Source organism: Diadema antillarum, unplaced genomic scaffold (genome assembly GCF_040938485.1).
Source record: "Diadema antillarum isolate AM-2024a unplaced genomic scaffold, OU_Dant_1.0 scf00000099, whole genome shotgun sequence".
Classification (NCBI taxonomy): domain Eukaryota; kingdom Metazoa; phylum Echinodermata; class Echinoidea; order Diadematoida; family Diadematidae; genus Diadema; species Diadema antillarum.
In genome coordinates this window covers 4,883,106-4,944,053 of record NW_027270988.1, presented here as the reverse complement: position 1 = coordinate 4,944,053, position 60,948 = coordinate 4,883,106, and the positions used below count along the sequence as shown (strand labels likewise).

At 39.0% G+C, this 60,948-nt stretch overlaps 3 protein-coding genes across 3 annotated transcripts in view; 1 reads left to right on the top strand and 2 right to left on the bottom strand.

The window, feature by feature from the left end:
* The first annotated feature begins 6,686 nt into the window (after window positions 1-6,686).
* On the top strand, window positions 6,687-9,724 carry LOC139718811 (uncharacterized). Its single transcript, XM_071630276.1, has 2 exons — window positions 6,687-6,776; window positions 8,122-9,724. The coding sequence occupies exon 2, from the start codon at window positions 8,137-8,139 to the stop codon at window positions 9,460-9,462; it is 1,326 nt and encodes a 441-aa protein (XP_071486377.1). The 5' UTR covers window positions 6,687-6,776; window positions 8,122-8,136; the 3' UTR covers window positions 9,463-9,724.
* A 4,685-nt stretch (window positions 9,725-14,409) lies between these two features.
* Window positions 14,410-36,699, bottom strand: LOC139718810 (tyrosine-protein kinase BAZ1B-like). The gene is made up of 10 exons (XM_071630275.1): window positions 36,537-36,699; window positions 29,889-30,061; window positions 26,433-26,538; window positions 25,067-25,112; window positions 24,323-24,376; window positions 23,738-23,833; window positions 23,012-23,091; window positions 21,239-21,404; window positions 15,069-16,136; window positions 14,410-14,415 (listed from the first exon to the last, which is right to left on the bottom strand). Exons 1-10 carry the CDS (start codon window positions 36,647-36,649, stop codon window positions 14,410-14,412), a joined length of 1,908 nt encoding a protein of 635 aa, XP_071486376.1. The 5' UTR covers window positions 36,650-36,699.
* Window positions 36,700-52,178: 15,479 nt separating this feature from the next.
* LOC139718715 (autophagy-related protein 101-like) overlaps window positions 52,179-60,948 on the bottom strand; it is a 9,956-nt gene continuing 1,186 nt past the window's right edge. The window contains exons 3-7 of the mRNA XM_071630177.1: window positions 60,390-60,473; window positions 59,731-59,829; window positions 56,636-56,750; window positions 55,903-56,069; window positions 52,179-53,892 (exon numbers count right to left, since the gene is read on the bottom strand). Coding sequence (XP_071486278.1) covers window positions 53,809-53,892; window positions 55,903-56,069; window positions 56,636-56,750; window positions 59,731-59,829; window positions 60,390-60,473 — 549 coding nt within the window. The 3' untranslated portion in view covers window positions 52,179-53,808. The remainder of the gene's footprint in view (window positions 53,893-55,902; window positions 56,070-56,635; window positions 56,751-59,730; window positions 59,830-60,389; window positions 60,474-60,948) is intronic.

The following is a 60,948-nucleotide window of genomic DNA, read 5'->3' as shown; positions in this document are numbered from 1 at the left end:
CTTTTTGACGCCCAGTTTAATGGAACCAGCACACGATTCTGTATTTCACACCTGCCTTTGTAATGTTGGCATTGTATGATATCAGTTACTGTCCCAGCAAGTTGTCATGTCTTTAACCTTAAAGAGATTGTTATCCTCCATAGAGAACTTTTGTACATAATACGAGTGCTAGAGTATTTAGTTAAAGCAATCTATGTGAAGCGACCAAAGCTGAATAAAATTTCATGTGGAATATCTTAACATCCTTTCCACTGCAGATTAAAAATACACTGTATTCTTTTACTAACATCTTGAAAAGTGTATGGCTCCTAGGTAACAAGCAGTATACAGTGACATGCTAATGCATGTCAGACTAAAAACATGCACATTTAGTAGCAATTCTTCTGGCTGCAGCAAATGCATGTTTAATAAATTATGTCATAAAGACCAAGGGCAGCAAAAAGCAAAGGCTTGTTTCATATAAAATACCTTGTTTTTAGTCCAAAATCTTTATATGTATCTTGAAGCAATGGATCATGATATATATAATGCTTTTCACGTTGTACTCCTCTGTGTATTTTGTTTTTTATGCACAAGAGGGTAAAGTGAAAATGTTTAAATTCTGCAACCAAATGATTTACCTACTATACTGTATGATGCACCAATCATGCAGGCTTTATTCAAGCTATCTACAATGAAGATATTTTGTCATACATATACGTGTACCTACTTTTCATGGTGTCTGATGATACAGTATTTGTGTCAACTTGACCTGTCCATTTTACATGCATTTTAGCCAATATTTCCAGCTGATATCAAATGTTTAGCTTGCATTAATATCTTATGTTATCAATAACCTCAGCATATACGTTTTTCAAACTGCTGAATTGTTAATATTTGTGAATGTTAAATTGACTGTACAATCTCTATGGTGCAGAAAATGTTTATTGTGATTATTTCATTGCGGGCAGAATAAATTCTATTACACTTGAATGCGTCTTTTTTTCACTTAGTGCTTCTGTTTGTTGTTTTGTGCTGTATGTGTAAAATATACTTTCCCAAAATCATTGAGTGAGATTAGAGATGTAATGAGTCATTACACACAATCTTTTCTGCTAGGTATATGCCTGTATATGCATGTATACAGACAGACCTATCCCCAACAGCTCAGTTGAGAACTGAGACACTTTTAGTGTGCTTGTAGGCGGGAGGTCATTGTAAGCATGTTTGATGTGGTAGCCATTGTAGATACATTAATTGTCCCATATGATTATGTATGCACCAGCAGAATGATATACATGTAGTACCCTATAGGTATAAAGCCAAAGTCTGTGAATCAGTGTGGCTAAAACAAGTGATCCAAGTAGTAGGTCAGCCGACAGTATACCAAAGCACAAGGCAGTAATCATTAGCTCCTGGTGAAATGCAAAGTTCCCATGGTGTCAATCAAATGTTGACTTTTGCTGATGTGACCAGGTCAGCCTCGTCCATGTGCAGAACTCTTTTTTTCCTAGGATTAGCATCGTGAATAGATAGCTTGCTCTCTCTCTCTCTCAACTTCATGTCATTTGGAGGATTAGCTTTCAATTAGCTAGCTGCAAAGTTCACCAGTTATTGTTAGATGCGTATCAGGGGTGGATCCAGAGGGGGGCGCACCTGGCATGCGTCCCCTCTTTATTTGTTGTTAAAACAAAAGAAATTTTAAAAAAATAATGAGATGAAACCCGGAAGTAGAATCAAAAATATTGTTTCCCCCTCCCCCCTTTACGGAATTCCTGGATCCGCCCCTGCATATTGACCATTAGGTGTTGTTACCTGAAGTGGGTATCTCACTATAGTTGCCGACCTGAGACATCCCGAGTCTCCCTTGTCATGAAGACGTCATGGAGATGCCTCCTGAAATCTGGCCAAGTCTCAAGAGGTTCGCAGGAGAATTGAATGTAATCATTTTTACAGAGACGTTTTTTTCATTGTCTAGCATGTTCTTGGACACGTCTCCGCAACCTGGCGTAGACCCATTGGCAATACCTCGTCGACTTTGCGGTAGAATATAAGGTATCCCCTTGTTTGGAGACATTGCGGAAGTTGCCCTGAAGTCACCTTCTTAGTGAGAGCACTAGTCATTTCTTCTTTTCTGTGGAGTTGTACGAGTGGCAACAAAGTCTTCTCCAGTGAGATAGGCCCTTTAGATGACTCTGCTGTTATATGGTATGACAAAAGGCAAGGAATTTTTTTGAGGGATGGAGCTAGTGGATGCAGAAATAATATAAAAACTATAACAAATGTTATTTATTCCACCAAACAATTCGTGAATTTTTTGATGTTTTAAACTTTTTTACATTAGCAGAAGTCAACATGGACACAGAACCAGAATTGTATGTAGTATATGTTAGAGGCCTTTAATCAGAGTTCAACGACATGTCTACGAAGGAGGTTCAAGAGATGGAGTTCCAACTAGCTATAATTATGCAAACAGTTGCCGGTTTTCTAGGGATGCCCAAAAAGAATTCTACAGGTGCATTTTAGCCTTTGATGACCGAGGTTTGATGCCGCGGTGGATAAGACTCCTGACTCTCAATCGGAGGACCCGAGTCCGATTTCCGCCCAGTGATTACGTCCTTGGACAAGATGTTTTTAGCCACCAGATCCCCCCTCAACCCAGGTGTATAAATGGGTACCTGGCAACGTCAGGGTAGTAATAATGTCAGGGCCCTCTGGTAGAGAAGTGGCAACACTGAAGTGGCTACTTTGGATGAATAAGACATTATCGTTGTTGTTGTTGTTATCATCATCATCATCATTGTTGTTATTATTAATTTTATTATTATTATTGTTATTACTATTATCATTGTTATTATTAATTTTATTACTATTATTATTGTTATTACTATTATTATCATTATTGTTATTATTATTATTATTATTATTATTATTATTATTATTATCTCTTTCTTATCCTGGAACCTTAGACTTCCAGTACTTTCTCAGGATTCGTGCCGTCCCCAGCAATGCTGCTTTTTGGAGCGTTTGCACTCGATCGGGCACACCAAGGTCGTCCAAGTGCCGTCGCAGCTGCTTTGGCGTTGTTCCGAGTGCTCCAACGACAATAGGGATCACCTTCGTTCTCATATTCCACAGGCGGCGAAGCTCTCTGGCAAGGTCTTGGTACTTCTATATCTTTTCCTTCTCCTTCTCAGCTACTCTGCTGTCTCCCGGTACCGCGACATCGACGATTGTGCACATCTGTCGAGCCCTTTCTACGACGATGATATCCTGTGCTGGATGACATTGTCAGTTTGAACATCGAAATCCCATAGGACTTTAACTTGATCATTTTCAGAAACTTTCTGTGGTTCGTGCATATACCATTTGCTCTCACATGGTATTTCATGTTTTCTGCAAAGCTACCAGTGAACGACTTGTGCCAGTTTGTCATGTCGTCTTTTGTACTCTTTTTGCGCCAGTTTACTACAGCCACATACGATATGTTGCACTGTCTCGTCTCTTTCTCGGCATATCCTGCATGCGGCATCCACATCTCTCTTCTGTATCTTGGCTTTCAGAGCATTTGTTGACAGTGCTTGCTCTTGGGCAGCGACGATCAGTCCTTTTGTCTCCTTCTTCAGTTCTCCTTTCTTCAGCCATAACCATGTGTCATTACTGCTGATGTTCTCCGTCTCTCTGCAAAACTGCCCGTGCAGCTGCTTTTCTCTCCACTTTGCGGATCTTTCTGTTCGTTTCTGGCTTTTGAAAGTAAGTGGATCAATGACGTTTACATTATTTCCACTTTCAACCAGAACGGCTTGAAGGAGTTTTTCCTCACTGCTGTTTATGTAATTGTTGAGGCTGATTTGCTCCATTTCGATGCAATCTGATGCACTCACGAGCCCTCGGCCTCCTTCTTTAGCAGTTCGCAGTAACTTTCAATATTTTCGGAAGCACATGTACAACTGTATTTAGTATGTAGAGAACAGGCCGTGCGAACAAAAATGCTTATTTTCTATGCGATATTGATATTATTTCTTCAGTCCCGGAGTATTGATAAGAAGGAGATATGATGAAGAATTGGTTCCATAACGTATATTTATCAAAAAGTTCCACACAGGATTTCAACATTTCCTCTGAAAGCAGGGATGTGTTACATAGATGGGGTTGCAACTCGTATAACTTCATGCAAACACATGTTTGTGTTCAAAGCGTGACAATGGATGCCTAATATTAGTACACTACGCCTAATTAAGTCATGCTCGATGCCGCTCTAGTTATGTAACGTTTACACCATGTCCCCGACGGCCACGACAGCCCCGTTTGCCCGAAACTTAATGCGCCTGGGGTTCATGGGATATTCTCCTGTTTTTTCCCTCCGTATTTTCGTCTTGTTTGTTATAGTCCTCACTCCGGTGAACATGTAGCTATCAGAGACCGTTCTCAGGTCGTCTGGTCAGGCTAGACTACATAATATTTTCTGTCGCATCCCACCTCTACGAACTGCCTCCACGTTTTGTCACGGTGTATTCTGTCACGCTTTGTTGCGTTTACCCCGTTTTATTATACGGCAAATAAGCTTTCTCATTAGCACCGGGACTGCCGTAGCAAATTTTTGACAGTTTCAAAATCTGACATGACATCCACGGCAATCTCGGCCTGTCACGTTTGCCCATCCCGTCTCACCCCGTTGTCTCACGTCCATCCCGTTTTGTCTACGGTGATAGCCTGAAATGAGACTGCCGTGGCCGCCGCGAACATGGTGGAAACGCAGCATTACAAGACGAAGTTTGGAGAACGCATTTCACTTTTCATTGAATTACAAGCTTTATTTCACCGTATGAATACTCGAATTGATTTAGAATAGTTTAGGATTAATTCAATATCTACTGCAACACGACGCAGTGAGAGGGGAGAAATGTCAACGGAAGCGTCTTCTTAACATCCTCGTCGCAAATCTAAAGCTCCTTTACCAAGCAAAGCCCAACGTTGTCATGAATCCTCTGGGCAATTCGCAGCGGGCACATCAGAAAAGTGACGATCGAATGCCAGACCTTTCAACCATTGTTGGATAAACTCCTCTTCGACTTTGATTCCCTGGTGATGCTCCGCACTCCTGACAACATATTTCACTGAGAAATTACTCTGGGACAATTATATCCCTTCATGACGTCATGTTCTTCATTTGATATCTGATAATTATAATCTTCATCGGGATATTACAAGTCCCGACACATGGGAAGGACTATATTGCGTGGTTTCAGTAATATTTTGATCCCGTGAGCATATTCTGTCCATATAGTTTGTTACTCTTATGGAGTGGGAAAGACTATGTAAAGGGGAAAATGATGAGGGGAAATGGACAGTTCCTTAGGTTAGCGCAGAACACTCGTACACATGCATGCACTTTAGCCTGTTATGTACTTCTTGTTCAAGCCGTAGTGGTAGTGGAATACACCATGCAACTACTTCTATCATTGAGTGTGCAATTGTTTTAATGTATGTATGATTTTTAAATTACTGAATGAAAAATGAATACTGAAAAGTAGTTGTGTTGGCGTGTGTTTGTTGTTGTCTGTGTACAAACGAAAGCCAGAAGGGCCAAGAAGAGAGGAAGTCTTGAGAGAAATATCACACATTTGAGGGCAGCAGACTGACCTGAGAGAAATATCACACACTTGAGGGCAACAGACTGACCTTTGTACTAGTGTCCCTGTATTGAGATCCCAGGGCACACTACTTTGTACCGCAGTATTCCCTGAGTACTCTCACATCGTTTTACCATCATTACTCGTCACTGTGGAAAGTACATGTATCTTGTCAACACTATGCACTACAATCGATGTAGAATAAAAGAAGTAGAAAAAGGTATTTGTGTGTGTGTGTGTGTGTGTGTATGTGTGTGTATGTGTGTGTGTGTATGTGTGTGTATGTGTGTGTGTGTGTGTGTGTGTGTGTGTGTGTGTGTGTGTGTGTGTGTGTGATAGAGTTAACTGCAGCACAGCCGCTATCCGATGCACTTACACTGTTCGGGATGTGATACAACCGTATAGGATTTCTACTGCACTTTTAATTTGACCAGCTTTAGATAACAACTAACTAGATTCAATGAGATATGGGCAATAACATCGATAGAACTAACGTCTGTTTTAACTTGCCTCATTTTTGTTACTAATACCCAGTGATCAGCCACAAGCAGATCGGGTTGCAGATATCTGAAGGCATTAAAACATTACTGAGTAGTTCCTTTGAATATTGCATCTATGATGATTGTAATACAGCATAAAAAAATGGGGTAAGGGGTAATCAGAGTGGAACGATGAATGTACGCATACACGTAACATGTGAAACAGTTTCAGCAACCGTTAATAGTCTTTACGTGTTGCAACCTGTAATCAAGCACCTTTTCTCTGAAGGCAGAGGGCAACTGTGTATAATTATCAGTATACTGAGTAGCGTGTTTATGGTCGCTTGTGTATGTACATTAAATCATAACAATGTTCGCAATTGAGCCAACGCTTCCTTTCAGCTCTAGAAAATGAGTATGATAGCTTTCCGAAAGGAACATACCCGTATCCGTATTAGGACAAGCAGGAAATACGTTTTCTATCACGGAAAGTGGGAAGTGGGTGAGCGACCTTTCGTCAGTGAAACTAACTCTACTCGCAATGCGCTGTGCAGAAAATATAATCGATATTGTGTACATTGCACACTGTAGCTATGTGCTAAAGTATCTATCCCGTTGAAAGAGATGGACTTTCTTGTGAACGTGTGGTGACTAATTTTCAAACCAGATTTTCCCGAGTTTTCAGGTAAGTTTTCTGTTAGCACGATACGCTTAGTTTATCATGTTTTCAAACATAATCCACGCTTTTTGGCTCAGCATAATTCGTCGACTCTGATGTAAAGAGGATAATAATTTCGCTTTTTAATTCTGTACGATGCAAGTACGTGTAGTATGGATGGCGTGTGGGTACCGGAGAGAAATCAAAATCATTGGAATTGTTTTCTCTTCTGTATAGGCCTATATTTTGTGTGTGTACACGTAACGTCTGTTTGGCTAGGACTATAGATAATTTTGTAAAGCAAGGGAAAGGAGAAAATACGCCTAGTATCTGTTGTATGGAAAAGGTGCAATCAAACATAAGTCAGACATTAGCCAATTGAGTTTCAGAGATTTATTTTTGATTTCTGACTTATGTTTGATCTAAACTTATATGCAACATGGCCCACGTCATAAACCTTGCCCTCAGCTCATCATATTAAAACTGCAATACACACAATGTTCTAAGTTGCGCGTATCAAAAAAAGATCCAAACGAGTAGAAGCAGACGGGGATCGAAATGGGATCACACGAACACTGTGTCACATATAGCATGTGGTGATGATCTATACATAATTCTTCCCTAATATAGCCTTGTAACCAGTAACGACTTCTGCCAGTCTGCGGAAAGGGTGTAGTATACGTGCTATATTATTGACCACACAAAGATTTTAGGATTAAACTACACGCATATTGGGGGTGAGTCCTGAGGGATTGACACCACCTTATCTCATTAGGGCATGTGGGTAGGACATTCGGTCAAGTATGTGGAAATTTAATATTCCATGACTTCCTTGATTTACCCAGTGATTTTAATGAAACTTCTAACAATCTGTTCAACAACTTTACTCTATTTATGAAAAAAAAAATAAATCTATTGAAATCAACTTGAACATGATGTACATGGGATTGTTTTTTCAAACTAATTAAACACTGTATGCTATGTATTATACAAAGCAAATATAATAGGGCCTGCATGTATCAAAATTTGGCAAACATGGAAGTTGTGGATTACTTACCATATGACGTTTCAAAACGAAACGTTAAAAAAATACTATTTTGAACGACAAGGTCGTGCTCAAGAAAAACTTTACGATACGGGAAGACACATGGTTGGACGATATGAGTTTTGGATAACCATCGATAGAGATGATGTCAACCCCTTTTGTTACAAGAGTAATTTCAGTGTTGTTATTCATCAGTGTTTGTGAAAGGTGGCGAAATGTCCTCTTTTTCATTCTAACGAGTTTCCAAGCTACACAAGACCTTGTAGACTTAGAACACCCAAGATAGAAGGAGAGTTCATACAGATTGGTTTTGATTTCTGTCTGCAGAGAAGACTGGTTGCAATGGCCGAAAGACCAACTCCAACTCATCAAAAGCTCATATGCCCTCTCTGTCTGGAGCTTTTTGAAAAAGCGACTGTCTTGAACTGCGAACATACTTTTTGCAAAAAGTGTCTGAAGGAATATGACAGAACTCACTCGGGATGGGATAATATGGTCTGTCCACTGTGCAGACATCCTACACAGTTCGACAAGCGCAGAGTTGATGGACTTGTTGCAGACACCACGATGGACAGGATTATCGAAACCGCCAAAGCTGTGTGCGCTTCGAATGACGCGAAGTCAACGTGCACGGCTTGTGCAGGGGATATGCCTGCTGTTGCCTTCTGTGGAAATTGTGATGCTCTTTTATGCCAAGCTTGTCTGGTGGGACATGAGCAAATGAAGGCGCTGTTCAAGAATCATCATGTCGTCTCAATGTGGGATATGCGAGAAATTCTGAGTCCTGGTCGCGCAAGAAGTGGAACTTTGTCAACCCTCAGAGACGCCAAGTTTCACCAAAGTGTTGGGGAGAGCCTGTCGTCATCGTTACAAACTCTCAGGCTCAGAGTTATCAAAGAAATAAACTTACAAGAAGATATGGAAAGCATGGTAGCAATGTCACCTGATAAACTCGTCGTTGGTTATGCTCACAAGCCCATGGCTGATGTGTATTCTACGTCGGGCATCCGATCTGGCAACTTAAGGTTAGGCATTGATAAAACTCAGTGTATCGCCTTTCTTCAAGACGGCCGGCCGGTGGGTTCGCATGGAAAGAATATGAACATAATACGAATTTTCAACATTGATGGCACTCCGACATGCAGCCAGTTCAGATGTCCGAAAGGAGAGTCTTTGTGTCAAGTTGCTGCTGGTCAAAACGATGTCATCTACGTAGTAAATGGAAACAATAAAGTTTATTTATTCCACGAAGGCTCCGACGCACCTCAAACAGTACTCACAACAGGCGACATCGAGCCACGGCAAATTTGTGCAGACTTCCAGGGCACAATGGTGGTCAGCTCGTGCTTCCTATCTCCAAGCAAAATGACAGTGTTTGGGATAGACGGACAGGTTATCGGAACTATTACGGCTTCTCAGGAGGACGAATTTCTGTATCCTGCCGTCTGCAGTGGCAGTAAGCTACTTGTAGCTCGCGTAAAATTCTTTTCAGAAACAGTGGAACTTGCACTTTACGGTGTAGAGGGCGCTAATCTCGTTGAAACAGGTCGCTGCACTCCACTGAAGCTGACTGAGATACGATCACCATGGTGTCGACTCGTTAGCCTTTCAAACAACACACTAGCTTTCGGGAGTCATAGGAAAATCTATTTTCTTAAGATAGAATAACCTTATACTAGAACCAAGGAAACGAAATTAACTATATTCTGCAGGACTTGATTTTCTGGTAATAACTTTTTTCTATTTTGAATGCTTGATATTGATAGTGTCATATCTGAGCTATCGATTGCTCTCGAACAAACCAGAGAGAGAAGAGGTTATGTGCCGATTGTTGTGAGTGTACGTGTGTTTCGAAAGTTATAGATACATTTATAAAGGCAATTTATACCTAAAGTGTATGAAAGTAGACAAGACTATGGAATGATATAATTTCTGGAGGAATTCGTCATCAAAAATGTGATTAAACACAAATGTCATTCAACGTATTTAATTCAAGAGTAATCTGTACGAAGAGTGTGAATGTGGAAGAAAAACAAAAAGGAAATATCTAAATCAAAAATATAATTAAGTGTGATATAAAGATGAAAAAGTTATGGGATTTTATGAAGAAGACGATACATAAGTTTACACTAAATATTCTTTTTTTAAATAGTTTAAGAGAATGCAATGGGTACGAAAAGAATAAGAATCATAAACCACGCCGGATAATTTGCTTATACCAACTGCTTTTTTTCATTAAAACAGAATTCTGAAAATTTCAGAGCTGTTTTGTTATAATCTCGAAATTTTCATGTATAAGATAACAACTAATGAACTACTATCTGTTTTTATCCACATGTTCAAAAGAAATCGCTCTATTCACTGTTATCCCACTCGCCAGAGTGACGCCTATCACCTTCCCCGTACTCTCACTATTTTTGTTAAGAAAACAGTTATATTTACTGGACCCAGATATTGGAATGACCTCCCTCAAGATATTATTTCTTCCTTATCCCTATTTACCTTCAAACGCAAATTAAAACAGCCATTACTTGGATACACTCTAACAGGCTTTTAGCAACTTTTTTTTTGTTGTTGTACTCCCAGTCTTTTGTCTTTGTCCGCAGCACCAAGTTATTTGATGGTACCGATACATTAAACATATATCATTCTTTTTCAAACACAGCGAGATATGTACAGTCTGGTTTGAACGATATTCATGTGGTTCATTAGTTCATTCTTTATATTGATTTTTGTACTGGTATAATTTTAGTTGGTCAAGATAAACGTATCCGTTCTCCGTATAATTCTATGCCTATGAATTCGGGAACCTACAGTTTTACAAGAGCTATAGCTTTCATGTAGGCCTTATCGTATTTCTGATATTTACTTGTGACTTCCTCAGATGATATGACCATATACACTTGTGTTAAGTATGTTTTTGACTTATTCTTCATCTTCTTCTTCAATCATTAGATATCGTTGTATATATTTTGTATTCTTGTTTGACTGTCAATCATTTTGTAATCTCATCATTGAGAAAGTGGAAATATGAAATAAATTTGAACTGAAATAAACTGAACTGAAAAGAGGAAGGAATAGAGATTATGAGAATAAGTCTTGGGATATGAAGGTGGAGAAAAATTTACAATACTTTAATTATTTTAATCAAAATAACAATAATGAAAATATTTCCGAAAAAATAAAAACCGTGGACGATATCTGAAATGTAGTGATGGAAAAAAAATAGCTGGAGGAAATAATGACCTTTTTTATCGTAGATTTTGTCAGCAGAGCAGACATCGAGAATTCAGACCATTGTAATGATAACTCTTTAGCATCCTGTGGAGGACCTACAAACAATGGTAAATGACTTTTGTAGGAATTTGAAGGAGATAAAACCAAAAGGTGACCTTGAAATGATGGGCAGTGATACTTCCACTATCAAGTCTTATGAAACATTTTGGCTGGACATTGGAGAATTGGTAACAAAGGCCTTAAGTAAAGAACATTAATTAGGGGAATTGTCATCTTCACAAAGAAAAAACAATAACCAGTTATTCCGTTGAAAGCGAAAGATTTAAAAAAAAAAGATTATTTCTATTCGTTGGTAAACAAAATTGAATGAAGACCGTTACCTCCTTTATTATGTGGATTAAAACAAGATTCTAACGAAAAATTGTATGGAAAAAGATCGAAGAAGCACTAAATGAAACTATTTTGGGAGATCAAGTATAGGCAGTACGAAGGGGAGAAAAATTAGGGGGATCTTACAAATTGCCAATTACACGATTCTTTACACATTCATCAAAACGTTCAGGGACTTCTGCTTTGCATTTTTTTTTTCGAAAAGCTTTCGAATCTGTTTCGCTTCAATATCCATACAGAGTCTAGCAGTCTTTTTTTTTTCTAATTTGACGCATCTTCCTAAAGAATGGTCAAATTTGTATGAAAAAAAAAATAGTTAAGTTGTGTTTTTGACGGAGAGGATTTCCAGTTATTTCAAAGTGAAGAGGGGTGATCTACTATCTCTATTTATTCTATTTATCTATCAATCTATTCTATATATTTGCTCTATCTATTCTTTTTCGAAAGACTTGTGCTCATAATAAACACTACAAGTTAACGTCGGCCAGTCAGCCAGTCAGCTGAATTGGCATATTTGCACTCCTTATACCTATTTGTCTTATGCATTGAAAATAATGACACACAGACTAAGAACCGGCAATTCTAAGGAAGAAATTAACTTCAGATATAAGGAAATTAAATCAGTTCTCCATGCAGACGATACATAACTACGTGTATATTGTACATAACGTAGATGCAATGAATAAGCCAAACAAATTATTTCAAGACGTTGGAAAAAAAGTGACTTAAGGTAAATAAGAGTAAGATCAATACATTGTGCGCAGGATTATGCCAGAACTTGAAATGAAATTTTCTTGAAGTGAAACATTTGACTTTATGAAGATATTAGGGGTGCTCTTTTCCTTCCGGACCCAATGTAAGAAAAAAAAATGGAATAATCAAATCGTTTTTGGAAGTAAAAAATGTAACTTATATGGAGAAGTTGCAGGTACTCTATGTGTACATTTTTTCCGGAAATCATATATTGAGGGTGACGCACTCCTGTCCCAAGATGTGTTCATGATGAATATCAAATGCGTTGGGCTCTGATTTTATATCGAAAAGGAAGAAGGATAACTTTGACATAAATGCAATGTGCTAGATTATATGCAGGGTGAGTTTCAGATAATAAACTTCCGTACACTAGGGAAATCGCAGGAATTTTCGCAGAGACTCGTAAATTGCAATGAAGATGTGAAAAGGAAGTAATTAGTTAATGTCGCCATATACGAGACGCAGCTGGAGATGATGTATTTTCATGTGATAAGCCTATGTTATGAGTTACAGCGCCAATTTTAAACGGATTTATGTGAGGCTTCTGAGTAGATAAGAGACGATTAAAAAGTGTAGCAATTAAATTGAACACCTGTATAATGTGATAATTTTCTGCAATAAACATATCTTGATTTCAAGAAAATTGTTTATGAGAAGATGCACAAAAAAAAAAGGAGTTAAAGTACAAAAGGAAATCATGGCAAATTAAAGACTGATAGATATTTTGCAGGATTTAGCTTAGGTGACGGACGTATGAACGCAGGATTCTCAGTGGCTCTTACCTCCGCCTAAAAAGGGAGCTAAACATTGAAAATCAACCACAGCATCAACGTTTCAAGATTTGACGCATATGACAAGTAGATGAACAAATTTAATCATTTTACATTCCATGAGTTACTGTGCGCTTTCCTATATTTCCTGAGGAGAATTGGTCAGAATTGAGAAGTGGTCAGCAGACACGGCGGAAAGAAGGAGCAGTATAGTCTGGTCCACCCATGTTATAGAGGAGAAGTTGACCTTGGTGGAAATGCATTTTGAATGTAATCCTTTTGTGCGTAAATGTGGATATTGTCTATACCGTGTGTATCTATGCTCTATAATGTTCAGTGTTAAATAAAGGTACATCAATATACATCTGCAACTAAATGATTGTAATTTGAAACATATAAACCATATATTGTTCCATATGACTATAAACAATGAACATCATGCCAATTTTAACTCGTCTTACTGGTCCTAAACTCGACCGTACTTTCTACACTGAAATTAAATGGCATATGACTTCATTTTCTGCCATTATCCAACTCCCAGAATCATACGGAGAGCACGTTGGAATGACTAGAGCATGAATTTGTCAGCCAATACTCTGTGTACGTAGAGTACTTCAAACCTATGGTCATGCTTTATTCCTTGCTGATATTCTTAACTTTGTGTTTTGTTTAGCATTTCGTTTGTTCGTGTCTTGGTCGGCATTAGGGCGTTGGTCTCCGCACTGTTCTTTGTCTTTTCTGTTTGTCCTTTGGACCTCGAGTTAACATAATGGGGGTTAAAGGAAACCTGATGATTTTTAAACGTTCACATTTAAACAAGCATAAATCAGTAACACTGAGTACAGAGTTTCAGAATTCATAGTGATCATGGTGATTGGGATGAAGAATAAGAATGTTTTCAAAATTTATAACAAATTGCAATGGACAAGGATGATGACATGGCAGGGTCACCATAAGAATGCATGAGTTGGGGCTCAAGGGAGCGGAACAAAACAAGGAAGCATGCGTAAATTTTACACAGGTGAACTTGCAAGCAAGTGTATTGTAATGGAATTACACTGCTACATTGCTGATATACGTGAGGCTCCTTTGTCATCTTGTTCAGAGTAAGTTCTTTAAAGTATTGGTTTCTCTACTCAAGGACCACGATAAATTCCGCAAAGCTATATATGGAGTTGTCGATTTATGTACTATATGATGGAAAATTATGAAAATTGTCTGGAATGCCCCTTTAATGAATGGGCGTGGTCCTGCTCTTTGACGGAGGCCTACACACCCGATGCTCGCTAAGGATTCCCATCATTCAGAGCGCACTTGCTTCTCGCACTTGCTGAATATTGTGTAATACGCTCAGTTAAAAAAAGAAGAAGAAAGTAAACACATTTTCAAGTTTATATTTTTTATACAATATTTGGCTAAAATGTAATGTATTATACACCGTTATGAAAGGTAATTCTATTGGCTATCAACCCTGTAGGTCAGTAAAAAGGGAAACTTTACGCATGAGTGAACACTTTTTTTCTTTTTCAAGGCACAAAAGTTGCACATTTATTTTGTAAGTGCTCTTCCGTGTAGCAATAAAAACAAAAGACAAATTTAGCAAGATAAAAAACATGAATTAAGTTGCCAAAATAACTCTTTGATTTCTATAATATATTTGTAGCCAAAAAGATCAATAAAGGCTAACAAAAATGCAGGAAAATGAAGAATCTTCTGTCAAATCAAAATTCAAATGAAAGAAGAAGCAATACTGACAAATATTGGGAGGAATTTGAATTGATTTCTCAAATTAGAAAAATTGTAAATGATATTTGGTCCGTGAATTGTCTCTTGAATTCCTAAATTACTAAATTAAATAATGAATTAAAATATTCTGTTCATTTAATCGTCTTTGTGCCCTTACTTCCTATGTCATTTGCAGTCTGAATCGACAGAAAATTCTTATTTTTCCCCTTTAGTTTCGCACTTTGATTTTGTTTGAAGTTGTAAAGAGAACGAAAACTTATTTTTTGCTATTTCAGTCATGTTTTTCCTTTTGTTAAACTCGTCTTTTGTTTGAGCATTGCGGGGAGATTTGGTGGGTGTGTCCTTTCTGGGAGTGGCCCTTTTCCTAGGTGTGGCTACTTTCCTTGGGGTGACCGGTTTTCTAGGGCTCTTTGATGGAGATCTTTTTTGTTGTGTTCCCTTCTTTGGGGTATCTTCCTTAGCCAAAACTGCTTCTGACTTTTTAGGAGTGGCCGCTTTGGAAATAGTTGATTTATTGGTAGGGACTTCTGGTTTCTGTGTTCGTTTAGCAGTGGGTTTCTCATTGTCTGCTTTGTTTGCTGTGGGTTGTGCTTTTTTAACAGCAATATTCTTTGTGTTTTCATCCTTCTTGTCGCTCTGTTTACTGCTCTCTTTCTGACTGTCTGACACTGGTTTTGAAGTTTTGGAAGGACTTGCCTGCTTTCTAGGGCTGCCTTCTGCACACTTTTTGGGACTAGCACTAGACTTTCCAGTGTCAGTTTTTTTAAGCAGCTTGAAGTGATCAGTCAACTTTCGCTTTGCGGGAGTCTTTGTCTCAACTTTCTTTGAAGATTTAAAAGGTGCTGATGCCTTAATAGAGCCAGACTCCTTGGCAGGAATCTTTTCTGGTGAGAGTTTGGCACCATCTTTGGACTTGGGTGATGTGCCTACTAATTTACTCAACACAATATTGTCATCACTGTCATCACTATCTTTAGTCCTGTTCTCATTTCGCTTTCTCTTCTTCTCCTTGGGGTCTGACTTGTGCTTTGGGCTGTCTGAATGTTTGGGGCTGTCTGAATGCTTTCGCTTGTGTGATTTTTTCTCACTCTCCTTCTTGTCACGCTTCTTTTCCTTCTTATCTTTCTTCCTCTCTCTCTTCTTCTCGTCTTTATGTTTCTTCTCCTTCTTGTCCCCTGAGCTGGCACTCCTTACAGGTGATTTGGTAGGGGTGCGTTTGGATGATGTATTTTGCTTGTGAGGTGGCGAGCTATAAGAGTGATCGAGGAACACTTTTTCAGGGGATGGTGTGTACTGGAGAGGTGTTAACACCACCTGTGCAACTGGTAAAGAAGAGTGTTCTTGCCCTACACTCCCACTGCTCATTTTCTGCTTCTTTGTTGGTGTGGTGTTCAGTTGATTTGCTGCCTCCCGCTTCACGGCCAGCTTTAAACCTGTAGCTGAAATCTAGACAAAAATGGAACCACACGCAACAGAGTGTCACCATGAGACATTGGAGTGAAGATGAGAACGATGAGACATGCATTCCACACAACTGGAAATATCATCATAATACTGCCATGTTATCAACAACTTTCTGGAGGGTCAACTGTTAAAACAATTATGATAATAAATGGTATTTTATTGAAGTATTCATGTCTCACAGTCATACGACTGAATTGCACATATAATTGCATTGTAAAAGAGACAAGGATTACAAAACAGGTATTCATAAAAAAGAAACAAGTAAAATACTGACATTATACAAGGCAAGTGCCATAATGTGTCTCGCCCACAAACGTACAACACCTTTTTTTTATATTTTGTTCACAAATGGACCTATGGATCAAAAGTTAGGAGTCAAAAATGCACAGTACATTGGGCCCTTAAAGTTCATTGACCCCTGCCTGTGACCTTTGACCTTGTGGTGACCATCAACTCTCCAAAGTACATCTACTATCCAAATTTGGTCACAAATAGACTTACGGATCAAAAGTTATGACCCATAATCAAAACGTGCCCTAAAAACTTAGCATTTGGGCCCTAAAAGTTCATTGACCCCTGTCTGTGACCTTTGACCTTGCGGTGACCATCAACTCCCCAAGGTACATCTACCATCCAAGTTTGGTCACAAATAGACTTACGGATCAAAAGTTATGGTGCATAATCGAAACGCGCCCTAAAAACTTAACATTGGGCCCTAAAAGTTCATTGACCCCTGCCTGTGACCTTTGACCTTGTGGTGACCATCAACTCCCCAAGGTACATCTACCATCCAAGTTTGGTCACAAATACACTAACGGATCAAAAGTTATGGCCCATAATCGAAACGCGCCCTAAAAACTTAACATTGGGCCCTTAAAGTTCATTGACCCCTGCCTGTGACCTTTGACCTTGTGGTGACCATCAACTCCCCAAGGTACATCTACCATCCAAGTTTGGTCACAAATACACTAACGGATCAAAAGTTATGGCCCATAATCGAAACGTGTCCTAAAAACTTAACATTGGGCCCTAAAAGTTCATTGACCCCTGTCTGTGACCTTTAACCTTGAGGTGACCTTCATACTTGATAAAAGGTTAAACTTTGTATGACCACTCTTCCCTCCAAGTTTGATTCAAATTGAAATCCAGAGTACAGAGTTATTCAAGTTTTTATAGCGTTATGGACAGACGATGGAGGACGGACGACGGACGGACGGACGACGGACAGACGGACGGACAGACGCTGCAGGCGATCCCTTAGTCTCCCCTCACCTCCGGTGGGCTCGACAAAAACGAGGTGTTACAACAGGACATGTAGACCTACAAACTGGGCGAGCCGTTAACATGATATCATAACCAGTGTCTCAGAACATTTTTGGCATTCATACATTGTCACAGGTTACTGGGTACTGTAAACGTCAATATTTTCGCGCGATTAATTTTTCGCGCTGAGCGGCTCGAAAACATATTCGCGGGTTCTTAAATTCGCGCTCGGCAGCGGGTTAATACACAGTCGCTGTTTTCACCCAGCGATGCCAGCGTACGATAAGCGACGTAGCGAGCGGCGCGAGTGCGAGTACAAGCGCTCAACTACGTAGTACATGTATTTCACTCGATACATGTTCTGTAGGACTAGTACTGTAGTCGCGGGGATGTAGCACACCAATCGGCCGTGGGCTCGGTGCGTGCGGTGCGTGCGATGATACTGCTATATGCGTAAACATGTCTGTACTGCGTAGCAGTATCATAGACGAAGCACACCAGGCCGTTCAAAATGTGCATAGAAAATTGCGAAGATATATTCGCGCGTTTTTGAATTCGCGCTAGCTGAACGTAGCGCGAAATCCGCGAAAATTAATGTACCGCGAAAATTTCCACGTTTACAGTATACTGCAAGTCTAAAGCTTGCCCATATTAGGTGATCCGAGTATCCTCTCGGATCACCTTCTGTATCTGTACTGATTCTTTGTTCTTTTTTTTATTCTTCTTTATTTCTGGACAAAATTTGTGCAGAGGTTAGCTCAGAAAGTGCATTGCCTTTCAATGTCAAACTTATACCATATATGTATCATGTCCCAAAGACGACAGATCAAGTAAATTCATAGTGATGAGTCGACCGTGACGTCACTATGACGTCATTATATGAAAACACATTTTCATGCATATCTCATTAATAGAATAAAATTCTTCTATGAAATTTACGTCACATATATTTTAAGTCAAGCGGATTGTACTCATATTCTCAAATTTCATATTTATCTTAAAACGCGCGCGTATGCGTGCGTTGAAATATTTGTATGCTCAAATCGAGCTCAAAATTTTTTTGCATACGTTTTAGACCATTTGGAGCATTTTTTGAAAAATTGAAAAAATTGGACGGACGCGTACGCGCGTGCACATATTCGCATACACAGCTCATATGCAATAGAAATTTTCCGTTCTTTCACCCGGATCGGATGTCCAAAATGTCAAGGAATATTTCTACCAAGTTTCAAGTCGATCCGACTCAATATGACGTCATACGGGCCCGTCAAATTCAAAATTCCGCGCGTGCGTCAATGGGGATACACAGTGCAACTATGCCAAAAAACCGCCAATTTTAAATCGGATTTTACTCGTCAGGATGGATGGTGACCCCCCATTTTCTTGACATATTCTGAAAGCTGATGAGTTGTACATGTCATTTCACGGGTTGGCTATGCTGACAAAATGATTAAAAGATATCAAATTTCTTAATAAAGTAAAAAAAGTAAATTTTCAAAATGACGTCATCAAATTTCAAGTTTACTCGAGCGTATCTCACTTATCCTTAGCAGGCCTCGAAATAGGATTTTGGAGGGGCAAGGCCATTTAGAAAAGGGCACTTTTTCCAAGAGGCCAGGGCACTTAAGTCAGTCAGAGGGGCACCAAGGCCACATTGGAAAGGGCATGTTTGGTGTTTATGAAAAAAGAAAGAAGAAAAACAAACCGAGAAAAACAAACAAACACACACACACACACACACACACACACACAAAGTGCAACACACAACAAAAACCTCTTCCCTACAGCTGTAACACATTCCCGATCTCCGCGTTTCTATCAGGTGAAACAACATTTTTTTTAAACAGGAATAAAACAACAGTAGGTATTGATTGAAACTCGACACCCTTTCAGGCCAGCCAGGCTGCCATGAAACTTCAAAGCACATTCCGACAGCTGGCTTGGCAAAACCACAAGGCAAAGGAATTTGCGTGCGCATGTAGATTGCTATGATTAGTCAGTCTGTGACAGACAGTTCATGACCTCCAAGAATGCGCCAGTATGCGCGGTTTCTTCTGTTGATTAGTCTCTCTCTCTCCACCGCCCCTAGTGTGCCTCCCCATTCCCCAGTCTGTCCGGCACACCTTGGCATCGTGGGATTTTTCTTTTTTCTTGGTGAACTTGGAGTTCACTCTTTACTACTCTATCTGAATATGCGCTGCCTAGCTAGTACATACTCGCGGCCGCTGCGCTGCGGAGGCAGTCGGGATGGTAAAAGCCGGTCGGGCGTACATGTACGTACGTACACGTCGTCTCGTATCTCGGAAAGATACTTTGAGTTTGAATCATACATCGGGACGCGAGTGAACTGAAGGTATGATATTTGAGATCAGGAAAGTTGTTCAAGCTTATTTCAGAGACGTTGAGAAAGGGCATATCATACGTCATAAATAATAACTTTCATTCTAAAAGGGCACATTTTTTTTTGGCCGTAACTTTGATCAAAAAACAAAAGGCATTGCGGCCAACAAGAGGGGCACCGACGGCCATGGCCGTCGGTGGCCGTCGGTTAATTCGAGGCCTGCCTTAGCCAATTTTCACCCAAATTTCAATATGTTGTAGCTTATGAAATGTTCTTTCACAAATGTAAAAACATAATTTTGATTGGATGACGGCATCACCTCGTAAAAATGGATTGAAAGTAACCTTGTCAAATTTGACCAGTTTACGTGTAATCTCTATGGGAGTGCAGTTTTTATGGAAATGAAAATTGACATGACTATCTTTATCGAGCACTAGCTCACTTATGCTTCGGTGAATTTCTCCAAGATTTTGATATGTTGTAGCTGACACTTTGGGCTATCGTAATGTGCCCTTCGTTTTTTCATACGATGTCGGGATCACGTCAGAAAACTTTCTTGAAATTAAAGTTTATCTTCGATGTATTGAAATATTTCTTTCTTTTTGCAAACTTATGTGCAATAACTCAAGAAAAACATACCCTATCACCACCATATTTTGCACATGTTTAGTTCATGTCACGAACCTCATTTCATAAAATAACAACTACTTGATCAGATGCCATCTTGGGTATGTAAATTAGGGTCAAAGGTCATAGATGTTTCATCCTGTATCTTGGTGAATACATGTCCTATCTTTCCCATATTTTGCACACGTAAAGACCATGTTACAGGGATCATTTCACAAAATAACCAATTTTTGCTCAGATGCCATCTTGTCTGTGCAAAGTGGGGTCTAAGGTCATATGTACTTCTTTTTCTATCTTCGCTATGACGTGTTATCTCTATGGGAGGGAATTTTTTAGATGTGAAAATTGACATGACTCTCTTTATCGAGCACTATCTTACTTATGCTTCAGTGAATTTCTCTCAGATTTTAATATGTTGTAGCTGAGACTTTGCACTATTAATAATGTGAACTTTTTTTTCATAAGATGCACAAAATCGGATCACCTTAATTTGTCAGTGATGACAAATTACAATCTCTAGTAAATTCTTGTGAATATATCTGTTTGAAAGAGATTGACCTTTGCTGGTTAAGTATGTGGAAATCTATTCGGGGTTAGTGAATACTACTCTCATTGGTAAAAGGAGACAAGGGGCCTATCTTGTCAACCACAATAGAGAGAGGAATCCTCTTTGTTAATGAGAGGTGGAAGGAGTGTAACCTTGTTGATACGATTAGAGAGGGAACCTACCCCTGCAGGTAAAATGACAGATGGGACCTAACTTTGCTGATGAGAGAACAAGAGGAAACCAACCCTTGTGGGCAAGGAGAGAAGGAACCTATGTACCCTTGTGAATGAGAGAATTAGAACCTACCCTAGTGGGTGAGAGGAGAGAGGGGATGAGCCGACTGGGAAGAGTATGTAGTTTGACAAGCTCTTCATGGACCACCCAAGGACTGTTAGCCTTGACTCCAGCCTGAAGAGCACTGCTGCGGATGAACACTTCAAGGTCTTCCCTGGAAGGAAGAGGTGTGGTCCGTCTGCAAGCAAGAAAAACAAGAGACCCGGGGGTCACGCGCTCACCTGAGTATCGCAATATTCACCTTCCATGCATTCTTGCAGACTCTTACCTGAGAACATTGGAAACTTATGGTGGGGGTAGCTTTGAGAATGGGGGCATGGTGTCCATTTACCAGTCAGACTGCAGCACGTATGCTAATGAGCCGATCCGGCAAGATTTATTCAGCACTCTCGTTGACGATCTTTGCGTTCGAAAGGTGTCTCGTCGTGCGAGATTTTGCGACAGTTTGACAGGGCTATGGTTTTCACTGTGTAGCGACTTGTACATACATACATACATACATACATACATACATACGGTAAATTGTTCTGCAGACTCTGATCTTTATTTTGATACTAAATTTGTGTATAGCATCGGATCTTATCATGACGATATAATCAGTTGAATTTGCGTAAATTTTACCTGCTTTTTACAGAAGATTTTGTCGTCTAAAGTTCGTTTTTGGTTCCTGACCGGTTTAAGAAACTGTTGTTTCTGATTTTGGCTTTTTCGCAGAGAGGAAACTTAGATACTCATCATATATTGGAGTCAAGGAGATGCAAGCATGATTTATACTAGTTTTTCTGTTTTGAAATGTCTGTAAAATTCACTCCTAAGCCGGAAGTATGCTCCACACAAAGTGTACAGTGGTGCGAAAGAGCTCTCTCATTGGACAGTGCTTGCATTCAGCACTTGAACTTGGCTTGAACTACACGCGTGCCAAGAAACCGCAAGTGGCATCAAACCGTTATGTAGCAGCGTAATGACGTAATGCAAGCGCTGAATGCAAGCGCTGTCCAATGAGAGAGCTTACTCTTGAGATTGCACGGTTTCAAGCTGATCAGCACTGACATCGATGTATATTTTACTGGTTCCTGACCAGTTTAAGAAACAAATTGTCAAGATGTTTACATGTATAGAAAGATTAAGAGATAGAATACCAAATAATGCATTTTCATTGAGATGCAAAGTGAATTCGGTATTCTTTTGACGTCTTGAACGTGTACTGCACGAATTACTTTTTTCATCACTTTTCAAGCTCAAATTACGCTATGATACTTTTCATTTACAATAATTTGAGTAACATGTGACGATAGTTTACATATTTTCCTTGAATTTGCTACCAAATTTGTGAATATAAGGTGTATTTTTGTTGCCGAAAGCCAAAGGACAAAATCCCCTTCCGCAGCTCATTACGTATGCAAGCCTAGAGCGGGCTTGCATACGAGTTGAATAAATATGAGCGAATTATCGGGTGCTGCGGTCTGACTGTTACATATTCCATCACACTGGTAAAAATACCTGCCAAGTACATTGTACTTTATAGAATGTTGGATTATGCAGCTTGGGAAAAGAGACTTAAAGCCCTATCAATTTTGATGAGAACTAGAGAAAAATATTATTGAATATTCATTAATTTAGGAGGTTTGGACCCCCTGGGGCCTCCAAGGAAAGCATAGTGCCCATTCTAACACTTTGAGATTTTATCCCTACAGAACAGAGTTTATGTAAGATTTGACATTCAAGCATTCTTCAAGGCTTGTTTAAACAATTTCCAGTGTGGTTGCTACTCAAGCCAAAACTCACATGAGATCTGCTCCCGGCACACTGCTGATGATCTTGTCCTCATTCTCGAGCTGAATGCTGTACTTGTACTGACTGGAAGCCTGCAGAATGCAAGGTGTAGACAAGGTTATGAAATTTTATTCAAGCCTGACAACCACACTAACTACCATCAAATCCTATCACAATACACAACCCCCCCCCCCCCCACAAAGTTCTGTTTTAAAATGCAAGAGTCCGATAAAATCTCATACGATAACTGACAATTGTTCTTGACCCTGACAAGATTATGTTTCAATAAAAAGTTTGAAAGGCCTGGGTGGTATTCAATAAACTCCACAGTATGTTAACTCAAAAAGTGCAAACTCTCAGCAATTGTCTATGATAAGAAAATTGCTTCTATTGACCTGGGAACTATCATTCTGAGCAGGAATAAAACGTTTTCCGATGCTACATTAGAATTCTTAATCTAGACTTTATGGAATACAATCCTTTTTTTCTATTACAGTAATTTGTTTTAACAATTGTATGACAAATGACTCAGATTTCTAACAGCATGACATTTAGTTTATTAAATGCAATAAATCACATAGAATACTAAGTTTGCCCCCGATTAGGGAGTTTTGCTTCTAGTTTGCCTACCGGTATTACAGTTTTACATTTATTGAATCAGATATGACATCAAAATTGACAACGTAAACAGCTAAGAAAAAGACTACCCGCAGATCTCGAAGAAGATGATTTCTGTACCTGACTCTTTTTCTTCCCCCTGGAGGAAACACCGTCATCTGAGGAACTCCCATGATTCTCCTTGTCACTAGAGGGTGACCCACTTACTGCTGAACTCTGGAAATTTAAATATCAAATAATCCACGCTAAAAACTTTTGTCTTCTGTACAATCTGCCAACTACAGGTCTCTATAAGATATCATTATAAAACAGTAGCTTGTTTTATTTCTGCGACCAAGGAATAGTAGAATGAAACAAACTGTACCAAAAGTGAGCTTTTCAACAAAATAAAATTATTGTATTGGCGGCATCCTCTATGTGTATTCACTGCTAATTTCTAGCCTTATACGTATTTCCCATAGTTTGCACTGTTGTACCACTCCCTCCTACGCAACTCTTTGTTGACGACATACAACTTATGTAGGGAAGCAAATTAGCCACATACAATGACAATACACTGCCTATGGTATGTTATAACACTAAAAAGACACACTGTGGTCATGGTCATTTGGAATGATACTGGCAGTACAGCATACACAATGCAGAAGTAAGGAATTTTGTTTGCTCTTTGACACCCTGCCAGGTGGTACATCAAGATATCCCTACCTCACAGCTGTCCCTATGGCTCCGAGCTGACCCACACACTAAAATTGCGCATCGCTACCGGGGCAAACACAAATGCAAAGACAGATCTTGGGTGAAATATTTTGAAATGATTTGCATTGATTGCCTGCTTCATGTCATACAGATAGCCAGGGTAAGCAGCCCCTCACAACTGCAGGTCTCATTTCTCCATCGAAATATTGTGCTATGAAAAACACTGGCACAGGAAATGTTAAATTTCATAAGGCTTTATAGAATCTAAGTACATTTAACTGAGAAATATTTGCAGAGATTAAGGACACCATGCAAATGCTTACAACGGTGGATGAATGTGTGAAGAAAAAAACTACATACGAGCAGCAGAGTGTTCTTTCAAGTTACATGTTTACAAAATCCCATTATCAGCGTCATCACTTTTTCTCTTTTCAATGCCCCTCAAAAAGATTCAAAAGCATTGACACATAGTATTTCAAAATCAAGATGTCTTTACTCCGGTTTGTGTGATGGTCTCCATTATAAGGCTCGCTACATGACATTTCTATTTATCTGTACATGTCAGTCTTTAGAGCGACAGGAGATTTAGTGAAAGGAAGAATGGAATTACTGAAGACAGGGTTACACAAGCAGGTTACATCACAAACTTTTTTGTTTCATGTTGCTCTCTAGTATGATTACTCTAATTTCTACAAGATACTGTAGCATTCTACATCTAAGAGCTGAGGCTACCAGCTACATGTATATACTTACAGATGAACTATTGTCCGTCTCAATTTTCACAACCTTTCCACGAAAGCTTTGTGAAGCAAAAGAGATACAAAAGATATTTTGTTATATTTGCTTTGAGGAAACTATTGAACTCACTCAACAGACAACATATAGGAAAATAACATTTAATGGCTGCAAGCAAGTGAATCAAAATACACTTTTTTTCTTTCATCATAAAATGGTAAATGTAATATCTTCATGTTCAACAAAGTTTAAGCAGGGAGGTGTGAGAGTCACATGGTCTGTACTTTTAGCATTATCATTTCCAGCTACACACTGCACAGTTAGTGTTGCTTGTGTTACTTTGAGAATTTAGATTGTTCCGATCCAACTCACTTCAGATGAACAGATTAGGACAAGTTACATAATTATGTATGTCACTTCACCTCAAAGCTTGATTTGTGACATGAAACATATATGCACTCATCACAATTTCTGATCTGACTGAAAGCCTCTGTAATAGGGTGGGAATGAAAACTTGTTCTTTGTAAGAAAAGAGTGAGTCTTGATAAATAAGATAACCACCTGATGCCAAAATACTGAAATTAAAGCCATTACTAGAAGTGTGTGCAAGAAACCAAGTATTCTTCCTATTGAATAAACAAAGTCACATCAAATTCACTGAAACATGAACCAAACAAAAATGTCATAACAAATCCAGACCAGGACAAGCAACAAAGCTATAACATGTCATGAATACACTATATCAAACTGAATGCAAAAAGAAAAAAGAAAGAAAAAAAAAAGGACTGAAAACGTAACTTGTTGAAAGCTTTGCTACAACCAATGAGGACAAAAAAGGGGAAACATTAAAGCATATCTGAATGGTTGAAGGTAATGGCCCATAGAGCCAGTCAGACTGGCCAGAAAGGCCTTGAACCTCAAAGATAAACTGTCTTGGTTTGAGAAAGAAAGCAATCTACCTGAGCACCAGAATGTTGATTACATCTCAGACTAGGATGACTCACTCAGAGACAACATGGTACAATGTAGGTATCTGTCTGCCATTCAGTAACTTCCTAGTAGAATACGACCATACATTTACAATGTATCTACATGTACCTACGAAGTGTACACTGCACTGTACATTTGCAATGATTCGTTCGAATGACAGTTTCAGGTAACACTTGATCATTTTATCATGTATCAAGTACATTGTAAATATAGGTACCCGAATCATGATGAAATAATGCCTCTGGCAACACTCCATGGCGAAGACATACAAATACTGAGGGTGTGATGAAGTAGGCCAGAGAACTTTTTTCAGTATACATCATACCGTAATCAACCAAATATCTATGAGGAAAGAAAAATCACCTATGAAACTTAAAAAAAGAAGTGCACTTACTTCTTGCCCTTGACTTTGACCTTGAGCTCCACCATATCTCCGATGCTGAAAGATGACTGGAAGGCCTGGTTTATTTCCTGCACCAGACTCTCAATTGTACTTGCATCTGAGAAGTATAGAAATCCATTACATAAACTAGAATTATTGCTACGGCGACTGATATGCCTCCGCCATAATGCATGGTTCTCCTAATAGGTCTATAGTACAATGTCTTGACAATGTGTGATGACAGTTTCACACAATTGGCAAAATATTAAAATGACAGGTTTGACACAAATGTGCTGAATGTTCATTTTCCTAGAACTAGGTTCAATTGGATGAATGATTAAAATGTCAGAGTGCAGGTATTTGGGGAACTGATGATTTTTACTTGACTTTTGACCCTTTATTTTATGCAGTTGAGTTTATGCATTGAGTAATTTTCAAGGTATTGAGAAAAAGTATAATTTCAGTATCAAATGGGAAAATAGCATTATCTAAACCTGGCCTTTGACCTTTGACCTCACAGTTCCAAAGAGAATCATTGTTAGGTTGAACATGCATAAATATGTAAGTTTCATGATGATACCTTGAGTTACTTTTGAGATATGGAGGAAAAAGTGCAATTCAGCACTTTCACTTGACCTTTGACCTTTTGGCAAGAAACTTCCCACAGAATATATATTGGGTAATACATGTATACATCAAGTAAAAAAAAAAAACAACCTTCAGGCTTCACTATCAAAATAGTGGACGACTCATCAAAATCTCACTTAGAATAAATACTGATTAGAATTTGTGAGTTCCTCATGTTTTCACAAGAAAGTGATATTAGCGATGATCACATATATATGCAAACATGGTTACAATGGTTATGTCATCAACTTTTTAAAAGTGCACGAAAAATATGTATGTAAAGAGCAAGGAGTTCATGATCTATAACCTAGCGATGTATAATACTGTCTCTGTCATCACTGCTCATTCATTGCAATGCAACGAAAAAAAAAAAAATCAGTGTAAAGTAAAGGCCGTGTCACACCATAACGCGGGCTTGTGGCGAGGAGGTAGTTTCCAGCACGTAGAAGATTTTCAGCGGGCGAACAAGAATGTTTGCAATTTTCATTCATGCCTTGTCATACCGTACGGGGGAACTTCTGCGGCTTGACTTGCGGGGAAACAAATTTACTCCAAGGAGCTCTCCGCAGTTGGTCCGCACCTGACAGTATCTGGCGCGTAGTTGCCAGGAGGTGCTCACGCAAGTCCGACTTAACCGCAGCCAAGTTTTGAGCATGACCAAAACTTGTTCCGGGTGAGTCGCGGGAATGCCCGTAGAGGTCCACGCAGAACGCCAGTAGGAGACCCTTAGCGGCAGTACTTCCCAGGCAATTCCCACGCAGGTACTTCGCAGTCCCGTATGCAGCCAAGATAATGAAATTCTGTGAGATTTCAGCCATTCCATTAGAGGAATTCCTTCACTAAGTTGTCAGCCCCCACGCGACTGGTACAAAGGTCACACAGTATACTCGCAAGTATAACGCGTCCAGCAAGTAAGACACATGCGCTGACTCGCACAAATCCTTTTCTGCCCTCAGGAATGTCCGGTATGCTAGAAAATCCCTACACGTAACAAGCCCGAGTAGCTTGCCCAGAAAGGTGTGACAGGGCCTAAACACGGTTGCGGGTAAAAAAATATGCGTGCGCACCTCCGGGCGACTACTTTTGAGATACATGCTAGGTACTGTCATGTGCGGATATCTACGGGGACCTCCGGGTAGTCAAAATTGTTCTTTGCAAGTCGCACGCAAGGCTGGTGTGACACGGCCTTTAGTTTTATCTTTACTTAGTCAAAAGAAAGAAAGAAAGAAAACTTGTGTGTGGGTCAGTGGGAAACATTTAAATGACATCATCTCATCTGATTTTCTCATTTTAGGTGATTTCTTTTGACAGAATATAACATGCAAAGTCTTCTTATTAGCCTCTTGTCTTTTCAATTCATGTAAATATTAAGATTGCCAGTTTTGTCCCTCTGAACACAGTTCTAACACTTAGGTAAGGCCCCATCTCACTAGGAAGGCGACCATGGCGACCATGGCGATATGTGACGATTTAAGAAATCGTGGCGTGATCGCCATCCATCTCCATTTTTGGCCTCCGAGGCAATAACACCACGGTTTCTCTACGCTCAACCTGCGCTGTAGGCGACAGTGCCACGATAATGCTACAACGCTGCCACGTTTTTGTCGGTTTTCCAAGCCACCGAGACACGCTGCTTCTGCGATCAAAGCAATTGTATTGCGATATTCATACGCTTATCAAGACCTTGCTACAACAGTGATACGATCAGAGCGACAGTGATACGTTTACGCCGGGCTCATGCTACGATCTCAAGCGATCGGGGTATAAAATGGGTTTAATGATTGAATTTCATCAGGCAGATGTCAGTGTCAAACCAACATGGATATGCAGAATATGGTTCTACCCTTACATCTTAGCATTCTAGAACACACCAGGTAGAACCTGATGTGAAATTGCACTATTAGTTAAGTCATCCATTCAATTAAATGGGGAAAATGTGGATATAATATTAAAGAACTGGCTTACGATTAAACTACAAATCGTATCCTACTATGAGACAATTTTTTGAAGATATTTGAAAATATTACAACTTAATTTACTTTCATTGACTTGCAATATGGTATATGACAAACAAACAATTTAATAAACAGAGTAGATTCGTACTGAGTGTACATGTACTGTATGTGGAAAAATGAATTTTATATGCTTTTCTCCATGTCCACCTTCCTGGTCTGTGCATCACTTTCTTTCGCTCATGGTTGGTTCCTGTTACATAATACTGTGGTAATTGGTAAGTGGTAATTTTTCATGGGCGATGGGGGCCGCTTTTGATGCGCTTGAGTTAAACCTAACGCGTTGCTACCCCATCAGTTACGAATGTGGCGCTTTTAATGCGCTCGTGAGGCGATTGTGATATGCTCCAAAACCACGGCGACCTCGCTACGGAAGTTTCGGACATGTTCAAAACTTCCGTAGCGAGGTCGCCGACCATGGCAATGGTGGTGACCCTCCACGCTTCTGAACCACTCAAGATACGATGGAGAAAATTTAAAGCGACCAAGCCACGATCCGCCGCACTTTGTCAATTTTTGATGATCGTAGCGGAATCGCCGTCTAGTGAGATGGTGGTATAGGAGCACACTGCTACAAGCTCTGTGCTAAAACCCCGAGACTTGGATAATGCTACTGTTGACATTACCATGTCAAAAGGCTTTAACACTGCTGTACACTGGATGTCAAGTAAATCTGGCATATGATCATTCTCAGGTGAATCAAATATATTCCATTGTGATCCTAAATCCTTTCTCTCCCAGGGACTTTGAACAGAGTGTGCAGGATTATTTATTTATTGATTTTTTTTGGTGCTAATGGGCACTCACAGCATGTAAAGATTGAACTCACTATGATGGACACGCTGTAACACCGTCCTCTCCAGATGACTAGGGAATCCACGCAACCTCCTCCTGGCCTCTGCCTCTGACCGCTGGGCTTCCTCAAAGGTCAGACCTGACCGGCCAGTGCACTGGCAAGTCCAGAGAGGCTGGGAATAGACCTCCATCTGGTTGTCATAGTCACTGTCACGTGGACAGCTTCAGTCAAGAAAAATAATACTACCATCTTGGGTTTGGGGGTTATAAAAATAAATCCAGCAAACCTACATTTACAGCTGTACAGTGTACAACCAAAATACAGAAAATTTTGATAATAAAATATCCTCGCATGCTATATCATATGCGGTAACATTGCATAATGTATGATAGAAACCAGAACTGTTACAGTAAATGTTCCACCGTTACCAGATCACACAAGGCCTACCAAGAGCGAATTACCTTGCTCACCTTACAGACTGAACTATGCTGTATAATAGCAAAATATCACATTCTCCTCTCCTATATCATTGTGAATAGGCAGAAGTTACAATATTTCTGTATGTCTCAATGAACTATAAACAAACACTTGGAGCTAAACTCACAACTGTGATGACGGTCTCTGATATCATAAAATTCCATCACAAACTTTGGGAAATGAATAAGAGGGAAAAACACTGTGTAGAATCACCAAGCATGTCTGACCCAACACTGTGGAATACACTACTGTATAAGCTGTTATTTTCGAGAGGGTTTAATTTTCCCAAATTTCGCGAATCACAGTGGGACCGCGAATTTAAAGGGACTGTACAGTACTGGTTGAAGTAAGGATTCATGTTTTGAACATTCCTAAGTGAGATAATGAAAAGCCTCTTATGAAATATGAAAGAGCATGTAATTTTAAGAAGGATTCAACGTTTATTTGATGAAAATTGGTTTTCAAATGGCTGAGATATCCAAGAAAGTGCTAATAATAAAAGGCGACATGCCCCAACTTTATTAGTATCTCTTTGTTTCACCTTGTTTTTGGATATCTCAGCCATTTCAAAACCGATTTTCATCAAATAAACTTTTGATACCCCTTAGAACTGCATGCTCTTTCACATGTCATAGAGTGGTTTCTGAATATCTCACAAAATGTTAAAAGCTAAATCTTCACCTCGACCAGAACTGTACATACCCTTTAACAACATGCAAAAATGACACCATACGCTAAAGTAGTAGTGTGCTTATGTAGGCCTCCGTGTCAATTCGTGGAAACATCTCAGGAAAATGTCCATGACCTCCTCATTCGCAAAAATATTTGTATGCAAAAATAACAGCGTATACAGTATAACACACGTCTGGTAGTTATAACACAAGTCTGTCATTACCACTGGCAAATTTGTGCAGAGTGTTGTACAAATTGCACCAATATTCAAGCATTTTGTGCTCTGTGAACGAAGACATTAGTTCATTTAAAGTATGGTGAACAAGAAATAAAAAAGGACAATATTCATATAATACACAGGGTGATACAAGTCTCTCGGAATAGGAATAATTAACTTTCAGAAGGTAAAAACGAATCAGCCCTGCGCTGATGCGCTGTGCTACATGTACGCACTCAATCCACATACAGCGTATGACACAGTGGGCTCTGTCTATGGAAGGCCGTTGCGGACATAATTCGTTTGGGGCATATGTATGGAAACGGGCATACGGATGCAACTGCCTTTAGCAAATGTTTGCTACATGTAATTGACCAATCAGCGAGTGTTGTTTGGCAAACGTTTGCACAGTGTGATAGCATACAATCGTGCGTTTGCAACTTGTTTTTTTGTTAGCAAACGTATGTTGCAAATTTCCTTCCTTTGATGGGTCGAAGTTCTGTCTCTGCAACACGGCCTCTGATATTGCAGTACGAGTTTCTGATGAACTTTCCAGGAGTTATCCTTGATCTCCCAACGGGAATGAAATCTTTCTTCACTGTTCCAAACCAGTTTTCCATGAGCGTGTTAGCGTCTCTATTGGAACTTGGAGGACAGGGTGTGGAAAGGTTTATATTTCCCTGAGCAAACCGGGACAAGTCACCAAATACGTGCAGGAATCCATCCAAAAGGAAGTCTGCCGGTCCTGGTGTGAAGTAATCATTTCCTACTTCGGTTTGCCCTGCTGCAAGTTCGTCACTCACTCTCTTCTTCTCCTCCTTGAATGCCTTCCACCTCGGTGAGCTCTCTCTGATAGTCCTAAATCTGTTGACTACCATTTCCTTGACAGAAGTTTCTTTCTCACTCTTTTGCACAAAGTCTTCATTGGTAACACCCTTCTGATTCATTCTATTCTTGAGATGTTGCAGAGAGTCCTCTACTTGAGGTGAAGTGAATTCACTCTCTGTCAAACGACAAAGATGGCCGAACGACTCTATTGCCTTTTCAAACTCATGCTCAGTTTGCAGCAGAGCAAAGGCATCGTAGGCAAAACTGCCTTACTCCCTTGTCCTTTGTCACTTCCTTCAGATGTCTGCTCGCATCTTTCAGCATGTCGGCGGCACAGATATGAGGGTATGTAAAACCCTTGATATCTTGTCTAGAAAGACGTCTGTTCATGAGGTTCCATGTCCGGATGAGATACGACTTCATCCCCTCGCTGTTAAATGCATGTAGGGCGGCCTGAATCACCACCCAAGAAAAGTCAACCTCTACTCTCCTTGGGAGCCCGGACTTGAGTTGTTTCCCTTTCGTAATGGAGTTGACGAATCTCGACAGGAAGTGTTTAATTTCCGAGGCATGCTGATCATTGGTCAGCATCTCAGCCACAGGAATGCCAGCCGTACTACTCCTGGGGCTTTTCATCACCAGTGCGTAGTAAAGGACAGTTTTTCTCTGTTGGGGGATTTTCCTGACGATTGACCAGTAAATCTATTTTCAAGGCAACCAATGAAGTTAGCTGTTAGAACCAGCTGATCAGCTCAGTACAGCTCAGTATTGCTCAGATCAGCTCAGTATGGCCAATAAAACTCAAGTGGAAAAGAATTGTGGTAAGTGCAAAAGTTTCAAAAAAAATCTTCGGCTCATTGAAGAAGGCAGATTTAACCATGTTCCAGCTGAGGAACTAACAAGGTACGGTCTGAGATTTCCACGTACACATACATACACTTAGTACCTCCTTGCTCAGATCGGGCGTGAGTACATGTACCTACTGTGCACACTACTTGTGTATATGCAATATATACAAATGCATAACAAAGTACGTGATTGGTCGATCAATTGCATGATATGCGCAGTAAATTAACAGACGTATGGAATGGGGCATACGTATAATAGATAACATGCAAAAATTTGCTAAACACCGTTCAGCAAACTCAAATGCAAGTGTGTTAGGTTGTGCAGTATTTAGGGTAAGTTTGTACACATTTAAAAGTCATTGCAGTGTGAAATGGCATTAGCAACCATGTATGAAAGCAGCAAAACCAAGCAAGGCTCCTGATATGCACACTGTATATGAAATAGCTTGTACGAATACAAGTGTGTGTGGAGACTTGTCCATTCACAACATACTTTTACGTTTAGCTAATTTCCTCAACAGCATGCCATCCAAGCCCAAGGTAACACATACATGTAGTAGCTTCGCTGGTTGGCACCATAGGATTCTGGGATAGTGGTATAATGACACTTAAAAAACTCTCACCAAGGTTTGACCTCCCATGCCAAAATTTGCAAAATACGCAATAGTATAGGTTTTACATGTGGTCAAATTATGGGTGGCTTGTTTTAATATGCACAATCAGAGATTCTAATGCATGCATGCATATCATCACGATTGGTCGGTGAATTTCAAATGTTTTTTTTTTTTTGCTGTCCAAAAGTAGTACTAGATCTGAGTGTTTAAAAGTAGATGTGGTGACTCAACAAAGATGCGAACGGGGACATGAAACACAAATCTTTAATATTATCATCTGCATTTATATCAAATATTAAAAAAAAAATGATGCAGTGTGAAAATCAGATGCAGACGGGGATAAGAAACAAGGTTTCTACTTTCTTTCTTTAGGCAAAGTAAAAAAAATATATACATGTTTAGTGTCCCATTCGCTTCCTTTTTTGAGGCCGCCTGCTTTTTATTTCCCTGTTTAAATGTTAAATAAAAAAGATCTTTTTCCTTGCTGATTTGAAGAAAAGATTGCATTTCATATTAAAAAGATAGCATTGTTATAATTCTAGACTCCCGCAACAACCTTTCAATTTGCCATGAACATTGTTCTGTCTGTAAGAGTCTCAATGATTGAGTTTATTGTAGACACTCCCAAGTATATTTTAGAGTTGCTTTGATATTAAATGTAGCTTCGCCAAGCTAAAAACCTTCTGTGTGCATATGTCCATATTTCAACTGCATGCACTCCCTGCACTATCTGATTTGAGCTGCGTTGCTGTAATTTGAAATATGGTTGGACCTACTCCTCATCGACCACCTAGTAACGTTTATTTGCTTGATAAGAATATTTACAGGTTGTAACACTGAAATTCACGTAAAGAACTTGACCTACGTGATTGAGAAAATCCAGCTCTATCAAATGCCATTGTTCCCTTTTCGATTCAAAGTTTCAGTGCAAAAATATCGCCAACGAACTTGCGTGGCCTCGTTTCAGCTCCCTGCGGTAAATCTCGTTATTAGGATCGACCGCTGTTTTTGCATTGACAATGCACGCAAACCGAGTTGTATTAAACACCGTGTTGTACGAAGCTTTTAAGAAACTTCCATAGACATTACATTGTGCTGTCATTACAATTCGGTGAAAATATTCATTCGAAATTTTGTCCTTGATTAAAACCATTAATGAACAGTGAATTTTCGCGTTTTCCCACACCATCCTCATCAACATTCAAAGCCAATCCATTTTTATGTGCTTTGCGCGCAGAGAAGTGCGTACTAAGTGTTCAGTGCGCCAATTAATACGCGGTCGGTTTAAAAGAAGGTGGTCGATATGTAGTACCCGTACGTACAAAATTGTAGTAGGGCTATCATACAAGTTCCTTGATACAGGATAACAAGGTGCAAATTTACTGATATAATTATCAGGATTTATTCCATGTCACTTTGTCAAAAACACAATGTTGTTTGTTTGTGTTGATAAGAATGCCAAAGAAAGTCGTGAAGCCATGGTTTGCACACACTAGGCCTACTGGATTTTTTTTTTTTGTATCAGCGATTTGTGTTATCTTGTTATTTATGTTTGGTTTTGAATAAATTAACATTCATTCAATGGACATTCAAAGCATCTACACACAGCCTTGTAATTGTAGGCCCACACAACATGCTTTATTATAATACACAGTGTCTGATTGGGCTAACAGTTAGAGCAAACTGCCCATGGCCCATGGCCATATTCGACTACAGTGCACTCCTGTTATAACGAAATGCTCGGGACCGGCAGTTTTCTTTCGTTATAACAAAATTTTGTTATAACCGAACAAATACAATATATAGCAAAAATAAGGAAACCTCGCTTATATCATATTCTGTTTGTTGAATACTCATCTTACACTGTGCAGATATGTGAAACGGAATGGTATACTGTACCTTTTAAATTTCGTTTGGATATTACATTAAAGAGAGCATAAAATTGACGGAAACTGTGCGTGACACACGGAGCGAACACACGGAGCGAACACACCGTGATGTGAAGCGTTCGCCCATGCTTGTTCCGCTACGAATTGTCGAAGGCGATCCACATTTCGTTATAACGGAGCACATTTCTTTTGTTTTTCTTTGTCCGTGGGGCTCGGAAAAGACTTCGTTATAACGAAAATTTCGCTATAACCGTGTTCGTTATAAGCGAATTTTGTACCATAGCCATTAATGGCGATAATTTTGGGACCAGAAGTTTTACTTCGTTATAACCGTGTTCGTTGTAACGGGAGTGCACTGTATCAGTATGAAGGCTAATCTATGCTTTTAAGTTTCGCATGCGGTCAAATTTAGGCACTGGAGAAGATGGAACCTTGGACATTTAATGCCAGATCATGGTTGAACATCTTGACTATACTCTAACCGCACACCAGGCAGGCCAGGGACCCAAACACGTAAATTTACACATCGGTTACAGCGCCCCGGGGGTTAGACTTACTCTCGAGTCTTACCGCACCAGCGATCCAAACACGTGTGCTACTGACTGCCACTGCACACTGGTTTCCATTGAGAATCTAGACCCCAGCTGTATACTATAGATGTAGAGAACTCAAGAGAAGAATCTGACTAGACTCTAGATCCAGAAATCCTTGTAGGACAAGGTTTTCTACTGAACACGAACCCATGGCCTGGGCCATGATCAACCAACTCAAAAAGGCAACTGGGAACTGAGACTCGTCTGAGTCCAGTGCAGTGGCAGTGTCAGTGAGTCAATCAGTCAATGGTCAATAGTCATCACTAAACTGTCAGAAAACTAGACTCTACGTACTTATCGTCTCTAAAGAGTAAAACAATCATAATGTAGGCAAAAATACGTTAAGGGAATATTATCCATTTGTATTTTGTCACTCAACAACGATCCATGGCAAAAAAATACGACGTCAAACGTATGCTATCCGGAAGTAACACACTTCATCCCACACAAATCTAATCACCCATAGACTTTACACAGGGCTCCATGGGCGCAGCCATTTTGATTCTCTTGCAATGAATTTGCGCGAAATTTTTGAAAGGATACACTTTGCTGGAAAACACCTCCTTCGTGAATGGAATCAGAAAACACGGCTCAGCTAGTGTTATTGTCTTCGATAAGACCTTCGGAATGTAGAGTTTTCTCCCCAAAAGTGGCATTTTGGAGAGTTTTTTAACGCCGGAGCCTCCGTAACAAAAGCGCTCGCTTTCAAAATCTGGCGCGAAGGTCCCGGTCGATGACCTTTGATTGAACTCTAAAATTGAAGTGTCCGAGTATTTCGCTGTTTCAACATTTAGAACCGATTTAGATTTTTGGTTTATAAATAATCATATTAAATAAAAAAATTAGCCAATTTTCCTTCAAATTTAATATTTTACACAATGAAAATATTTAATTTGGTAAGTTTTTATAATGATTTTTGACAATTTTATTTTCTAATATTCATCTTAAGAAGATCTTTATGGCTAATATTGCGGCCATTTCAAAACATTATTCACGTTGTACATACGGTATTACGCAACACATGCAAGATCCTCCACCAGTACCAGAGCTCCATTCACGATTACCAATTCCACGATCTATTTTACGAGGGTACGAATAAGTTACAGTTTCGCTACATTTATTAGGTTTCTAAAAATGAGATCATTAATCATGAGCAATGTCAGTTTGCATGCGATTTTCAAGGAAACTTCAACACCAGGATCACTTCGAGGATCTGGATGACATATGTATTGTAGGATCGTACTGACCACAGAACTCAAGAAGACTCCATCAAGCTTCATTTCAAGTGACATGACACTTGTTCGATAGAACACAGAACGAAAATAATAGCTATGGGAGTGCACAATCTATGGCCCATCTTGGCCTCCGTAAAGCAGGAGGTTTGTGTCCAGGCGTTGGAGGGAAAGGTCATCGCTGTGGACCTGGCAATATGGCTGGTGGAAAGTCAAGTGACAGGACTGAAAGTGATGCAGGGAAAAGTTCTTAAGCCACATTTGAGGTAGGCTTACTGTCTTTGATTTGGGGCGATCAGTGTGATTATCTGATCTGTTGCATTGCTAGCATAGCATATGATTTTATATTTCTATAGTACAAAGGTGTGTCACTCCTATGTTTTAGAGGACAAGAAATGATGCATGATGGGCAATCATAAAACATTCAGCAATTACTTAACTTTCTTTGAAATGTTCTTAATCAATTCAATGATCATATTGTCAAACAGTAACATGTTATAACGTTACCCAAAACCTGTGAGTGTATTTGTGATATGACTGTTAGACACATGTTGGCCTACCTCCTACTAGTTCAGAGTGACTGGTTAGAGTTAGACATCATGATTTGTAATCAGTACAGGTAGGCCTACAATTGAAATGCACTGGCCACTTTTCATACTAAAACCTTGAAATTTTGTTCGTCACACTGCATCATGCATGGAAAGATAATCTTGTGATTTTTTTTTTTTAAAGAAAAAAACCCATAGTGCATTTCCCCCTTTTGGAAAGTTTCAGATTGTGAAGAATTGCGTTTGATCAGTGAAATTCTATCTGTTTGTTTTACTTAAATATTTCTCTTAATTCTCTATTTCTTGCTGCATCCTGAAGAAATCTTTTCTTTCGTGTCTCAAATTTCCTGCGATTGGGAGTCCAACTGGTGTTTGTCATTGATGGAACCCCACCAGAGCTCAAGTGGGAGGAGGTGTCTCGCCGTGTGCAGGCTCGTCACCATGGCAGACAAGTGGGCGGGGCTCGAGGGCGTGGCAATGGTAGAAAGGGACCTAGCAGGTCTCACTTTAAAGGCTGGTTAAATGAGGTAAGTTTGTTGTGCCAATAATTGACCTCCCAGGTCGGAATTATCTTGTTTCAGTTGGCTCTGTTTTTATATAATTGTAAATACCCTCAGGCACCAGAATTTGTGAAGGTGTTAATTCTACACAACTACAGGTCCCTCTCACACAATGGAGAATGATATCCCCGTATTGCAGTGTGAACACTTTCTTGTTTCAGGCAAACAAAAACTAATAACGTTAGATGTATTAAAAATCTGTGCCAAAGGTGTTTTTTTTTTTTTCAGACGACAAAATAATACAACACAAGGATATGATTATTGTCATACCTCATCACATGAATAGGATTTAAAATGGATGAGAAGCTTTTGATGAACAAGGTCACATACATGTACTACATAAGACCAAATTCCTGTATATGAACATGATAGTTACTTCTGTCTTCAAAATCATTTGACACAGATTGTGAGCAGTATGATTTTCCAAAATATGAAGTATGAAATAGATGTAATTTTCATTCTGTCTAAAATAAGTTTGTCTAGAACAAACACAAAAATCTAATTTATGGCTGAACAAGGGCATGATGCTAACTGTAATGTTAAAAGTTCACAAGTCAATCATATAAGTTATGTATTGGTTTGTTGCAGTGCCAAGAGATGTTGGAGCTGATGGGGGTGCCATGTGTCCAGGGCCAAGGGGAAGCCGAGGCTATGTGTGCACTGCTGGATCGTCAAGGGGTGAGGGATTAATAATTCTGGTTTCAGACAGGAAGAAGATACATTGTGGAAAATCTTTCCAACCCTCCATTTGAATGGTTCAAAAGAGAAATTTTAATATCAGAATTCAAATTTTAGGTAAAATTTACTCTATGTGTTGTGTATACTCAAATTTTATCATGTTTGTTAGAATTAAATTGTCTTTTCCTGTGATTTTATTCACTTTACAAAGTTTTTGTCACCACCAGATTGCAGATGGATGTTTGACAGAGGATGGTGATGCCTTCTTGTATGGGGCTCGTACTGTCTACAGAAACCTGAACATGAGTACAGGAAAGGTATGGGTAGCACAATATGACTTTATATTATCAATAAAGCTAGTGATATTTCAACAGATGAAGTTGTGTTTTCCTTTTTGTCTACTTCTTTCCCTTTTACTGTGGAATAAAGTTTTATTTGAACATATTATACTGCTGTATGTATATCTTTTATATGTTGCCTTTATAATCATCACTCCAAGCTATATGTCTACTTCTTTTCCTTTTACTGTGGAATAAAGTTTTATTTGAACATTGTATATGTATATTATATGTTGTCTTTATAATCATCACTCCAAGCTTTTTAATTTTGCGTTTTCATCATATGGATACCAGTAGACATTATCTTTGTCATGTCATATTACGTGCAGGTGGACCGCTACTCTGTGGATGACATAGAGGCCAAATTGAATTTGAACAGGAGGAGACTGGTTGCCCTAGCTCTCTTCCTTGGTTGTGACTATCTGCCAAAAGGAGTGCCAGGTATGCTTACCATGCCCTTACTTTGATATATTGATTTGATTTGATTTGATTTGATTTGATTTGATTTCTGCATTTTTGCAAATTTCTCAAAATTAATCATACATATTACAAAAAGTGAATATACATGTATGTATGATCATGCATGCCAGTCATAGAATATAATGTATGTTAATTGTAGTCATTCCTGAACAAATGAAAAATTATTAGGCGTTTTCACATCAGCCCGATAAAAATCCAAGCTCGAGATATTTTTTGATTTCCCAAGTCAGAAAATAGCGCGCTATTTCGAAACATCGGGCTGATGTGAAAACGCCTAATGACTATTTAATCATTAATTATTCAAGTATTTATGCAAAAAATGCAGGAGACTGCCATCTCATGCAGAAGCTTGATTTTGATGAAGGCCTCTAAGAATATGGTTTACTTTTGATTACAAATCATTTCATTGGAATCTTTTGTTTTTATTATTTAATCAGGAAGTAGAGACAGTTACAGACTATTTAAAGACAGTTACAGACTAAGACATGACAAAATCTTGAATGCTTGTTCAGTGCTTGTTTAGACTTTCAAAGAGATCACTTTGCATGGTTTACAATACATATGTTTCTGATTTTCTCTCCTGATCAGGGGTGGGCAAAGAGTTGGCGATGAAGTTCTTCATGACCCTGCCAAGGACAGAAGACATTCTGGTCAGACTACAGGGTTGGAAGGATGGACTGTCTCCTGATGCACAAACCATAGAAAGGGATATTAGGAAGTAAGTTGATGTAACATTTCACATCTAAAACATCGTTTTTAAAAGGAAATTGTAGACAGGAAACAAGATTTCCAGAGGTAAAAATGAAATTTAAAAAGAGAAGAAATCAAGCTAAAGTCAGTTTTATTTTGGAATTACATGTATTCCTACATGCTTGTTGAGAAGATGCTTCTTCTTAATATGTATTTGACAACTGTATGACCTTTAAGAGTATCATGAAACACTATGATTTGATCTGCCAAATTTGAAGAAACCTGCTATAGGTATGATTGATGCACATTTATATAATTTTTGTGACCTTGTTTGACAGGGATGCTAATGCTTGATTTATGTATAAACAACATCAAACAAGAAATCTATGTCTCATTGAACAGAAAGTCATTAAAGGTTGATGGATTTCCCAATCAAGATGTCATCAACGAGTTCCTCCTTGATAAAGAGAGAGAACCCTCCCGCCAGCTCCAGTGGAAGCGACCACTTTTGACCCACTTACAGGTAATCATCTTATATCATCCATACTTTCTATCTGAAACCTTCAACAGTTTGAGGATTTCATTTGCTTGCTCTTAGTCTGTGTCTTTCTCTATTTGTCGAAACGTTATTGGCCATACATGTATATGATACATGTGTATACAAATTTTTAATGTATTTTCACTTATCTTGCAGGTTTCATGCTATTTGTGAAATCAACAACAATAACACAACAAAATATTGTTTCCTGTACAACTTATGCAATATGAATTGTTTCTAGATTGAAGAAATTTTTTTACTTAGCTACACTGTATTTGCATGGGATATTTTTTTTTTCTCACTCTGTCAAAGTGGTAGTAGATTGCAAAGTTAGCTGCTCATGATGATACATTGTATTGTACAAGGGAACCTTGTCATGAGGTTCGATATAGTGAGGTCATTTCACAGGTCCCATTCCTTTTACATTTTTTTTGGTTTTTATCCCTGATAAAATGAAATACAAAAAATTAACCAGGAAATTTCATGGTCCCAAGCAGCACATTACAATGAGGTTCCCTGTGCAAGTCCTCATTCATGAAATATATTGCTTGTACAATAGCTACCTGTATACAGCGAATACATGTATTGTGTTTTTCATCCACCAGCACTTTAATCTTACGAAAATGGATTGGCTAATGGAGTACACAGAAGAAAAGGTTGTTCCACTTCTGACCCTATATGACCTCACCCATGTGACTTCAAACTTGATGACAGAATGCTTGCAGCCAGCTGCTGTTGTCAAGATGAGAGTGAGGCAAGGTGTCCAGTGTGTGGAGATCAAGTGGCATAAACCAGGTAAAATAAGACGGGTCTGAGACATTACAGTGTGTATGTCATAAAAAAAAAAATATGTTGGCCACTACGAAATTACATGTGACACTAATTGATTTCAATACCTGTAATGATTTAATTCTGAGCAATGTAACCATTTAACCCGTTCCTTCCCATGGCGTCTAGTGATATCAGGGAACCTGTATACATGTACCAGGTTCTACTGCACGTGTGGCCTAAATTCAAGTAAATTTGTGTTATGCTGCCCAGAAAGATGGCTTTGATAGAAAGATAACAGTTTCTTTATCAATATTTGTTCTCTTGGTATGAAAACTGTGAGTATCATTGCCTACTGTATTATTTTTTTTTCTCCCAGGAAGTGCATGCTTGTTTTGCTATAAAACTTGAATAAAGATGTACATGTACTTAGAGATTTTTATTTTGGCTGACCCCATTCAGGTGCCTCTTTTGTGAAGAACAAAAGAGTTTGTGCACCCACCAGTGAATGCTGTATACCTCACGCCCGATCGGCACATATTTTCATTGTTCCATGGCACATGTAGTTGACTGTGATGAAGGGATACATGTACCGCTTGATTGCTTTCGCACAGGTGGATTACCAACCTGTCCGTTCTCTGTCGACCTGCAAAAAGAATCACATTTTGGGGCATTGAAAGCTCTCAGAAAATTGCGAAACAGGTTAAAATGTGAAGGGTCTCCCCCATGGTCAGTGTTTGAAAATGTTTGTACTTCTTGGCTACCAGTTTACACCACCCAAGTAACAGCCTACATTGCAAATTAATCTTCATATTAAATACAGGATCAAACCTGTCCAAATGCATACTACTTTGTGTGAAATCACCACAAAGTTGACACTGTTTGAAGCCTAATTGTTCTCTCTTCACTCCCCATTCCTCTACCCACCTATCCCCAATAGAAACAGACAAGGAGAATGGGGAAAACACTGACCCGTACTACACAACCATTGAAAACAGAGATCTCTTTGCCAGTGTGTACCCAAACATGATCCAGGAGTACATGACATCAAAGGAAAGCAAAAAGACAAAACGTGAGTTTGTGAACTCCCCACCTTCCTCCCTCTCTCTTTCTTTTCCCTATAATTCTATCCCATTAAATTTCTGTTAATATCAATAAGATTCTAGTTATGAATTGTAGTGTGCACTGTGAAAAGAGATTTGGACACAAAATCAAATCAGTGATAGATTTGCTCTTGCATTTTCCATCTGAAAAATTAAATTGAAAATCAAACTCAGGTTGCATTTGATTATTTGATCTTAAGATCCAAGAAAAACCCTAAAGTACCTTCCATCTTAATTCAGCAGACAGTGTGTTGTTTGTTCTTATAAATAAGTGTAAACACGTATACTATATATGTACTTACATGTCTATTTTTTCTCTCATTTTCATTGATATCACAACTGAAAATCCAAAAAAAATATTACCCTAAGCACAGTGGTCAATGTTTAGCTGATGTCTATAGCTCAATTTGACTGCTATTAAGCTCATGTACTGTAACCCAATGAAAGTTCATTTGTTATTCAGCCTGATTTATCCTTTATTATCTGTGTTCCTCTCAGGTGGTAAGAACAAGTCCAGAGTTCCTGGCTCCCAGGAGAAGGGTCCCTCCAGTGCCAAACCAGGTGATAGTGAGGAGCCAGACACAAGGGTCCCGTCCTCTCAAAGACAACAGGATGTAATGTCAGTAGTAGACAGGGAGGTGGCTGGCAGGAAGGATACTCAACATGGGCATGACTCTTACAGAACTCACAAGGGATTTCCCAAAGATGAGCGGTTGCCATTACAGAGAAGCTCTCAAGTATCTTCTCATGTCAGCAGCAACGAGTCCCTTGATGTGAAGAAAGACCCTGATGGAAAGGCAGAAGCCATTGAAGAAACATCAAACACAACAAAGCACGCAAGAGTTCAGCCATTCAAGAGCAGTACTGATCAGCAATGCAGTGAAGTAGAATCCCCACAGTCAAATCGGGACACTAATGACAAGCCACTATCACTCCGAGAGAGGCTTAAGTTGCGACAGCATTCCTCTCAACTTCTTTCAGCAGATAAAGTTTCAAAAACTGATGAGAAAACAGCCACAGACTATGACCAGCAGACTGTATTGAAAGCATCACCTCGAGATGAATCAATGATTGCCTTGCGTCAGGATCCACCCCATCAATCCCAAAGTCAGACATTCAAGATGATCAATGAGGATGAGCTGTTGAAGAAGTTGATAAGTCTCTCTCTGGATGATGGTAGCATTAGGAAAAATGCAGGATTGAGAGCTGGACGTGGAGAATCAAAGCCTTGCAGAGGAATCGGGAGTCATGAGATAGCTGAGTCAAGAAATTATAAAATCTCACTTGGTAATCTCACCACGAAAGAAGAGTCAACCACAGAAATATCAGAGGATGATACTTGTAAAAAACTACAAAGAGACACCAGCTTTGTAGAAGACAATGTTACTGAAATCTCATCCTTGTTTGAAAGACTCCACTGTGATAGGTCAGTGGGAAAAGGAGCCTTCCATGGTATGAGAAATAAAGACAGCAATAAACAAATTACATTATCTGGTGATTCACTCCCAGACAGCATATCCAACCCAAAATGTCTGTGTACAGAGGAAGAGGGAGATTCTTCTCATAATCATGTATGTGGGATGGAATTTCTACATCATAATGGTCGACTTGGGGAGGTTTTGTCTTCTCCTAGTGCTAGATCTACTGGACAGGAATCTGAAAACGATCGTGAGATAATAGATTTGACAGACAGTCCCTCCGTCTGTGCACCTGTCAAACTTGTGAAAGTCACAGGGTGCCAAGATCCTGGTACGGAGGAACACAATTCTCAGTTTGCAGACATCACCTTATCAGATGTATCAGAAAGCAATGACTCCTCCACAAAGGAGAGAAAAATAGTTGCTGATGCCAAGGATGCCAAGGATGATTCTAGTCTCACACCTGTGCTAGAGAGATTTCCTTTATCCAATTCTGCCCAGGGAAAATCCTTAGCAACAGTGATGCAGAATGATGTATCTTTCCTTAAACTCGATACAGGCTTGGCCAACCTCTTGGAGGAGATGAATTCCAGATCAAGTGATGCCTCAATGGCAAATACATGTAGTTCCTGCAGTCAACATGGAGCTTCTGTCTTCATCACTGATGATGAACACGATGATGTCACAGAAAGAATTCAGCAAGTAGTTTTGAGAAGTATGAAGCAGAAAGAGCGAGTACCAGACATATCCACTGATGAATGCCAGAGTAATATGTCACTGGACAATGTTGTCGGCAACAGTTGTGAGAAGAATTACAGACATGAAAAGGAAAACCTTGGTAAATGGGAGACAGTCAGACAAGGATTTTTGGCAAACCACATGAAGTGTGTGGTACAAATAGACTCTGAGTCTAACTGCCAAGGCTCTATTTCCCCTTGCCAAGATGACAAAGCTGTACCTGATTGTAAGGAAACAAAAGACATTCAAGTAGAAGCAAACACTCAACACACGCAGGGCAGCTCTGCAAATGAAAAGAGACAGCCACAAGAGTCTGTTCAGGGTAGGGTAGACAGGATGACTATAGCTGACAAGGTAACAGCACACAGGAAATCTATATCAACTCTGGTGGAGACAGCTACCCTCAATGAAGATTCAGGAGTAGAACAAAACTCGGGTGTTCACAAAAAGAAAGGGAAGAGGAAAGCAACAAAGTCAAAGAAAAGTAAACGCCTGCAGGACACTTTTCTGCTTGAGACGAGTCTTGCAAGGATTCTAGAGGGCCTAAGCCCTTTTGCAGGAAATGTATCTCCTGTCCAAAGAGCTGATATCAAGCTTACATCATCTGTTCCTGCATGTAATAAGACATCTCTTGAGCAGGCAACATTATCACTGTCAAGTCTATTAACTCTTGTGCCAACTCCATCAACTCAGTCACCTTCACAAGCAACTCAATCAACGAGTTCCCTTGGGCAAGCAGCCACAAACTCAACTCCAGCAGCCACCCCACCACTCAATGCAATCTTGTCACAGCCCCTAAATGAGATGACATTGTCAGAGCAACCTGCAGTCCAGCCGTCTTCACCTTCACTGACACCATCAGCTCCTGAAGTCACCCTGTCATCTGGGACTTCACCACTCTTAACAAAGCCAGGAGGGGTTGCTCCAGTTGTTGATAGTCCAGATGCCATTACAGTTGTTAAGACAAAGTGGAAGACTAGGCCTAGAACTTCCTCTGCTCCTGATCAACGAAGAACCAAGGCTCCACTGAAGTTGAGAAGCAGGGGGAAACGCAGGACACATTCTCAGCCAGACAGCTCAGCGCCTCAACCACACCGTGGTGCAGCAAAAGGGAGGAAGAACAGGAGGGAGTCCATGTTGGCACTTGAGGATAGTCTTGCCAAGATACTTGAGAATATGAGCCCTTATCAGGAATATTCAAAGAGCAATTATGAGGATTAGAATCTTGAAAAACATGAATAATATGAAGTAATTTCTACTCATTAAGGGTGCCATACACTGTATTTGATATCCTATGTATCTGTTATAACGGGAGTGCACTGTATTGTATACAGTATACCCAATATTTCAGTTATTACTGTATACACTTTTACTTGCTCTCTCCATACTTTCATATTCTGCAAATTACTCCCAGGCTTTACGTACAAGTGCACATATAAAATACATGTACATGTATATGATGTTAAAATCATGTTAAATTCTTACACTATACAGTACAGGTACTACCAAACACAGAAAGAAAGACTTTTCCACAGAATAAGACAAAGAATTTGTTAAATATGCAGTTTTATAAAATTGTTTTAAAGTTTCGATGTGGTCCAATGCATAATACTGTAGACAATTTTTCATAACAAACAAGACTTTTATCTATTACAAACACTTCTTAGACTTTGAAATTTGGACATGAAATAAACAGGATATCAAACCTCAATCTTTCTTCGATTTGACATTTTGCTTCCCAAATCACCCAACTGCATTTTTTAGCTTTTATGAGTGTAAATTTACCATGTCAGGGTAATGTGGTGACAGATCACATTTGTTACTATGGCAACCTTAATATTCAGTGTAGAAACTTGGTATACATTGTAATAAACTGTACTTACGCAGTAGTGTAATGTGCATGGCTTTGTAAGTGTGAAGCGAGCTCTGCAGTCAATGATCGACAGCATCTATAGTTATGAAGCCCTTAACCCCTTGAAGACTTGTCCAGAGTATTCTCAGGCTGGGGTGAGTGGGAAATGCATGTTACAGGAAAATCAGTCCGTCTTCATAATGGGTAAATTACTACCATATGATATCCATGTCAGTGAGCAGAGCATGGGAAACAACACCCTTCCCATATCTTGCTGAGCAGTACAGTGCACTTCCGTTACAACAAACACGGTTACAGTATAACAAAATTCCGGTTACAACAAAGTAAAAATTCAGGTCTCAACATTATCCGGCAGGTCTCTGTTTTTTTACTGTTTATTTGTTTGGTTGTAACGAGATTTCCATATAATGAAAGAAACTGCCAGTCCCAAGGACTTCGTTATACAGTTGTAACTGGAGTCCACTGTACACACATTTTATATGTACGGTGTATATTTCTGCAATTTTAGAATAGCATTAAATGCACTGTGCTGGTTTAATAGCAAAAAGCCAAAATAGACAAGTAATTTTAAAGTACTTAATGAATACAATGAAAAGAGGAAGCAACAATTTTGCTGTAAATGTGTACACTGTAGAATTGCCATGATTTACGATAAACCATACTCCATGTATATCTAAAAGCCTTGTGGTAAACTGTGACTTGTAGCCTACGTGTATGTAATGAACAGTAGACTATCATACACTTGTATTCCATATTCCATTCAGGCATTTGAAGCTCCATTGCCTCATGGTGAGGGAAAATAAAAGTGCAAGCTGTAAAGTTGGATGACAAGGCAACACACAAAACCAGGACAATTTCATATTGGGAAATACTAGTACATGTATCACATTATGAAAAGGAATGTTTCAGCTTTGTATTCACACTACAATGACATCTAGATAGCAATGTGAGGTTTTTTTTTTCATCCACCAGCTGCAACTTTATGTGTAGCTACAGGGAAAGAATCTAGAAATCACATGACAAATATTCTGCAATTTTGATTTTCCTTTTATGCATTTTCATTTCCTTCATCATCATGTGGGGTTAGAAAAATAACTCTATCTGGTCTGCCATTTTTCTAGTGATGTTTCAAGGAAGTTTTTGGGCATACACAAAGAGAAAATTGAGACTTTTCTGGAGCTTTGACTCGGCAAAGTTTTTGACTTGTGCGAGGTTGACTTACGTGAGGTTGACTGTAGTTGCTTCACAAATTTAACTTCAATGTTACAATAAACATACCAGGTATTTTCAGTGTCATGGATTTTCACCGGAAGTCTGAGTGGTTCTACAGTTGTCAATCTTATAAAATCTGTTTGACTTCATCCAGTTTTCCACTACTCTGTTGCTTCTGTTCAATTACAGTGCACTCCCGTCATAACGAAGACGGTTATAACGAAATTCCGGTTATAACAAAGTAAAAATTTGGGCTGCAATGTCATCCACTCTATGTATTTCTATTGTTTATTTGTTCAGGTATAACGAAATTCCGATAAAACCAAAGAAAACTGCCGGTCCCGAGGACTTCGTTATAACGGGAGTCCACTGTACTCATGAAATGCTAATCTTACCTTTAGGGATACACAATACACTCTCATTGTAACGAACATGGTTATAAAGAAATTCTTGTCACAACGAAGTGAATAATTAACTATCAATCTTGAAATGATTTACTGTTCAGCTGTAACCAAATTTTGATATAACAAAAGAAAAGTGCTGATTCCAAGGACTTTGTTATAATGAGAGTGGCCTGTACACATAATTTTACAAGAAGCAAAATGCTGCAGTAGGTGTATGTTTCTGATTGCATCATGCACCCACTGCAAACATGCTATGGAAAGCTGGAGCACCAAGAAGGGATATGTTACATACATGAACATGTTTTCTGGTAGCAGAAGCCCTGTATTTATGTAGGGAATATGATTAGAATGAACTTAGATTGTATGCATGCCATGTATAATACATCACTATAAGGGAAAATTGAAGATAAAGAAAGCACACATGACAGTGATTTTGATTAGTAATCTTATAATATCTATTCATTTAATATACAAGGTTTGTATACACATCTGATATGTACTGGTACACAAAAAATTATTTTAAATTATGTGTTCATTATTGATGATATGACTCACAGCAAAATGGTGGACTTTGAAGATTGCAAAACTTAGTATCTAGAATCTCTCCCTTCTGTGAGTGTGTTGGTTTCTATCAGCAAAGCTATCCACAGTCTACTCATGATCACTGAATTATAATGCTGAAGCAAGATTTGGATATATCAGGATGGCACAAACAGAATACAATGTACACAGAAATGTTGCACTTTGAAAAAAAAATACAAATGTCTGTGTAAAAACAACAGCAAAAATAAAACACCATTACAAGTAATAAAAAAAAATAAAAACTTGCATTGATGGTTAACCTGCAAATGACACAATATCAGTTTGATAGATACATGTATATTGTATTGTATTTAATTCTTGTAATTCAAGAGGAAATACAATGCACATTGTACCCACACTTGCCTACCCCAAGGTTGCTGAAAGTAAAGGGAAATATTTACATATAGTAAATTTCCAAATATATAAATTTTCACTGATATATCATACTTCATTGCATACTGACAAAAAATTGGATAAGCATGAATAAAGCTTTTTTTCTGAAAAAAAGAAGAAGATATAAACCTATTGGATATGAATGATTTGCAGGTACATGTATGTGTACAATATGTACCATAAATAAAAAGGTTTTCATCTGAAGTTGAAGATGTATAAAGCAAATCCCTTTGCTGCCAAATACAGTATGAGGGCAGTGTGAAAGTAAGTATGCTTTTCTCTTGTCTTCTGCAATGAAGTGTTTTGTGACACTTGGAGGCTTTAACAACAGGGAAACCTGATACACTCTACAGTCATTTACATGTACATGTCATATACATTTATACAGTGCAAATGTACAATTTATAGAGCCTTTTGTACACTTATTAAAATCATTCCTTACAACAGTTGGAAACCTCCATTGACTTTGCACAGGACAAACCAGGTTGCTGAAGGAAAAGAGTAGAGAAGTAGTACATGTATCTCTTCATCATATATTGCACACATTATATGGTGAGTTAGGTGTAGTGGGAGGAAAATTAAATGCAGTGGAACCTCATCATAAAGAACAGTTCTATATAAAAAATTTCTCATTACAACACAGTTATTTTGCTGGTTGCAACTTTTACAGTTCTTTGTTTTTGTACCCTGATATTGTGACAAACTAAATATAACAAGGTAATTGTCATGGTTTTTAGGTCCTCTGTATAATGAGGTTCCCATATTGGGTGAATTTGATGATGGCTTTGTGCAGTCCGGCAAACCAGAGCAATACAAGATGTACAAACACTGCCATGAACTGACAACACAATGCCATACATACGGCATTTCTCAGTCAAGGACCACACACTAATGCATGTCCTAAATCAGCTTCAACACTTCCCCACAGAGTGTACAGCACATGTGACCTAGCTCCTTGAAGCAGAGTGTTAATGGTCTATTTGCTCATTCATGAGAAAATACTGTACTTGCAAGACTCGCACTGATTGGTACTGGAATTAAAAGATCTCTTATCTCAAGCCTTGATAACCTCAACACGTCGGAGACTAGTCCTGAGAGTATATACTGAGGCATGTGTCTATGGGAAATGTGTGTTGTAGCAAAATAAACCCGTCCTCATCATGAACAGGTGGGATAAAGTAAAAAGCTTCTCAGACTTGATCTTAACATGTAAGATAAAACAAACATAAAGATACTACATGTATGTACAAGTGTCAGTAAAACCAGACACAAAATTACACAAAGAAAGTTCAGGAGCTTCAAAACTGTCATACCTTTCCATCAAACAGTCTGATTGGTCAAAATCAAATCCAAACAAGATTAGGTGATGATGTCAATGTCTTGCAACTATTTCACTGACTAGATTTCTTTAGAAATAAATGCAGAATACAACAGGCTTGGCATCCTTTGTATTTAATTGTAGTTGATGTACTTATGATAAACTTTTATTGAGTGGTAATTTGTCTTTGCTAGATTATGAACAGACAACATGATTTTAGAATGTCTCTAATCAAACCAATGGGAGAGTTGCAAGGTGAGATGACATTGCTGCCCCCTTACTTCGCGGAGATGGTTGCATCAAACTCAATTCCTCTACTTTCCTATTTCATGTCACATTGTGTACAAATATTCATCTTTCTGTTTACTAACTCCAATTGAGCTCTGTATACGGCATATAGTCAGTGAGTCTAATTTTTCATGAAACTGGACTTCCCAATGATTTTGCGAGTGGCTATATTCGCAATCATGGAGTACAGTACTGAATGGAGAAATGTATGGGCGCGCGACACATTCATGTCGGGGTCTGAATCAATATTTTTGCTTGTCTTTAAATTCACAAGTACAGTTGTAGCATATTGTGACTTGCAAAACTCGCGAAAATAAAAACCTCTCGAAATATTCAGCGTAAACAGTATGCAGTGGATTTGGGTTTTAAGGCGACTATCAGCACACAATGGACTTACAACATACTTCTTGCCCTATCATCCAATCTAATCAGAAGACTACAGTGAGAGGCTTAACTTAATTTCAGTCTTGATTACACGCTAAAAGCAATGTATCACAGTAAAACATGAAATTGGCAGCAGGAAGATGGTTGGGATTTCACACTGGGGTCAGCTCACATTCTTCAAATTATCACGAAACACAATTTGAGTTCATCAACTGATTTGTACAAGTCTGATTTGTTTGATTTCATCACATATATTATTTCACCCTTTTATACAAATTTACTTTGGGTAGAAACTTGATCAAGCACACTTCCAACATGTACATGTACCTACTTCATCCACTGAGTGTTAGAGATATGTACATCCCCTTGATGTGCTCCAAAGATTTGTCAAAGACTGAATTCATCCTGGTTCTCTCCTCTTCAAACTTGGAAGGATAATGAATCCACTGTCAACATTTTAGAGCTTTTTTTTCTCTTTCACGTTCCCATGAGTGATTCAAAATCAGTAACATGTAAACTGTTTTCCTTTTCTATTTGAAAGCATCTTGTATACCACAGACAGTGTACACGTCATAAGCAAATTGTGTAAAATGTTACAGTAAAAGAACCACAGACTTCTAAAGGATGGTACACGTAAAATGGGAGAATTTCCTGAACTTGGTCAAATCACCAGCATTCAGCGACTCTTATTGGTATTCATGATTACCTAAACTTGGTACATTAATGACCCCTCATTTCACTGTATGATCAATGAGGATTAAATTGTCCACTATTTGAACTGCAGAATGCACATGTAATAGAATACTAAAATACAAATATACATTGTACATTGTATTTTGTTTTTTGTGTTACATGTACTTGTCTGCTATGGTTAATGAGTCTTCCAGTGAGGATATCACTGTTGCAATTTGCAATTGATGGTATATAAACGAATAAATTGAAATGAAGTGAATGAGAGCCTGGCCTCTGATGTACACATCCTTACACATACACTGTCTGTCTTGAGTTTAATTTGTTTGCTTGATCATGCCAATAGTAGTACTCTTCATCCAATAACAGTTCTGGTGTACTTGTGTTTTGGGCATGCAATGAACAAGGAGCGTGTTCGAGTGCTAAAAAGCAAACCAAAGTGAATGAATCAAATGTGTACCGTACCATACCATGCCAGATTTGGAGTGTTCAAGTGCCTTGTGGAGAAAGCGTACCTCATGAGTTATTTTTAGAGGGAAAAACATCTTTTGCAACACCAGGGTCATGCACCTGGCGCACTTATGCTACTTGCAGGTCCTGAACAAAGAGAATCAACTTCATGCATTATGACGCAGTGTGCGCTACACGCATTTTTCACATGCCAACTCTTAGTATAGTATGGTATGCTTTTGGGGCACATCAGGAAGTGGTCAACTTTTGGTTCAGTAAGGTGTGGTCTGGTACACTGGGAACATTTGAGCACTCCTCTGGTGCAGGTATGGTACATAACACTTTAGGAGAGTGCTAAAATGCACCCTATAATTGAAAAGCTGGTAGAAACTGCTTGTGTTACATTCTCTCTTGGTTGATAAAAGAACTAAAAAAGAATCATGTCTAACCGTATATGTCACGTAAAAACTGAGAAAATGTCATAGATATGATTATGTTGCAGCAAATATATACTTTAAAATCATAGAACTTGTAGATAGAGAACTAAACACACTTCACATTTACAATTAATCTGAACTCATGCCCTTGCTGACAACCTTCACAGGCTAAATACACAGGTACGAACAGGGCCATGACATAGAAGGGTTTCAATCCTGCAAAGTGACAGTGAACACGATGGTTTACATCATATATTGACCACACACTGAACTTCACACCATGTCTTTGGAAAGACATCCATAAGTCTGTCCACCTGTCAGATCTGCCTTTAAACTAGAGACCCTGTGTTGGTCTTGAAGCTTGACACAATCATTTACAACTTCCAGGGTAACTAACATGGCTCCTTGCAACACAAAGACAGTCTGATTACCTGCTACATCACCCATGCCAAGTAGGAAAGACTGATGGTTGTCTGCTCAATAACATTCACTCATTACTCCTATTCAAAGATGACAGTGAATTCCTGGCAGTCCTATTCCCTGGTGCAGAGAAATTCCAAGCAAACGATCGATAGCATGTTTCATCCTCCAGTTCTTTTCTTTGAAGTTCAAGAGACAAAAAATGGCAAGAGAAGAACACTCATTCAGCATAAATAACTTTTGAAGATGAAGCATCTTGGGATTGTGGCTGCCTCAAAGAGCAAGGGTATCACGTAACAGTTTTCTGACAGCTGTCCCAACAGATGCATTTGTTGGTCCTGAGTTCTGGTAGCTAATCTGCAATCAAAGACAGAAACATTGGACAATTTGATGTAATGCTGACTGCTTGCACTCAGTATCATTATCAACTTCACAAACGAATGAAATTATCTATGAACCACTATCAAAAAATTCTTTGTCCTGGAAATTTTTTTTGTCTTAAGACAATTTTGCCAGCTTTCTTACATATCAGCAGCCAAATACATTGGAAATGTAAAAAGAATAGAATTTGCTCCACTGGAATAAAAAACAAGGCAAGTGCCAACATGTGTCTTGCCCATTCGCATAGAAGAAATTAATGTTTTTCTAACTCCCGAAAGTTCATTGACCTCGCCTATGACCTTTGACCTTGTGGTGACCTTCAATTCCCCAAGAGACATTTATCAGCCAAGTTTGGTCACAAACGGACATATGGATCAAAAGTTATGAGCCATAATCAAGACGTGCTGTTAGAACTTAACATTGGGCCCTAATAGTTCATTGACCCCTGTCTGTGACCTTTGAGTTTGTGATGTACTTCAACTCCCCAAGGGGCATCTACCATCCAAGTCTGGTCGCAAACGGACATAGGGATCAAAAGTTATGAGCCATAATCAAGACGTGCTGTTAGAACTTAACATTGGGCCCTAATTTCATTGACCCCTGTCTGTGACCTTTGAGTTTGTGATGTACTTCAACTAATCTACCATCCAAGTCTGGTCACAAACGGACATAGGGATCAAAAGTTATGAGCCATAATCGAAACGCGCCGAAAAACTTAACATTGGGCCCTACAGTTCATTGGCCCCTGCCTGTGACCTTTGACTTTGAGGTGACCTTCATGTTTTGTAAAATGTGTAACTTTGTACAACCACTCTTCCCTCCAAGTTTGATTGAAATTGACATCCTTAGTAGAGAGTTATTCAAGTTTTTGTAGCGTTACGACGGACAACGGACAGAGGAACGCCGCAGGCATGTGTCTCCCACACCTCTGGTGGGCTCATCAAAAACAACACCTAAATAGTTTGTTGCATTAGGTACGTTGCTACACAAGATGTCTCTGTACTAAGTTTTCACAATATTTGTTTTGTATTTTCTTGTCAATCTCATGGAATTAGCAATTACAACCAATTAACCCTATTCTAACTGGGCTATTTGAGACCAAGTTTTTACTGAGGGGGGGGGGGGTCAATTTGACCCCCCCTTCAGATCTCGGCCGCCAATTGCACGATCGCCGCAAAATTTTGCCTGAAGATAGAGCTGGATGTCAACTACAAGATTATATGGTCATACAATAGAAAAATATTGCCTTTCTATTTTTAATGAATTGATTATGCAAATTTGTGCACGAAATCATATTTTCACCTATAACTCCATTAAAAAGACTGGAGGATTGCTAAATTTTTGTGTCAGAATTCCTCAAGACACATCAAACAATTTTTGTGTAAAAAAATAGCACAATCGAAATCAATTTCTTTTGTTTTTTATTGTTTTGTTAATTTCTTATGTATTTCATTGTTTTTTCAACCTTTTGTTTTCTATTGTTTTTTCGCCATAATTTGTTGCAGGCACTTTTTCAGGCTTATCTACACTAGAATTGATTTATTTCAATGGTTAAAAGTTGAAATTTAATCTAATTTATATCAATTTAACCAAAAAACACAATTTGCATTTGATTTGCACACGATATCATGAATTTGAGCTGTTTTTTGGTTGACATGCATATGCAAAACATTACGTAACTTCAAAACGGTGTACCCGGACGTCGCAAATTTGGTCTCAAAATATGTGGGAGACTTCAATGAAAAAAGTCGTGAAACGACGCGGCAAAATCTTTGCGCGTTGCGAAATCATGGCGCGAAACGTTGGGGGGGGGGGGTCAATTTGAAGTTAGAATAGGGTTAATAGTTTTTAGCTGTTTCAGATTCTAAACTGAATTAAAACTCCCTCTTGTAATTTGCAAGCCTGTCTCTGTGCACCCCCCTTCTCTCCAGAATGCTACCCCACACAGCTTGGACTCATTTCAGGGTCCTTGTGATATGTGCTCACTTTAAACAGGTATGGCTGGACATCAGAGAATGATGTGTTGAACACAGTATCCAAGAGAGGTTGATTTGGTGCCTTGGGCAGGAAGTCGTGTCTATTCATGGCCTCCACCACACACACCACCTTCTCCCCCAACAGCTCTCCCAGTTTCTCCCTGTATGCTTGCCTCTCTGGACACATATGAATGTAAAGGCACTCATTACTACAGAGTTGATGAAATGTGTTAACAAAGGTGTTGATTAAATGAAAGCGAGATATTCAGAGGGGTAAAGGTTCAGGAGTGAGTTTCTTCAATTTGTCTCCCTCTACAAATGAAATTTGTTAAGATTGCAACTGCTGATCAAACAAACCTGTCCCACTCGGCACTGGTTCCTTTCTTCCAACATGTTTGTTAATTTATAGATCAGCAATTGTGATCTTAACAAACCTCATTTGTAGAGGGAGACAAATTGAAGAAACTCACACCTGAAAAGTGTTGATGTACAAAGAGAAATAAATTTTACAGAAATACATACATATAATAATAGCAAAATATTCTTATGTAGCGCACTTCTATAGAATTTCAATGCGCATATTTAGTTCAAACAAATGAATCCCTTGCATTGAGTTATTTTGTTACAACTGATTAACAAATTGCCCATCATTGACGTAAATAAGCATCGGAAATGTATTCGCTTTGACATATCAAACGAGTCTTCAGCATGAAGCCAGTAACATGCAGCCTTCTGCAGCTCACCATGCTCATTGCTGAGGGTCACAACATTGACGTGAAGTGTCCACACCTCCCATGGAATACTCTCATCAGGAAATGGCCACCTGTTCTTCTTCTTCTGGTAGAACTCCAGAGAAATCTTCACAAGAAGATGTTCAAAAACACACAAAATTAATAAGAACAGTTTAAACTCTGTTACGTGACAAATTTTCAAGCAATGGCAACCTTTCACCTTCAAGAACATGTTTTGCTATTACTGTAAAACACAATATTTTTGCGGCATGAAATTTTTGCGAGTTGCCTCTAACATTCAATGCATAAAGTGTAGACAAGAGCTTTCATGTGCATTTTAATTTTGCGAAATTCGTGAAATTAGAATGCACGCGAGCATTCCTCGTTTAACAGTAACACTTTTCATCGCTCAAAACAAAACAACGTGCTCTAGAATAATATTTGCATGGTGTTTGTGTTTGAATGATCTATGGGTACACAATGCAAAGTAGCAATTTATTTGAATTGACCATGAATGACAAGAGTTTAAAATTGACCTGGGAAGCCTATACAACCATACTCTCTTCTGAGGAAGTTTGACAAAGGGCGGGGCTACTAGGATGATATTCACAACATGAAAGAAAGAAAGAGAGATAAGGCTCGAAATGGAACCAAACGTACATACCGGTATGTGATAATTTGATTTTTTAATTTCATGTTTCTACCTGGGAAAAGAGAAGAAAAATCTGTGCTTTCTTCAAGCCTATCTCACGGGTTGATCCTGATGAGCCTGAAACATTGATGGTCAGGATACTGTAGACAGAGATGCTGAAATCCAAGAAGGCAGTACTCCTTCAAGCAGAGATATTGTGAGCCCTTCTTCTTCTACCTCATCTACACGAACGTACGACTGCCAGCTTGGCAGGTTCTGAAGTTCCTGACTCCTTGAAACATTCATGCCATGTGGAAAAACACGACATTCCTTATGCATCAAGTGGCAGGCCAGTCACAGCTGCTGAGCCTGACACATAGAAATGGCTACGACTGGAACTAAATAAGCCAACTACATATGGCAGAAGCGATCATTTCCTTTCCACTAAATATAGACGGCTCCTTCCTAAGTGGTACAAGACTTTTCAGAGGCTGGATATAATGACAAAGATGCTGTGTTTTGCCATCCACGCTGCCAAGCGAAGCACAAAGGTGGAACTCGGGCACCAAATGCGCAAGAAGAATTCATTGACAAAGGTTTCTCAAACTGGAAAAAGGCCATAGAGGTTTTCAAGAAACATGAAGCTAGCGCAGTTAACTGTCATGCGATCTATCAATTAAATCAATGAAAGAAGGGGCAAACATTGCAAAACAGCGTCTCTCACAGAAAGAGGAGAGATGGAATCAGGAAGTTGATGTTTATACTGACAATTATTTCATCCATATGGTACTTGTCATGGCAAGGATTGCTACTTCATGATCAAGATGATGCCAAATTGAATCTCTACCACTTTCTCAAGCTCCGAGCACAAGATTCTCAAGAGCTAGCTGACTGGTTGAAGGAAAGATCAAGTTGGAACTTGGCAGGGATACAGCATAAAATTGTCCACGTGATGGTCCACGGTGTCCTCTGGAGTGATCAAAGAGATCAAAGAATGTGGATCATTGGACTTTATATGGCTGATGTACAGTTGAACAGATGTTATTGTGTCTTTGTACAGTCACCGAGACCCTGAACGTTGAAGAGAGACTTCTTGAGCTGATCAGCTTGGAGAGGTGTGATACCTAAGTATCTACGCAGCTATCAGGGATGTCCCCACTGAATCTCATTCTACAAAATTGCCAGAGTCAAACATTCGATGGTGCTGCAACCTTACAGGGATGTAAAAGTGTTGTGGCAGCACAAACTGCTCATGCAGAATGCAGAGCTGTTCAGATCCACTATTACATGTACATGCACTGTGTGAATCTAGCTATAAAGGACATGGTATCAACACTGCCTATGATCCGCAATTTTCTACAACTCGGACCACTGTGAAATGCACATCTGTGATAAAGTCTGGCATCCAATCTCTCTGCCAAGCCAGGTTCGATGTCAAATTTCAAGCACTAAATGGTCTCATGAAGCAACTCTGCATTCTACCTGAGGTTCTTAGTATCATTGAATATGGATACCACTACCCAAACAGCTGGCTTCCACTGTTGACTTACATCTTTTGACTTGAACTTTGGTCTAGTAGTTTCCCACTGTCTGTTTGAAGTAACTGAAAGACTCAGAAAGACACTACAGCAGGAAAGTGTGTCGACTAGAGAAGGGATAGGCATGGTCATCAAGTGTGCGATATCAAAAGAGCTGGACTCTCTAGTCGATTCATGACAAGACACAACAAGCTGGGGAGTTGGCTGCCAGGTATGATGCTGACAGACCACACCTGCCATCATGCCAATCTAGAGCATCTTATATGTTCCAGGAAGCTGACCCACACATATTCAAGACTCCAGACTCGCCACACATTCTTCATGGAGGTTTATGTCATGGTTACTAGACTAAATGACTGAATTGTGGATAAGGTATCTCCTATGATCCACTCCATTGAGCAAGTAAATGTCTCATCTCCCTGGTGTACGATATAGCAGGCCAAGTGTGTACTACACTTAACCACCTAATATAAAATGGTAATATGGATCCCAATCAAATGATTGGCCGAGAGCTATCATGAGACCAGTCTTAATTTTTCCTAAGGGCACAAGGTTACCTTTCACTAAGCATGACAAATGGCTGGTATTAACAATCACCTGTCTGTGCTCTGCTGCAGTGTCTGTGTATTGCAATTGTGTGTGTGTGTGGTTCTGTATATAGCTTGAACTCGGAGCTGTTGATGGCCCGGAAAGCTTGCAATAATGTCTGATGCAGAATTTAAATCATGTCACCACTTTATAAAACAAATAAAGCACATTACTTGGTCGGACATTAATAAAACTATCCACCCTCCATATCTACAAACAGTCCAAAACAAAGAGGGTGAAGCTGAGTGTTTTGGATTGTTCCAAATCTTGTACTGGGTGGATAATACCTACTGACACCCTGTGTAATGTGCAATGTTTGTTTAAAGGGAAAATATTAAAATTCACTTCACCTGCCCACTATGAAGACCGTCATTTGACTTCAGGATATCCCGGAACTTTGCCACTTCTTTGCGTAGATACAGGTCCATGTCCTTTGAATCACATCTTATCTGCAAAGAACATCATACAGGAGGCAGATGCATTCTTTCTCTTTAATACAACAACAAGATTATGATTGTAAATTGTTGCATGGTGGTGAGGTGTCTACCAATGCCAAAATGCAAAAAAAAAAAAAAACACACACACAACAACAACAAACAAACAAACAAACAAAAAACAAACAAACAAACAAACAAACAAGCAAAATATTCCTAAAACAAGTATTTAACACCCAAGTTGGCAACATTTAGTGGATTGAAAATAACTGTAAAAATTTACCCACACTGTACACAACAGCCAGAGTAAGAGCTTATCTTTTGGTCTTTAAATGCAGTTTTCATAAATTATTCACTGTGATAACCAAGGATATCAACTGAATGACAAATTGTGCTGCAATTCCTTATTGTTTATATCTAATTGAATGACATCTAAAGTTAAACCTGGTTTGGTGACCACCTGGTTATAAAGACCATTAGTGCAATTATGTGAATGCAGAGTGCTTTGTGTTTGGAGCTGGAGTACTCCATCCCCAGTGCGGTGTGTTAATAGAGATGTACGGTATGATACTCACATAGCTGAAGTCAATATAATCACAGTCTGTTTCCACCATCCCCACAGTACCAATGGAGTAGGTGCCTTCTTGTTTGTAGTGAAACTAATGGGGAACAAAATACATTTAAGACACATTTTACAAAAGTATGCCAATGTTTAAAAGTGAGATGATAATTGGAGGATAATAAAATAAGAGACACACTACCAAAGCCATGATAGATTAAAGAAAGAGTGCACATACACAAAAATGGCCACAAACTCCTAAAAAAACTGCACACAAACATGACAAAATATTGGAAGAGCTGTGTTACATATTCAAGACTGAATATGTACAGAGTAATACACATACACTTAGTACGTCATGAACAGTGTGTCTCACACCACATCACATGGCGCAAAGCTGAGAAAATACAATTGTACAAAACTGCTAATCAAGGCTGAATAGTACATTGTACTTCAAACACATTTATAATACCGGTACTCTGTTCTTGTCATTTTACATTTGGTTTTGCTCTAGAAGATGCAGCAAAATTTCAAGAACAAAAGTACTTCTTGCAAGCTGAAACACAGCAGTCTCT

Bases quoted from the DNA above. Each gene is read 5' to 3' on its own strand.
- LOC139718811 (XM_071630276.1), top strand. From the start codon at position 8,137: ATGGCCGAAAGACCAACTCCAACTCATCAAAAGCTCATATGCCCTCTC.
- LOC139718810 (XM_071630275.1), bottom strand. From the start codon at position 36,649: ATGCCACTTTTGGGGAGAAAACTCTACATTCCGAAGGTCTTATCGAAG. The intron at 26,539-29,888 runs GTGAGTTCAATC...TATACTTCTCAG, and splicing joins GTTACAGCGTGTCCATCATA to ATGCAAGTACAATTGAGAGT. The intron at 16,137-21,238 runs GTAGGTTCTAAT...ATTTTTGTCTAG, and splicing joins CTCTCCTCTCACCCACTAGG to ATTTCAGCTACAGGTTTAAA.